The 72,089-nt window shown below is 35.5% G+C and overlaps 1 protein-coding gene and 1 long non-coding RNA gene across 4 annotated transcripts; both read left to right on the top strand.

Annotated features, from left to right (window-relative positions):
• Positions 1–1,143: 1,143 nt before the first annotated feature.
• On the top strand, positions 1,144–6,113 carry LOC148940528 (uncharacterized). Its single transcript, XR_016143377.1, has 2 exons — positions 1,144–1,189; positions 5,265–6,113. It is a non-coding gene; the product is annotated as an uncharacterized LOC148940528 (long non-coding RNA).
• Positions 6,114–39,352: 33,239 nt separating this feature from the next.
• On the top strand, positions 39,353–71,785 carry LOC148940527 (uncharacterized). Of its 3 annotated transcripts, none has more exons than XR_016143401.1 (2): positions 39,353–39,735; positions 71,666–71,785. XR_016143401.1 is itself a non-coding variant. In XM_089105568.1 (2 exons), exons 1-2 carry the CDS (start codon positions 48,229–48,231, stop codon positions 69,989–69,991), a joined length of 426 nt encoding a protein of 141 aa, XP_088961694.1. In that variant the 5' UTR covers positions 48,173–48,228; the 3' UTR covers positions 69,992–70,364. The 3 variants fall into 3 exon arrangements, 1 of the variants encoding a protein (XP_088961694.1); XR_016143400.1 differs by lacking the exon at positions 39,353–39,735 and adding an exon at positions 48,169–48,281 and having other exon boundaries at positions 71,666–71,779; XM_089105568.1 differs by lacking the exons at positions 39,353–39,735; positions 71,666–71,785 and adding exons at positions 48,173–48,281; positions 69,619–70,364.
• Positions 71,786–72,089: the final 304 nt, after the last annotated feature.

The raw sequence follows: 72,089 nt of genomic DNA, 5'->3' as shown, positions 1-72,089 counted from the left end.
CCAGTTGGACATTCTAATTTTAAGCTGGTCGAGGTGCTCTTGCGGAGACTGTTCATTGGCAGCAGTTTTGATTACTTTATACAGCATGGTGTTGTATGTATACAGTAGAATCTTTGAGTTGAAGCTTCTACTAGATTATTGAGATACAGGTTAAATAAAAGAGAGCCAAGGCCCAAGCCCTGGGGAACACCAATGATTACCTCTACTTCAACTGTGATTAAAACTCTATCTACTGATACTGTTTGAGACCTACCAATAAGAAACTGTTCAATCCAATCAACTGTGATTTCCAGACCAAGGTTGTAGAGTTTGTATGAGAGGTGACAATGAGATACTTTTTAATAGGCCTTTTTAAGGTCTATGCAAATGATATTGACTTTGATCACCCTTGTCTCCTTATGACCAGTATTGGTCCCAAATTTATACTGATGCTTTTTTAAGCTCTTTTGTTATCTAAATAAAATATCTTTGGGGTCCCTTTAAGGGCTCAAGGTGCAACTACCACAAGAAGAAAATCATGAGTGATGAAAGCGAGTAAAAAAGACACCAAAGAATATTTCCATACCAGCTAAATCATATAACCCACTAGACATTTATCCTATCTTAAATTGCTTTTAACTTACTTATATTTTACCAAATGGCTAAATTTTTAGTTTTTTCATAATTTTCACTTGATTCTGAAAAATCGGCTCCAATTTTGCCTCTTCCCTCAAGGATTTTGACAAAATTACGCCAGTGTGTAGACCCATCACTGTAAATTTTATTTTCCTAGCCTAACCCCTTTCCAAGACAGCAAAAAGTAGCTAAACTAGAATTTTACCCCCATATTGTAATATTACTGCTAATTTTTTTATTTTTATTAGAATATACATACTTTTCAGAAGGATGTTTTTCTACTTGAATTACTCTCTGAATAAACATTTACAATTTTTAATTTTCTTGTTGATTATAGGGGTTTTTCCGCCGTCCAACAGAAAATTGTTAGCTAACATTTTTCCCAACAATCATTTTTCCGCCGTCCAACTAAAAATTGTTAGCTAACATTGTTAGGAGATTTCTCTAACAAATCGAATGCATGTTGAAGGAAATTGTTGGGGAATTTAAAGCGAAATATTCAAAAACAATAAAGATGGATACTTTTATGCTTATAATATTGACAAAGAATCGAGGACAGCAACTGTTTCTCACAGTTAGTATATTCTTTAGTTAGTTTCCTTAAAAGCCAGGGTTTCCTATTTGACCTTAGAGTTAATGAGAAGTCATAAGAGAGTTTTAGTTGTTTTGTTTTAAATTCAATAATTTTTCTTGATATAGGCTAGCCTTAAAGTTATTATTGCAACAAGTGTGAGCCACAGCTCTTTAGTGGGACCATGGACTTTTTATCCCTTGCTATTCTAGGCTATACAAATTATTTGGTTGCAAATATGGTAACAGTGTAGAGTTACAGCTCTCCTAAAAGAAACAAGCCTTAGGGTCATTGTTGCAACAATTGATAGCCACAACTATTTAGTGAGAACTTGGCCTTTATATCTATTGCTATTCTATGCTAAACAAATAACTTTTGTAGGAAATATGGTAACAGTATAGTTACAGAACTTTTAAAGGAAAAATGCTAAATAAATTAGTAGCCTATATTTATATAGCCCTACTACATATTGTATGGTTGGGGTATCCTCATGAAATTGTACTTGGTAATTCAAAGATTGGTATAATTCTATTTTAGCTACTTTTGGCTATCTTGGGAAGGAGTTTGATTAGGAAATTGAAACTTTCAGGGATAGACCTACAGGCTAAAGTATGTCCTGGGAAGGTATTTTGAAGTACCTACCTCCACTCCTTCTCACTCTAGAGGGTCCTGACCTTTGATGACCCTTAAAAACATGTGTCTTATAAAAGTGAAACCTTGTAATATAGATCTTCTGCTTAAAATGAAGTCCAAAAAAATTGTTTTCAGCTTCACAACTTTGCTCAATCCTGATTTATAGAGTTTTAAAGATATGCAAATACATTTCCTAAATTTTGAAAATTAACATTGATAAGGCTTAAAATACTGCTCAAATAACAGGAATTGCATTTTCAGAACTAAAGCCAGAGAAAAAGAAACTTATAACTGAAAATTATGGTAAAATGCTGTTTTGTCAAAATTTCAATAGGTATAGACCTGTCATGTAATCAAAATTCAGGATCCTCTAGAGAGAGAAGGAGAGGAGATAAGTACTTCAAAATACCTTCCCATGACATATTTTAGCCTTTAGACCCATCCCTGAAAGTTTTATTTTCCTAACCTTACCCCTTTCCAAGATAGGTAAAAGTAACTAAAGTAGAATTTTACCGAAAGATCTACCTTTCTGACTAAATTGTTTATCTTGGTATTCCTATTGGAAGTACCATTTCTCACACTTGCCATCTCCTAACAGAAGTCATCAAATGCTGCAAATCAGCTTCCTATGCTTCTATAGTGTTCACTAAGCTTGGTTTCAATCACCATTATCTTGCATTGCTGTACAACATTGTTGGTCTCCCCCACATCCTCTACATTGCACTCTTCTTGAAGATTCTTACAAATGCCAATAAACTGAAAATCCACACCACTTTTTTCTGTTTTGCCAAATATCTACTGTGATATCCAACTTGAACATAAAATTCATAGCTCATCAATTGTTTCCACATAGCAGATGTTACTATAGCTGTTTCTAAACTTATGGAGAAACATGTCCAGAAGGTTTCAAGACATTCTTGGAGCCTGCTTCTTTAATTCTAGCTATGTTGCCATAGTTGTATAGTGATAATTTACTCTTTTTTTCTTATTCTTTCTTTGTAGTGCTTTGTAATTTTTTTTTTGTACTAAGCCAGGTTTTCAATAAATAATAAAAATAATGTATTTTAGAGTTAAAAAATCAATTATTTTTATATAAAAAGAAATAAGAAAGATAATTTGATTAATGTAAAATTTATATATATATATATATATATATATATATATATATATATATATATATATATATATATATATATATATATATATATATATATATATATATATATATATATATATATATAAGCAAGCAAAACGTGAGACAAGCAAAACGAGCTTGTCTCACTGCCAGATATCTGTATATATTTAGTGTCATTATGTAAGATTGTAAGATATATATATATATATATATATATATATATATATATATATATATATATATATATATATATATATATATATATATATATATATATATATATATTAATAATGAACAATTTGAGATTGTTTAACCAGTGATCAGAAGGAGTTGGTATGTTTGTGACAAACCTCAACTGGAAAAGATTCTTATCATTATCTTTTTGATTTTAATCTGTTGTTTATAAATTTGTATGTAATTGTTTTGGTTATATTCATTAAAAGCCAGGTTTTCCTACTTGGCTGTGGAGTTAATCACAAGATTAGTTTAAGCTCTAAATCTTACTTTATCAAAAGTTTGCAATAAGCCCTTTTTTGCAAAATTCACTTTTATTAAGGTCAGTGAGGTTAAGCTCTTAAATTACTTTTTGTTATGGAGGACTGGAGAAGCCTATGTTGGGTATGTTTTTTATTAGCCTATGTTAAAGCATTGGTATCTGAGGCAAATGAAAATAGTAGCACAGCTGGGTAGATGAAACTATCAGGAACTACCTCTTTGTTTGCAGTATGGAAATCAAACACTGAAATTGTAAGAGATTCAGTCAATTTCTTTTCAATTAAACAATTGTTCCAAATACAGCCATACAGTCATTATTTCAACAATTGTGAGCCACAACTCTTTCATGGGACCATAAACTATTTATCCCTTGGTATTCTAGGCTATACAAATAACTTGGCTGGAAGTATAATAACAGTGTAGATTTACAGCTCTTCCATAGGAATCATGCCTTGGGGTCTTTATAACAACAAGTGTGAGCCACAACTCTTTAGTGAGACCAAAGGACTATGTATCCCTTGCTATTCTAAGTTATGCAGATAACTTGGCAGGACATATGGTATCAGTGTAGCATTAGAGTTGTCTTAAAAGAAACATGCCTTATGGTCATTATTGCAACAAGTGTAAGCCACAACTCTTTGACAGGAACATGGACTTAGCTATATATCTGTTGCTATTCTAGGCTGAACAAATAATTTATCAGGAAATATGGTATCACTGTAGTTGTAAAGCTTCTAAAGGGAAAGTGCTAGATAAATTGAACTAGTAGCCTATATTTTATCTAGGGCCTACTAAATACATTATGTGTGGGCTATGATTCTAGTTTTTATATTTAGCAAATCATTTTTTATATAGAAAAGGAAATAAAAAAGACTATTTTAATCTCGTTTTTTATGTAGAATACATTTATACATTAATAGTAGATAACTTAAGATTTTTAACTAGTCATCAGAAGGAGTTGAATGGTGTGTTATAGAAATCAACTGGAAAAGAATTGTATTGTTGTCTTTTTTATTGTAATCTAATGTTTTTTACATTTGCATGTAGTTGTAAACTTGATCTTTTTTCAATTTTTAATTTCAAGTTATATAATTTGTGTGTTTTTTTGTTGCAGTCAAATACTGGAAAGGGGGCATATCTATTTGGCCTCTATACTTGAGAGCTAAATTGACCTGTGTGCAGAGCAGTCAAACTATTTGTTAATTCCCCTTAACAAATAGTACCAACTGGTACTTAAAGAAACACCGTAAATCAGATGCATCTGCCAAAAAAATGTTGTTGAATTTGAGGGTTTTTGTAAATTAATATTTTGTTCTATCAAAAAGTCACTTTATAATAGTCTACCTACTCACTCATGCTGTCATGCAGGCTAAATCCCTGTTGCTTAAAAAGGATTGTATATTCACAGAAAAGTTTACAGTTGAATAAATTTTAAAATTATAGATTGGATTTGGTTTTTGTATGGTTTATTTTTCCTTTACTTTTGTATCAAGTTCAGTTTAACCTGTCAAATTAATTAAAAAAAAAATAATTTAGTACATGTTACTATTGTCTTGATCCAAGGTCAGAGCTACACTTTTTTGCTCAAGTGTTTTTTTTTCTTTTTTTACTGCATGCCTGTCATAAAATAGCTTATGTTTCATACATTGTAATTTCAAGTTCTTGCTATGACTATCCCTCTGAAAATTTTTTCCATAGTATTCTGTGAAATCTTGGCTATGATGCTTGTCATCATGATTATTGTAGCCACTGGTTCAGCATAGGCACCATACTAAGCTTCCTCATTTAGTTTAATGAGGATTTATTCTATTTCAGATGCTGACATGTCTGGAGACAAATTTATTGTGAGCCAGTCAAACTACTCGGCCTATGGTATCAGTGAAGAGCAGTTTCTCAGTATTTTTGATCATGGTTCTGAAGAAAGTCCAGGAGGTACCAGCACCCTTAGACTGTGGTGCAACTCAAAGGACCCTGATCAGCAAGCAAGAGACAATCAAGCAAAAATTGCCTTATTTGAAATATTGGCAACTGATGCCATTAAGGCAAAATTACAAAGTAAATTAATAAAAAAAAAATGGTGTGGGCAGAAGTGGCAAACAATCTGAGACTGAAGGGATTTGAAGTTATTGAAGGGGAGGTGGGGACAAACAAAGTATGGGCACAAGCTCGGTCCCTGGAGCACACCTATAAACAGTATATTGATTCCTGCAAAAACACAGGATCAGAATATAAAAAGCCTCCAAGGTTTTTTGAAGAGATGGATAAATTATGGGGGGACAAACACAATATCAATCCCCCAAAATATATGATTCTATTGTGAGTCCTAATGTTCAACCTGGAACTTCTAGTACTGGGAGTGATAATCAACCTAAAACATTGCAAAATTTGAACACCAGTATGAGTGAAGATGATGTTACAGGAAATGAAGCTCAACCTGGAACACTGCAAAATTTGAACACCAGTATCATAAGTGAAAGCAATGTTACAGTAAATGAAGCATCTAAAAAATCAGTTCGAAAAAAAGAAAACAAAATCACTAAATTGATGAATTTTTAAAAGAGATGAGACTATTCAGGCAGTCTTTTGAAAATGCACAGATTAAAAAAGAGCAGGGAAGAAAGAGGAGACATGAGGAAAAAATAAAAAAATAGATGAACTCATTAAAACAAAAAGAGGAAAAAAAAGAAAGAGAGAGAGTAGTGAAGATGAATAAAGTTTCTATTTTGCCTTCTAAATCGTTTAAATGTTTATTTTTCTTTGGGTTTTTTTATTTTTTTATAGTTTTGATATTTGCTTGTGTTTATATATGAAACTTGTTTTATAGTATTTCTTAGTATATTTATTTTATGACAATGCACCTTAATTTTGTTCAGTTTCAAGTATTCCTAAAACAATAAAATTGCACTTCTTTTAGGTTTGAATTTTTGGGAAAGCAGGCTTGGGCATGCAGCACTTTTGACCAATTCTTCCTCAAATATCATGATTTGTACAATATTTTTCATATTTGGCTTAAGTAAAATCTTGTGCACTTGCAATTTACCAGGTGAACTAAAGAGTCCCTCATATAGTCATCAATACCAACCTTTGCCTTCCAATTTCAATTAAGATTGTTGAGATTTTTGTTACTTTTGAGGTTTTACAACTTTTATTGATCAAATAATTGTTTCTCACAGTTAGTATATTCTTTCAGTTTCAAGTTTCAAGTATCACAGTATAATAACATTATAAATGCATAGAACTATCCTATCATATCAATATAACTTAGTTGTTTTGCTTGACCATCATTTGTATGTAAAACATCAGATGAGTTTGTAGGAGGATATTCTTCCTCTATATCCTGTAAATTTGCTCTTGTTCATTTTCAATTACATTGTCACTCTGCCATGCACAAAAGTTGTGCAAGCAACATGCAGTTACGACTATACTAATTGCTCGAGGTACCTTACTGTGTATAAATCTCAATCTTTGCCATCTATTGAGTAGATCACCAAATGCATTTTCAATTACTACCCTAGTTTTTGAGAGCTTCTTATTAAATCTTTTTCTTTTTTCATCAATAAGTTCAGTTTCTTTTAATGCTGTTATTAACCATGTAAGTGCAGGGAAGGCATTATCACCAATAATGTGATAATCAGCACTAGTAAATAGAGTTGAATTTGCCTGGGATGCTTGGTGGTAGAGACCCGAATTTCTCAGTACTCTACTATCATGTACACTACCAGGAAACCCCACATGAATGAATGAAAATTCTCTATTCGGAAGACATACGGCAAGAAGCACAATAGAATGAAACATTTTTCTATTTAGATATGTAGCTTGTTGCTCAGATGGTGCTACTATTCTTATATGGCAGCCGTCAATGGCACCAAGGACTCCCGGGAAACCACTGAGATCAGCAAATTTTCTAGTTACTGTATTTAGACTTAATGTACTTGGCCATTTAATGAACTGGTCTGATTTTCTCTCTATATGAGAACAAACCCTCCCAACAACAGCCCAGACACATTTTATTGAGCGATTGAATTTATCTCCAATCTGTCTGAGGGTACAAGCTTGGTTAGCCATATACCACAGAGTAATATATAGCATTTCATGTTTCTGAATAGGCACATTACCACCACAATAGTCTGATTCAGGCAGATTAATAAAGTCTAGTAGCTTTTCGAATGTATCTGGGTTCATTCTAAAGTGCTTTTTAAAGTCTGTATCTGAATACTTTGCGATCACGTCTTTGATGTAATTTTCTTGTCTCACATGAATTTCACGGTTTAAGCTAGAAAAAGCAGCCACTGTCACCCGTGAGTACTCTTCCATGACTACATCTGAGTCATCACTTTCAGAGGAAAAAAGAAGCTCTTCTAGAATACATCTCATCTCTGAGTCAGCTGTACCTGCCATTTTGCCTGTAAGGAGTGTTTTGTAAGTTTTAATAACTTTTCAGTAAGTTTTAATTGTATGTAAGAGAAATTACTTAAATAGCACTGTGTTTTCACCGGAAAAAGTTCTTTTCACGTGAAATAACGCCCCCCCCCTTCCAGGAAAATTCATCCCAAACATTTCCATTCTAGAGAAAAATTCCACTCAGAAAATTTCTTGTGGACGATCTTGGGTGAAAAATTGTTCTTAGCACACTTTCATTTGAAAAAAACTAATTTTTGATTGTTTTAAAATCCTATTGGTAATCCCCTCTCAGTGGACAAGGTTTCTATAACCCCCCCCCTCCATACCCTAGTAGAAAGTTGCTCCCGCAGAAAGCTCCCTCTGGAAAATATATCCCATGGAAATTCCCCAAAAGCATGATGTTTTCCCCAAAAGCATAGTTACTTGACTTTTCAACAATGCCAAACAAAATGAATATCTCAAAATTTTAAAAATTGTAATCGATTGACTTCGAGGGAAAAAGGGGGGTAATTTGCCCTCCAATCCTTTTGATCACTTAAAAAAGGCATTGGAACTTTTACTTTTAATTCAAATAAGTCCTTTCCTGATATTCTATGACTATTTTTTTGATACGATCACCCCTGGGAAAAGAAAAAAAACACGCATTCTTGATTCTTTTTCTGGCAAAAATACAAACCTTACTTACAGTTCGTTACCACGCACTGTTTGGCTATTTCTATTCAATCTCTTTGCTTATCAATTTAATTATTGAGACTTACAGGCAGTGGTGTCAATAGAGGGAGGGGAACACCCATCTATAATTTTTACCTCCTCCTTCTAGACATTTTTAAGACTTACTGGCAACGGAATCAATTAGTGCACAGGGCAACGACTCATCTAAGATTTTCTTCCCTCCCCCTCTAGATTTTGATACATTTTTTTTGGTAATCTAATTATATAAAAAAAATACATTCTTCCACTGAAAAAATAGAAATAACAACGAAAATGCCACCTGCCTAATTTTTTTTACACGTTAGTTGCCCCCCCCCCCCATTTCATTGGTAATGGATACTTCTCTCCTTAATTGAAAATTCCTTTGATTTGCACCTTCAGTGAAAATAAATTTTTGGTCATTTGATGAACTGGTCTGATTTTCTCTCTATATGAGAAAAAACCCTCCCAACATTATAGTCCCCCCAATTTATTGGCAATGGATACTTTTCTCCTAAATTGGAATTTTCTTTGATTTGCACCTTCAGTGAACATAAATTTTTCTTTAATTAAATTAATTCCTCAGTTTTACTGGGTCAAAAAGATGTAAATTAAGTTGTAAAAAGAAATGTGGACAACTTAAAAGTCATAGCAATTTGATATGATCAAAAATCTGGCAGTTTCGTTTATGCAATCAAATTACCATTTTTAAACAGGTCGTTACACTTCCTTCATACATGGGATAATTTATGTAAAAGCTTTAAACAGTTACTCACTGCAACACTATGTTGATCAAAATTTTCGTTTGAATTTCCCGCCTAATATCATGTTTCCGCGAATTGTTAGCTAACAATTTCGGTTAGCTAACAATTCTGTTTCCGCCGTCCAAACAAATTTTTGTTAGCTAACATTGTTAGCTAACAACTGGACGGCGGAAAAACCCCTTTTATTTGTCTGTGCTGTTGGCGGGTTGCCAAATATAAATCTTGGTCTACGATATTATGTTTTAGCCAAATGTTCCTCGAAATGAAGTTCTTTTCCTAGCACTTTATATGGGCGCCCATAAGGGGGGCAAGGGGGCGCCAGATTCCCCCTGTCTGGATTACGGTGTCACATATTTGTGTTCATTTAAAAAACTTTTTCCATCGAATAAGTTTTCAGAGAAAAGTAAAGAGTTCTATTAAGTAAAAAATGGGAATAAATAAATTAAAATAATATTCCAAGCCAAAAACTACCACAAAACACTAACAACAAATAAATTACTAAATTAAAGCAAAAACGACCAGAAATTATAATAAATAGCCTAATCATACTCAAAACGACCAAAGATTGACATTACTAGGACTAATAAACCTTTCGCCTTTTCCAGAACAGAACATAAATTAGGATTTCCTGGAAAAAACAAAAGACCTGGATTGTCAGTTTAATACACGAATAGCAATATTTATTCCTTAAAATAAAAAAGGGTAAACAGAAATGAGTGAAAAAAAGTCTTTTTACTTGTTTAAGTAAAAAAAAGTGAAAACATGTAAACATATTTTGTTTTCAGTGAAACGCAAATTATTTTCTGGTCTTGAGAAGGCATGGGGGTTATCAGCCGTACCAATGCTAGTTTTTGCTCGTTTCAAGTTTGACTCGGCTATTTATTCTAATTTATGTTTATTTTCAGTTTCAGTTATTTATAGATAGTGATTTGTGATAGTTTTACGCTTGGAGGATTATTTAACTTCATTTCTGCCCATTTTTTGCTTAATGGAGCTCTCTAGTTTTCTTTGAAAAACTTATTTTATGGAAAAAGTTTTTTAGATGAATTTCTGTTCGTTTTTTATTGACAAGGTCATTTTCATGAAATTTTTTTCTTATATCTTTACGGTTTTTTCTATAAGATTCTAGTTTGACATAATTTTGAAGGTTTACATGCCCAGTGTCCCTTTTTGAAGTCCTTTTTGAAGTTTCTATGACAACAAACGGCCATCTTAAAATTCTATCAGATGCGTTTCGAAAAAACGCACAGTTTGTGTCTGTGTGTGGGGGGGGGGATATTTGCCTTCCAATCATTTTGACTCTTAAAAAAGCACTAAAACAAACACTTTATTTAAAAAAAGAGCTATAGCTGGTTGCCATCCATGAGCTCTTTTTGATGCTTCTATGACATTTCTTTTTATCAGAACTGCCCTGGATTACAAAACAAAATAATATATTTGGCCCACCTCGCTATTAGCTTGTGCAGCGCTTTAGTGCTGATCACAATATTTTCGATTTCTAATTTAATGATACTTCACGTGACGGGCCGATCAGACACAGTGCGCCCCCCCCCCAATAACTTGATACGATAGATATCCATCGAACTTCACTTATTATAATTTGAAAGTTAATAGATTATTTTCTTTTTATTTGCAGAGGAAATTGGAACTAACAGATTTTTTAATCACTCTTTATAATATGTGAGTAGTACGCTTGTATAAGGTTTCAACCCAAAAAGGAAATCTACAAGCCAGAAGCATGAAAATGTCTACCGTTTAAACGGTACATGGCTTACCACGGGGAATCGTCTATTGATACAGACGGTAAATACCTTACTCGGCTGGTCTACGAGATAAAACCTATTTTCTGGTCCGATAAGATGTATATTTATGAACAAGACACCGTCTGCGGTAATTTCATCAGTATATTAAGCTAATTTAAAGATAATAAGCGATGTTCAGCGTAGTTAATACTAGTAATAGAATTTAAGAGAGAGAACAGTTTATTATTATTTGAGAGGATATTAGCAAAGAAAATGAGTGGTACGTTTACACTATTGGAGCTTGATGGTGGAGCAGGTAGCAGCAATGATAAAATGGCAAGAATACCAAACATGGCAGTGGAAATTACACGATGTAGGATATACACTAAGCCTTGAATGAGGCAACATACACGCAAGATATGTGACATCATTTATCAAAGTTAAATTAGAGGAGTAATAATGGTTTTTAGCGAAACTGAACATTATGCACTTGAACGGACTTCAAGTTCTATTAGATACACTAGTGAAATATATCATTAAAATTATATTAATTTATCATTATACTAGTATTCAATAGAATTGCTTAAAAATTGAAGAAATTTTTTCTATAGTAGGTTAGCCTATAATTTAAAGTAGAAAAAAGAATCCTGGTTAGTCTGAGGTTCGTTGTGAGATCGTTAGGACATGAATGTTTGGTCAAAGAGTTGTCAAAGGTTCACTCTAAACATGCAGTCCCAGTTCGTACTACATTCATATCTCGAATTCCAGGAAAATCTGAAATAATTTAACCATGGTTTTTTGAGAACTCTAAAACAGTTATACCATTTTTGAATCGTTGAGTTTCTATATCTAGCGATTGATTTGTGAACTACTATAGAATTTTAGTGGATTTATTATCAAACGACAGAGTGTGAAATAGAATTCCATTAACTTTGAACACAATCTTATATAGACCAAAAAAAAAAAATTAAAATCATGGTGGGATGCAGTCCAGGGCCCAACAGCACTGGCACTATTCACAAACATCAAAGCGAGTTTTAATGGGATTTCTCCATTGATAAATGATGAATCAGTATAACTGGGAGAGCCAGTGGTAATGTGACGTTGATTGGTGATCGTATGGAGGACAAGAAGTTTAATGTTGTTACCATTGGCTCTCACCTTTTCTACTGCCAATGCAACAGAGCTCATAACCTGTTGTTTTTTAACATGAAGAATTGCTGAGGTTATAATGATATTTGCATCAGGTGCTGCAGCGAGTGTTTTTCTCAAAATGAAAAACGATGGAGTTATTTGTAACTTTATGTCAATCTTAACATTGGGAGACAACCATTGGGATATATTTAATATCCCGGGATTTAATTTTCCAACTATATGATACTCCTGGGTCACTGCAGCTGTTAACTTTCTTTTAGTATCTAAACTAGATTCATATTGAGAGCCAAATACTTTTCCTCTCAAATCCTTGTACGCCTTTCGTGTAGTTATCAAAAATTGTAAGTTGCTTACACAATTTGTTAAATTATTGTTATTTTACCAAAGCTCCATTAATGAATACATTAATGTGAGTAAATTATTTGTGTAGGATGATGTTTTCATATGACAGGCCATCAGCAGGCGTCGTACTCGGTGTTTCTTACTTGCTATTCAACGGAATATTTAAACTAATATATGTTGAGAAAAAATTAACGAGATAGTCTTCATTGGAAAATATCCGAATTTGTATTGTCCTAGAGGGGTTGTTGAGGAGCAAATTTTTTAGATTAGCCGTATTTCACACTGACATCAGCATTTCCAGCATTGAATAGATTCAATGAGGAGCTGATTGATGGATGTTATTCTTTAAGGGGCAGATAGGTTATGTTAAGAGACGAAATAGTTCTTTGATCTCGCAATCTTTGACCTATTTGACGTGGACTCAGAGCACAAACATAGTAGTTGATATCAGGATAGACAAATGGAATTCTTCTATTGTTCATCTTAGGCAGTGACGATGGGTCGAAAATGACATGTAATCACAGCTAAACCTTTTATTATTGCTAGAGGGTCAACTTATTAAGTTCTTAGTGTTAACTGACAGACTTCCAAATATGAAGTGTCTACGGGGATATAGTGAAGGTGCTATATATTGTAATGATGAATATGATCTTGATTGGTTTTTGTTCAAGAACTCATTTTGAGAGGGACATTGCTATTGCCAACTCTGGATGTTTCAACAAATGAGGCATAGAGAAATATACAAGTGTCTAAGGAGAAGGCTGGTGGATTTTCAGCAAAAATAACATTAGTGTTTCTGGCAATTTTACCATGGATTATAGTAAGTTTAAAGCCAAGAACATCTTTTAAATTATCGTTGAGAATAACCTTTTCATTGGCAATGGGTAAACTAATGTATATCCTCCCCTCTTCCTTTGAATAGTTGAAATGAAAGGCTCCTTTTTTACGAGCGGAAACTCTTTTACTTATAGAACGACTTAAATCATTCATACAAGTGAGTTCCTCACATGGTAATTCAACATATGGATAATCCAACCAATTGATTTTTGAATTTTATGTTGTTCGTTAACGGCTGATGGCCAATCATGGGGTCTAGTTTTGATATCATATTTGTGATCTTTTTTTCAGGATATCATAAGTATTTTTGAGAATACAGTCAATAAGAGCCACTTCATAGGCACCGTCGAATTTGATGGCGGGGAAGAAACAGTTAACAAGTAACATTTTCTTGCCCCTGCGAGTACCAGTTTTTAATCTCTTTTCAATATGATAAATTCAAATAGTGTCTCTAATTTTGTGTTGTTCATAATCATAAAAACCGCAGGGCAACTCTTCATCTTTGGTGTCATGCAGACAATAAGTTATGGGTTTGGTGTCTATGGTTTTTGACACTTTAAAAAGTTTAGTGGACCACAAGTAATTACCCTTTTCAAAAATATTTGTTTTTCTATTAATCTGAGCAGTACTATCAACAGTGAATTTTTCTTCACAATCCTTTCTATGAAATATTGTTTAAGAAAAGTATCAAATGCATCATAATCAGAATAACAAACTACTGTTGGAATTGAGTTGGACAATGATCGAGGAGGTCGTTAATTATAAATCAACAAGATTTTATCTAAAACAATAATAAAAGCAGATTTATTTTTCAATTTTCAATATCTTGAAAATAAAATTCGAAAATTTCTTATCAATCTTTCGTCCACTGCAGCCATTTTAGAACTATGACTATGATAGAACATTGTATTCTATTTCATTATCACGTTTTCGACATGTGAATTAACAAATTCACTACCGCGATCCGTTTATAACTTTTAATGTGAATCTTGTTCGAGACAACTTTCTATAGTCTGAGCGACTTCAACACCTCTTTTTGTTCACAATGGAATGGTGTGAGCTTATTGACTAATACCACTGTGTTTAAATAAAATTTACTTTTACAGTGTAGTGTGACACCATTGAATCTCATCTAGTGTTAAGAGTCCTGTTCGTCTTACGTGCAGGGAGAAAAAGGCGTCAGTTTTTCGACCAGGATTGGTACGAATCATCTGACTGCTAAACAGAGTTTAACCTAATTAATTTTGAAGATGCTGTTGTTAAATTTCAGTTAGAACACCAGTGACTTTGCAAAGAGTGGTGTAGAACCTTAAACTTCAAACCTTACCAATATATTCAAAAGCATTTTTTAGTATTTCAAACATTTTTAGTGTAAACGCGTAGTGTAACATCCACTATTCTTTTGTATACTGGCAGAAGTTTGTGGTGGAGATGTTGAGCTGATATCCATACTTCTTCACTATTGTTTTGCTATCAGCGGTGTGCTCCTCCTCCTCGCTTCAATTATAATTCCTTTCCCATTTCTATCAACTTTAATATGATCTCGACCACTGTCCTTCAGCTATGCTATAAGTCATTCACTTTGTTCACGATATGAGTGTGGCCTTATATATCCATTTCTCGACACTAGTTAATATAATTACAACTTTTCTAATTTTGTTCTCGCATTAGTAAAAGAATATTGAGGAGATGTTTCTTTTTTGTGATCAATGTCACTCATATTGACTGGTCTTGCACGATAGGGCTTATATTTGTCCACTTGGTGAAGTGCATCTTGAAGAAAAAGTAGTTTTTTATCATCGTCAATATTCTCCTTAACCATGAATTTATTCAAATTGACCTCAAACTGTTCCATGGGGTAATAAGGAAATTTTATTTTAGTCAATTAATAGGGTTTAGTCATCTAGAGAAAACTATTTACATGTACGGCCGTTATTGAAAGCAAAATAGTAAAAAAGCTACTGCCCAATTTAAAAATATATTTCCATTAAAATTTGTTCCTTTATTTTAACAGGCCAATGCAAGCCCAATGGAACGACATGACTTTACATGTCGCTTAGCCCCTTCTTGCAGTTAAACATTGGCCTTAGTTGAATTTAAAAAAAGTTCAAATACTGGATTGATGAAATCGTTATTATTACCTTGTTTGTGTATGGCTTTCTTAAGTGGGAGTTTTTAAGTTCTTAGAACGGAAAATAAATATCTATTTTTATGTAGCTTCCTCAGTGTCATGATGGCAACTAATAACCTTTTATACTGTTCACGGGGAGATATACTGTAATTTAATTGTCAAAAAATCTGTGGTGACAAGTAAAACCTCGGATGTATTTTTATTAGGATCCAATAAGATGCAGCCGTAGGATTTATTAGTTGCTTGACTATATGCTGATAGCAGAAATTCTGAGGCACCGGGGCATATTTTTTTGTTGAGAGTTTTTAGTGAGCTAGTCCCCCGTGAGTAGTATGAGATATATTTAAAATACAAAAAAAAAATAAAATTCTTCTCTTCTAAAGACAGTTCCGACATAAATTAAACTTCCCCTAATTAAGCTTAAATCCTGTTTCCAAGAGTCTAAATTCTTAATAAGCAAAAAGAAAAACTGCATTTTAGTTTCAGCAAAACGTCGACGCTAATCACGGGAGACGGTTTTGAATTTTGCGAAGATATTTGGTACTAAAATATTTAAGACAAATTATTGGATGGACAGTTAGCATAATGAAGTGAGTTTGCGAAATTAATTACAAGGTAGCGGGCCCTTCACAAGAGTTGGGCCAATCGTGAAATAGTTCTTAGGGCGCAGAATCAGGACTTGTTTGGTATAGTGAAGAAAAGTGTTTTTTGAGGCATTCGTTTGTCAGAACCATTATTGGGCCTTCATTTGTCAGAATTATCATTATGCAATCATTGTAGAGATTTGGTCATTATTATCTCTTCCTCTATTGTCGTCAATTGAAGTGAAGCACTGTAGTACATCTACAATTTAAGTCTCAATAAAACTATTACTTTTCTATGTAATTTTGGGGATAGCCCTTGCAAAAAGGCTTCTAGTATGATTTTTTCATACAGTTCTCCTGAACCTTTGCGAATCTCGCTTCTACTGAAATCCGTATATTGTGAAGATATTCTCGTATATTCTGTGTATGGTCAAAGACAGTTTTTGACTGTCTTTGTACTCCCATCCTCTACTAAAGATAAATTGTAGGGACTCAGAGAGTCCCAACCCACCGTTCTGTTTATGCACGGGAAAACGGTCTTTTACCGAACCATGGATTTAACCGTTAATTTCAAAAAATTATCCCTGCGCCCCATTCTCCTCAATGGCATCAATGTTGGAAAAATTTGAAGTACAAGAATCTTTAAGCCATGTGTTATTCCCTCATGGAAAACAGTAGTGAGACATCGCCGACAGGTAAGGGGCATTTATTTCCAAAAAACTGCAGCTGACTTTTCATTGGTGTGCAGTCTGATCAGATTAGTTTACATGATACGACCCCCCTGAAAAACATACCCACGCCTCATTGATCTCTCTAAAAAAAGGTGCAGATACACTTCAGTGATTAGATCTATTTTTTCTTTTCTGATTTTGAGAATAAAGTCAATCAGTAGATGAGAAGTGGAAAAATAATATCCAAAATCCAACCCAAATTCTCAATAGATTTTATCCATATTTTTGCGCACAATGTCCAGAAGAGTCAGTACATTACTGGCCAAGTACAGTTTACAGTAATCCGATCCATTTTTACACCCACCCTTTTCCCAAACACTCTTGGCAAATTTATGGTCATCAGTGGTGCACTGACTGTTCGTAAGAGAATTGTAAAATGCGGTAATGATACCTTATCTAGCCTCGAGGCAGAGTTGTAGTAATCATATGCGCATATGCCCGTACACGTTAATAAATCATACATTTCATCATCGGGGAAACGCTGTTTAAGGAGAGGGAAACTATCAAAATTGTCGCTTTTCTGTTCCTGAATCAATTGACTTAAAGACTTGGGGAAGAAACTGGATGAGTCTATGAAACGGATTTTATTCAGGCACGTGTTACCCTTACCAACTGTTTTCGAAATGAATTCTAGCAGCAGTAGCTTCTCCGATGATTTGGGTATGATATTATAAGAAAAAGAACCATCTATCCATGTGTTATCTAAAACTCCCCCCTTGGCAATGCGGGCAAACGCTGGTATAATATACTATCAATAGTAATTGGAATTGTATATAGAAACAGGTACAAAATATTGCCGTCTAACGTTTAGATTGCACGATTGATGTGCGACTCCTCTAAAGTTACTCCCTCCAGATGTAATTTCCTGCCAGAAATGGTCATGCTCGATCATCTTATTCTTCTCCCCATTCCCAATACCATAATCAAATTCTCCCATGCAAACCAAACATATTTCACAATTTTTAATGGCCAATCTGTCATCTGGTGATAGGAGCATAGGGTAGTTTATGTAGCGTAGGCAAAAAATTTCACCATTCGCTATTTTAATTCGACTGATCAATGCCGTGCGCATGGAGTCTTCACCCCCCCAACGACTCAACTACATCCAACACTTGCATGGTATTACTGGAGTCTCTTTGCGCGTGTGATTATGACACCCCTATTGCTTCATGTATTTTAACACAATTCGGATTTGACGATTCGTATACGTCTGATAGTTTGGCTTGATAGTCCAAACCGATCTTATTGGTCTGCACGAGCGTGTTCTGAAAGTTCTCAAACCGTAATATCGCCCTACCTCCGCTAACCATTTCCACAGCCTGGTATCCGAGACATTTACAGTGTTTCTCGCGATGCTCTAACTTTAAATTATTACGAAATCTTAAAAGACATGTTGGACAATAATAACATACACACCCGTTTTTACCCTCCCCCAAAACCCTTAATTTCTGTAATTAGATTGATATGTCCTATTAAATATGGCTCTAAGGTTTGTGTGTATAGAAGCCAAATCAATGCTTCACAGACTCAATGAATGGAGTCCTCACTAAAAAAAATACCCCCTTTTTATCAGAACTCTGACCCTCTTCAAATTCTTTGTCGTACTGTAGCACCGTAACACCAATCTTTAAATGTTCATTAGCTCTCTCTAAAATACCTATCCCTTTTAATGTTACGAGAAATTGACCACTTAAACAATTATAATATACTTTTGGAAACTTTGGAACATCCCTATTAGCAGCCAATTCATCCAACTTATTCTTAGAAACATCTTTTTGCAGTGGTCTAAAGGCGGCGACTAGAGATACATACTTGAAACATTGAAGCATTACATCGAAACATATTTGTTGTATTCCTCCACAACCCTCTAAATCAGAATAATATTTTAATTCAATAGCCCTCCCTCCACTAGCCTCACCTTTTAAAATATAATCTTTTTTAATTCTTCAAATGTTAACGCTTTAACTCTCAATAAATAAAACAACTGACCCACTACCCCCCTCATTATAATTATCCAGTTTAGTCATGATGCTGCTTACCCAATCTAAAAAAAAACTCCTCATAATTTTTCAAATGCGGACGAATGGCTAACATTTCTGTATGCAAGTATTTTGAACAGAGTTCGCTCGCATTTTCTTTTAAAAAACATATTTTTGGTGCTATTGATGCTTTTAAACTGCCCCTCCCTCCGCAAACCCCCATCTGTTGTTCAAAAAGGGCTTGAATCTTGTTAACATAGGAATTTATAATATCCATAGAGTCTGTTACCCCCTGACATTAAAGAATTAAAGGGGTCAACGAAATTTGCGGTGTATACATTAGTATGACGCAAGGCAGAGTTAGATAAGAAAAAATATTGTTGTATTAATGCTGGTGAGGGGGGTAATGTTTCACTACTCTCGTCAACCTCAATAGTGGGGGGGTGGCATATAATCTTCAATAGCACCACCACCAGTTTGTTCAAGTGTATTAGTGGGCCGTAGGGTGAATATACCCAATTCACTGAGGATTCCTTCCACAGTGTTTGGGGATAGTTGATCTATTCAGCCTGCATTATCTTGTGATGGAATTTGATTATAAATCTTAGCATGAGAACCCAGTTTCGATACACTTTTGAGCCTATCCCTCAAATATTCATTTATAAACACATTTGTCCATTCTGGGTCTTCAGTCATATCTATATCACCAGTTAGATCCTCCAAGCTACCTATATCCCCAAAACATTCGTTTAAAAACCCCCTTTGCCACTCTAAGTCACTATCAACTAAGGCACTATCTCTAAAGTTTATTAGTGGTGTTAGGATTGCTGAAGGTTCAATGAAAATAAATGTTTCTTGAATTAAACAAATAAACTATCAAATAGGGATAAATTTATTTAATTAGACTGTGCAAAAACAGGCAAACAAGTCCAGATATTTCGGCCACATATAGTGCGACCGTCTTCTGTGGAAATATAGTATTATAAATATGACCGAAATATCTGGACTTTTGTACCTACTTTTTCACTGTCTAAATAAATCGTTTTATCCGCATTTGAAAGTTTATTTGTTCGTCTTAGAATTCCAGTGTGGTCTAGGAAAATAACACCTAATGTAAAGGTTTTATTTCAAAAATAGTCAATTAAGTTAATGTCAATAGAGGCGTGATTCACCAATTTTAATCTATAAAAACAGGATTTATTTCCCAAGTGAATATGTACTATTTTATAAAGTAAAAAAAAAACAATGCCAATGTTTTGCTCCACCCCGTAGAAACATACTTTTCTCCCCTATCATACTGACTAAATACTTGTCCATTTAAATCATATAAAGTACCTGCAGACAACTTAACCAATTTTATATTTTGCCTTCTTAAGATATTAATTTCCCAGAAAATAATTGAGCAGAAAAAGCATGGTACTTATTTAATAGTCGGTAAGCATGTAAGTAGTGAAGTTTGAGTAATACCAATGGAATAAAACAATGTATGATAAAAACATCTTTCACGGAGTTAGCAATACTTAACTAAGAGGAGATAACCAATTTATCGAATAGCATTTCTATGCATTACTAGTCACATGTTTACCGACTACTAAATAAGTATCAAAAGTCAAAACAATATCTGACTAAGTTTTTTCTTTTTTGCCCAATTCCCAGTTGTGGTCTTCAACTTTTACCCCATGAGTAAATACAAATCATCAAAAAAGCCCCTTCTTGTCGCATAATTTGAGAACTATAGCAGTGAAAATAGTTATTAAGCATTTGTGAGCAAAAACGGCTTTTTTTTAACTTGATTTAATCCATATGAAGATATATATCCAGCAAATTGAGAACCTAATGTTAAAAATAAGCGGGTAACGGACCATCAGTAGGTCCCTGCTATGGGGATCCGTCGCTTCCTGGCGAGTTAAAATTTAAACGGAAATCAACTTGATTAAAAGGGAATTTGCAATGCGAAATTATTAGTGCGTTATAAATTTGAATAAAAAAAAATATGGGGTTATTAAGGATTTTTATTTCTGTAGACTGGTAATAGGTGTTTTTTTTTGCACCCTCACCGCTTCTTTCCTGCCCACCCGCAGTTACACAAATCTGTCTGATGAATGCACTTACGTCAGAAATGGCAGATAACTCATCAGAAATGACCTGTCTATCAGTTGACGGGGGATATGCGATCAAAATTCCCTTAGCCACATTCAGTGATCTGATTTGAGCTATATCAGTGGCGTAAGTCCTGGGATCAAGCTTCGGTCACTTTTGATCTGAACATTCAGCATCAATTTCCTTGAATTAAAATTAATTTTTAGTTTTTACGTTAGGTAAGATCCTCGGATAACTTATCACCTTATGGGCTTAAAGTTCAAGCATCTTAAACGCATAGAAAAAAAACAACACTTCTAGTTGGAGCTTAAACTATCTATATTTTACATATGATGCACAAAAAATAACACAATTTGACTATTAGATCCGTTTAATATTTATTTAAAATTTAAATGGGGATCACCCTTCCACCCTTTCCAAAACCAAAGCACATCCCAACAAATTAAAAATAATTTGTATATTTCAAGGAGACGCATTGATCAAGGTTAGTCTTAAAATGAGATACTTTTACAATGTACTTAGAAACCATTTACGGCTAATTACCCTATATCTGAACGTGTGCCATACAACATGTGAATTTAAGCTACATAATGTCATCAGTTCACTAAAACCCAGATGACAGACAATTTTAGTCTTAAATATGAGATATTCCTGCAAGTGTTTTAGCCAAAATATCCTTTTATGTGACCACCTGTTACAAAAACATATAACTTTGCATTAGATAATTGCAATAGTTCCCTGAAACCCAGATGAAAGATAGTCAAATAATAAGTAGGAAAAAGATCCGTTTTTTTGTTAATATAAGAATAAAAAATATCCACTTACCATATTCGTTTTGGAGTTTTTACATTTCAAAACAAATAAATTTAGCAAATATAACAGTCTATCCAAGCTGTTTTTTTAAACTGGTATAGAAAAAATGATTCCACCTTAATTTATACAGAAAAAAAAAGATTATATGACCTCCGGGGCAAAACTAGAATTTTTAAAAAGAGACCATCTTTGAATACGCAATATGAAGATCTCTAGTTTCGGCTATTGAACCTAGGAAAACATGTCTGACAAATCTTGTACGGTCTGTATCAATAGATGACTGCTCGTGGTAAGGCATAAAATGTAATCACTCGTCAGACCTCATACATGGTTATATAGAGTACCCTTAGTAGAAACATCTCTGACTGGCCCAGAAAATAGGTGTTGCCTCAAAAACTTTTCTGGCAAGTTATATACAGTCTGTATCAATAGATGACTGCTCGTGGAAAGTCATATACAGTGGAAACTGCAAACAAATTCATGTCTTAAACTCTTAGGTTTTCTAGTAGGTTTGAAATCTTATACAAGCTTACTAATTATGTGCAGAGAAAAGTGGGGGGGGGAGACAAAAAGAGCCATATGGTACCAGCCTGACTTTGTCTGTAACTGTTAAAGGAAGTGATCTAAGTACTTGCATTTTCCACAAGTTTCTTTAACTGTTATTATTTCATTCCCTTTCCAATTTCTAATCCAAATATATTATTTGTTAATATAGAAAACCATTATTAGTAAACATAGACTTAGAATATGGTCGATATTGAAATATAAGACCTAATATAGTTATTGAATTCATTCAATAAACATCGAGAATGATATTTTTAACGGGTCTCTAAACCCTTTAATTTATATTGAGGTATCTCTTATTTCAGCCAGAGTGAAAAACTTTAAAAGGTCCTTGGAGAAATGCTTCCCCATCACACTTTGCTGGTATCTCCAAGGAAAAAAAGTTTAAGGAAAATTGTTTCGCAAAAAATTGCTCCTTGCGAAAAATGTCCCTCACAAAAGGAAATTCTATCGCAGAACATCACCTTCCTCCCTCTTCTTGCAGAGAATTTCCCTGGTTTGATAATAAGTATTGAACCTTGTTTTTAAGTATTTGAATAGTTTCACAAAGAAAATTCCCCCTCCACAGGTGGGTAAATCTTCCTAAGGAAATTTCAGTCCCCATCCGATATTTTCACTTCCTTGGGGGATCCAGTCTATAAATAGTGTTTTTATATCAAAAGATATATGAAAGACATTACTTTTTCATTCTAGGTCAAAAAATGTCTTGGTGTTCTTTCTTAACTCTATTTATTTTTAACTGTATAGGACTTTACCTACACGAGGTTGGTATGACATTAATATATGTGCCCACCATCAGACTCCCTTCAGAGGAATTGTTTTCCAAGATTGGTTGTTTAATCAAAAGCTAATAGCAAGTAATTTGAAGTCAAAAATTAATCGGCCCATTAGTCGCAAAAATTGAAAAAAAAAGATTTTTACCAAAATAAATGTATAAGACGAACTGGATTTTCAATTTCTACACAAATATACAAAGTTCATTAAGTTTAATGTCACTCATCGAAACCAATCAGCATGAGAAAATTTGCATGATTTTTGAAACAACATAAAACCCTCCGTAATGTCAAGAAATTTTAATGAAGATCATATCAGATTAACGATATCGCAAAAAAAAAATTACGGATGCATTTTTGATTCAGGACAGATTATTTTGAATGAGTAATTTAAGAAGTTCGGGAGAGGGCTTATTTGATCAAAAATCAAAAGTTTTATTTACCCACAAAATGATTGGTGGGTAAATATCCCAGTTCCAGGTTTTTTTTCTCCAAATTCGTTAAAATACAATTTTAATATAGGCCTTTGATTAATCACAACCAAAAAGTCCAGAACCTATGTATTTTGGGAAGACATTAACCTTATAGTTCTTAGGAAGAGGGCTACAATTTACTTAATTTTCCCGTTTTTAACATATAGAAATTGTTAATGCGAATTATATGGATTATTTTGGGACGGGGGAATTTCTCTGGAGAGTTTTTCAGGGTATAATTTACATGAGGGCGGGGGGGGGGAGGAATTCCAAGACATAATTTGAAAAACTGCTAGAAAAAAAAACAAAACAAGTTTGTTCAATCAAGGTATGAAACAAAATAAAAACTTAAAACGAATGAAAATTAATCTGTATAGTAGGGCAGCTTATCCCTTTCTCAACCTCTTCTCTTTACGCTACAGTTTGACTTTTTGTAAAAATTCTTGAATAAAAACACAAGGGCCGTTCTAACACAAGGACCGTTGAATTTGAAAGTGATATATCTTTAAGGAACAGAAAGACTTTAGCATAAAAAGTGAAGGCAGAGGAAGCTTCCCTCATATACAGAATATTTTCTGTTCGTTTAAAGTTTTAAATTTGCTCCTTACTTTTAGTTCAAAAAGAAATGTGTGCAAAAAAACTCTTTAGCTATAACTTGTGCTATTTAACTTTAGCAAACCCAAGGTAAAACTGAGCAGATAAATTGATAAGGAATATCAATTTTCGATATATTGAGTGTCAAATAAAAAAAGTGAAAATATCGGTACATAGAAATATCGAAGAATTTAATTATCGCCCAACAATAGCCAATTGATTTTATTAGCACCAACAACAACATAAACAGATTTGCTCGGAGGCTGCATTGCCAGTGTATTTACATTAGTAGTATATATAGATTTTACAAAATCCATTAGCAACAACATTTCCAAGAGACACAAAAAGCGAGCTAGAGACATTGTCAAAAATGATGCATTTATTGTGTGTTTGGATCAATTTTGAATGTTTGAAAATGCATTCAATGCGATATATGTGGGAAAAGAACTTGTGCGAGTTGTTTTGCTCTTAATGAATAAGAGCTTAAACACCAAATTTCTGATCCAACAACCAACTCTAAAGTCGGTTATGCATTACAAATTTTCTACTGTTAGTATAAGGGAAAATCAAGTCTCTTTGTTGAAAGGGGCCATCAGTAGTGTAGCTATAATGATAAGTAGCAGAGTGTCCCCCCATATAGCTATAATGATAAGTAGCGGACAGTACTCCCGCCACACAAGCAGAAAGTACAATGACCGGATTCAACCTACCATGAAAATTAATGATGATGCATTCTAATATAATGATGCATTCTAACAAAAGGAATATTGACGAAAGCTACACGCAAGAAGTAAGTTATTCTTTTATATTCTTAGTGGGTAAAGAAATTAATTCTAATAAAATTTATCAGGTGGTTTATACAAATCTCATTATAGTTAACAGATTGTTAAATATTTTTGAACCTGGATCTCCAGAGGTCGGTAAAGAGCAATATCAAAACAAGAAAAAAGTATGTAAACACTGCATTTAAATAGCTTGCGAGCTCAGTACATGAGGTAAATCATACCTATTTTTTATCCGGCCCAAAGTTCCCCCCCCTATGCCAGAGTCGTCCACACACCCCCGCCAACCCCCCCCTCCAACCCCCCTCCCCCGCCCAACTTTTTTTTTAGAATGTCATGAAACACACTTAAAACAAGAAATTCACATTTAATATTTTCCAACTTCAAAGAGGGAATGATATAGATATGTGTGTCGTGACTTCTACTATTAGAAAAATAATGTTTGTAGTAACCATTTTTTTTTGACAACTTTTTTCTGAAAGTTTATTTTAACTTTTTTTCAATTTTTTTTACATCTCTAAATCATATCAGAAAAATAGAATGACACTTTTAATTTAAATTTTAAAAACTTATTCTTGTGCATACTATTGATGAGGACTGATGGTTCTCTTTCAAGATTTTTTCATGAAAAACAAACCTTTTTTTTACATCTCTAAATAATATCATAAAAAATAGAATGACACTTATGATTTAAGTTTTTAAGCATATTCTTGTGCATACTCATAATTATATTGATGAGGACTGATGGTTTTCATTTAATGTTTCTTTATGAAAAACAAACTGATTTTTTTTTCCAGGATTGGAAAGTGTGTAAACATGATAGTGTTATTGTAGCATTGAATGCCGACAAGGAGAAGTATTTGAACTATGAAACAAGTACAAGTGGTAGCATTATTGGAAATGTATGCGTGCATTGTCATGACAGTAAGGAATTAAATTTCTTCAGAGTACCAAAAAAATTCCCTTTAGCAAACTATGGATATGTGAATGTGAGATATTCATAGATGATTAGCCTCAAAGAGAATGTCAAAATAAAAATAATAACTGATGATGAGGGGTATCTTCTTGCTAGTGCTTTTGGTAACATGCTACCTGTTGATAGATCCTATTGTCATCTTTTAGGTATTACCATTTTAAAGAAGACAAGAAGAAGACAGGCATACTCCTGCACTAATGTCATTAATCATATCTTGTCTACGTGCCAAAATTGTTATCTGTGTAAAAATAATGTTAAAATAGACAGTGAAATTACAGGCAAAATAAAAAGGGCACTTGCAGACAGTATCATCAATGAATATAAAGATGAATTGATGGAAATTTATTTTGTTCAAGGAGTTGATGGGTGAAACATTCCAGTGAAACCTTCTGCTTTAACTGGAGGCTATGAGATTTGTGAGCAATACATAGGGTCAAGAAGCTATAGTCAAAACTAGATTAATATTCATCTGCAATCAACATGATATACCTCCCAACAATTACTGTCACAAGAAGAACATACCGATCTTGAATAAGAGGATATTATACCAAGAACGTTTTTATTCATAGATATTAATAAGGTGTAATATACTATGTGTCATTATTGGAATAAAAAAAAGTTCCTTTACAACAAGTTGTTGTTTCGTTTATTTGTTAGGGGCACACTTTTTTAGACACTGGAACGCATTTTTTATTAACGTCATTACATTGATATCTATGATTTAAGAAATAAAATGGAATTTGTATGCTGGTCATTATTTTTTTTTATCAAGTAGAACAGGATAATTTTTGTGCACTAGTTTCCTAGCAGTTTCATGAGGAGAAAAATCAGTTTAGATGTTTCACGAAGAGAAAAAGCCAACATGAACTTTGAAACATCAAGAGAATGTAACAGTGACAAAGTAAACCACAACAAAACACTACTGAAATATTCCAACTCTTGCGTTTCAACGAAAAAAAAAAATCCAAAATGAACTTTGAAACATCTTTAGAATGTAACAGTGAAAGGTAAGCCACGAAAAAAAACTGCTGAAATATTCCAACTCTTGCATTTCAACGAAAAAAAAATCCAAAATGAACTTTGAAATATCTTCAGAATGTAACAGTGACAAGATAAACCAAGACAAACACTACTGAAATATTCCAACTCTTATATTTCAACAGTAAATATCCAAAATGAACTTTGAAACACCAAGAGAATGTAACAATGACAAGGTAAACCATGACAAACAGTACTGAAATATTCCAACTCTTACATTTCAACGGTAGAAATCCAAAATGAACTTTGAAAAATCAAGAGAATGTAACAGTGACAAGGTAAGCCACGAAAAAACACTACTAAAATATTCAAACTTCTGCATTTCAAGGGAAAAAAAATCTACAATTAACTTTTAAATATGAAGAGAATGAACAGTGAGCAGTTATACTCCGACAAAACACTACTGAAATATTCCAACTCTTACATTTTAACGAAAAAAAAATCCAATCTGATCTTTGAAACATCTTCAGAATGTAACAGTGACAAGGTAAACCATGACAAAACACTACTGAAATTTCTAACTCTTACATTTCAACGAAAAAAAATCCAAAACGAACTTTGAAACATCTTCAGAATGTAACAGTGACAAGGTAAACAACGACAAAACACTACTGAAATATTCCGAATCTGACATTTCAACGAAAACAATACAAGATGAAATTTGAAACATCTTCTGAACGTAACTGTGACAGGGTAAACCACGACAAAACACTACTGAAATATTATAACTCTTACATTTCAACGAAAAAAAAAAATCCAAAATAAGCTTTGAAACATCTTCAGAATGTAACAGTGACAAGGTAATCCACAACAAAACACTACTGAAATGTTCGAAATTTTACATTTCAACGAAAAACAATACAAAATGAACTTTGAAACATCTTCAAAATGTAACTGTGATAAGATAAACCACGACGAAACACTACTGAAATATTCCAACTCTTACATTTCAACAAAAAAAAATCCAAAATGAACTTTGAAACATCTTCAGAATGTAACAGTGACAAGGTAATCCACGACAAAACACTGCTGAAAGATTTCAACTCTTATATTTCAATGAAGAAAAAATCCAAAATGAAATTTGAAACATCAAGAGAGTTTAACAGTGACAAGGTAAACCATGACAGAACACTACTGAAATATTCCAACTCTTACTACTACTACTACTACTAACAACTCACCGCAGCACCAAGCCGCCTGAGGCCAACACAGCTACGCACGCTCCTCCTCCACCCCAATCTATTCAAAGCCTCTCTTTTTAAACGCGCCCACGAATTTCCCGTTTTCTTTAAATCTTTATTTATGACATCCTCCCACCCCAGACGAGGACGACCGGCTTTCCGTTTAGCCCTAGACGGCTGGCCAAAAAGGACAATCTTCGACAATCTGTCATCCTTCATCCGCAGAATGTGCCCTAGCCATCTCAACCTTTCTTTCATTATAGCCCTAGAGAGCGGTATTAAACCACATTTTTCGTATAGCCTATTGTTTGAAATACGTCAGTCAGCCTGGTACCCAGAACAATCCTTAAGCAATTTCTCTGGAAAACATCTAGCAAATCTTCATCTGCTTTTCGGAGCGACCATGCTTCAGAGCCGTACTTGACCACTGTCATCACTGTAGCTTCTAATATTCTAATCTTGGTTTGAAGACTTATCTTCCTATTCTTCCAGACTTTTTTTAACTGTGAAAAAACACCCTGAGCCTTGGCTATTCTATATTTAACATCTTCACTGCTCCCACCATCTTTACTAATAATACTACCAAGGTAAGTGAAGCTGCCCACCTGTTCAATATTTTCAATACCCAACGTCACCTTTTCATCTTCACTTATTCCTAGACTTAGTGACTTAGTCTTCCTAACATTAATTTTCAAACCAATTCTAGCACCCCGAACTCGCAAAACCTCTAAAACCTCATTCATTTTGCTCACACTTTCATCTAGGATGCTTAAATCATCAGCATAATCCAAGTCCAGGAGACTTTTTCCTCCCCATTTGTTCCGTGGTGTTCCATTGCCTTTCCTGTGCTCCTTAAAACAAAGTCCATCAAAATAATACATACAAAGGGAGATAGAACACAACCCTGCTTAACTCCTGATTTAATACAAAACCAGCTGCTAACCTCATTGCCTACCTTAACCGCAGCAGTGTTATTCTTGTACATAGCACTAATCACTTTAATGTATTTGTCTGGTATACTATACAAGGATAAAACCTTTACCAAAGCTCTTCTATCAACAGAATCGAACGCTTGCTCATAATCTATAAAACTGAGGACCAAAGGTGTTTGAAAACTCAGACACTTCTCAATTATTAGCCTAAGAGTGAAAATTTGGTCGACACATCCTCTACCTTTTCTAAAACCGCACTCTTCTCTTAAAACTTTGTCTACAGCATCTCTCAGTCTAATAAGTATCATATTACTAAGTAATTTACTACCTACAGAGACCAGACTAATGCCTCGATAATTACCACATTCACTTTTATCACCTTTCTTATAAAGTGGCTTAATTAATGTTTTCCTAAAATCGTTAGGTACTTCCCCTTTTTCAAAGATCATATTCATAATCTTCAGTAACTTATTTCTAACCTCAGAGCCACCATATTTAAGAAACTCATTTACCACCTTTTCAGCACCTGGAGCCTTATTATTTTTTAATCCTTTTAGTACTGTTGCTAATTCCTCCTCACAAACAAATCTTTCTTCACCTCCAAGGTATCACAAACTTTTTCGTTTTCCTCTATATTTTTTCCTGCAACTCTATCTTGGTTTAGCAAATTCTCAAAATTTTTTGCCTATATCTCTTTAGTTTTTTCATTCCCACTAACTGTGGCCCCATTCCTATCTTTGACTGGGCCAAGTCCAGATTGACTACTACCTCTCAATTTGTTAACGTGACAGTATAATATTTTACTATTATGCCGTCTAGCTGCATCTTCCAGATCCTTGGCAACTCTATCCAAGGCGTCCACTTCACACCTCCTTAGTTCATAATTTAATGCTTTCTCCACTTTCTTTATATTTCTTTTGTTTTCATACAATCTATCACTCAGATAGTTCTTGTACAAGTCCTTTCTCATTTCTGTTAAACATAAAGCTTTTTCACTAATATTCTTAGCTGCAGTTCTAGCTTTCTTCTCTAGTATGCCTTCAGCAACTTCACAAATTATTTTTCTAAATTCATTCCAAACATCTTCCACATTGTCAAGTTTTCAACTCTTAAGTTTAGTATTCAACTGTTCCTGGAAAGTTTATCTTAAATTCTCATCCTGGAGTCTACCAACATCATAACTTTCCAGGAGGTGGTTACCCCTTCGATATTTTATTTTTAGATTAAACCTTGACGATACTAGATGGTGATCTTTACTTTTAACAACAATAATAGCACTCCTATAGACCTTAGTATTTTGAATTTATCCTGCTAGTCTTCAATTTACTATAATATAATAAATAAGGTTTCTTGTCCTAACGTCACGTGAATACCATGTTAACTTATGAGACATTTTGTGACCAAACACTGAATTGGTTATAACTAGATTGTTATACCTACAAAATTACAAAAGTCTGTCCAATCACTTTTGCCTATTAAAAAAAAGGTCATTTCAATTTCCAATCCGATTAGTCTTTTTTGAAATTTCTGCAAAAACAAACGGTCATCTCAAAATTTACATAAGATGCATTTGGGGAAAATAAGAGGTGCGGGGTGGGAGGGGGTGTCCACCCTCCAATCACTTTGGATCTTAAAGAGGGTACTAGAACTTCTGATTACCAATCCAGTAAACTCCCTTCAAAGTTTACACGATCACTGTTTCTATAAAAACCTTACATGCCCCTGGACATCAATTTCAACCCTCGCTCCGAGGGCGACCCGGGGGGGGGTCATCCTCAAAAACATGATTTTCGGACCTTGTACCTGCGCTGAACAAAATGGCTATCTCAACATTTTGATTCAACGTGGTTGGTAAAATGGGAGGCGAGTGAGGGGGGTTAGTTGCCCTAAAATAACCTTCAAATATTAAAATGTACACTAGCCCCTTCAATTTCCAAGCGGATGAGCCTTTTTTGAAGTTTCTACTACTACAAATGGCCATTTCAAAATTTTTATCCATTGTATTTCGGGAAAATACGAGGTGTGGGGGGATGTATTCACCCTTGCATCACTCTGAATCTTAGAAAAGGGCACTAGAACTTCTGATTACCCGTCTAATGAGCCCCCTCTGTAGGTTATACGATCACCTTTTATATATAATCTTATATACCCTCAGGGTATAACTTAAAATCCTTGCTCTGAGGGCTGTGGAAGGGTTGTCATCTTCAAAGACATAATTTCCGGACCTTTCAGCTACATTGAACAAAACAGCTATCTCATAATTTTGATCGGGTGTGTTAGTCGCAATGGTGGGCGTGGGAGGGGTTTTAGCTGCCCTCCAATCCCTTTCAACTCTTTAAAAGGGCACTAGCCCTTTCAATATCCAATGAATATAGCCCTTTTTTAAGTTTCTACGACAATTCCTTGGATACGAAGTGTCCTGTTCTAAAACAGAAAAATTAACAATACATTGTGCTCATATCACTATTTTACTTAGACAGCACTATTGCGCTACCGTCCTGGCTAAGTGGACGTGCGATGGGTTGAGAATTATTTGTCCCAAGGTGCACGAGTTCGATCCCTGGCGTGGCCAGTTATTTTGGTTTGGGACACGGGTTACTGGTCTGACTCCGTAACCTCGGCCAGAGTCGACCCAGCTCTCAATAGGTACGTGGAGAAATCCGGGGAAGGTAAGCAGGAAGGGTGTGCGAAAGCACAGGATGGCTGGCCCCCAGCCCCCCATTGCACTTCCTGGCTGTGGGCCACGAAACGGAGATCCGCACCACCAGCTTGGACCTTAAGGGTCTAGTGCCGTCATACTTACTTACTTACTTACTTTATTACGCTACCTATGATTAAAGTAAATGTTTAATCAAAACTTAATTAAACTTATACATATAGAATCAGAATAATAAGCAGACTCTTTTGATATATTGATAAGTTCAAAATTATTTTTTTTTAAGTATTGGTTACTATTGAGCTGCGTCGCTCCTTACTTACAGTTCGTTACCACAAACTGTTTTATCCGTCGTTATTTTTGCTTCGATTTTGATGAATGAAAAGGATTTGTTTTTTGTTCCTTTGAGGTTAAGAAACTCATTTAAAAAGTACGTATTGAGAAACGTATTCCTTGCTCAAATATAATTGGCTTTTTTTAGCGCGATGACAGTGTAATGCTAGGCAGACCAGAGGGCCTGGCCACTTTACTTAATTTACATTGACTTTCCATGCTTGGTTGTTTCTGAACCAACTGCTTCTGCTACTGTATCAGGTCTTAGTGATTCATAGTAGGATTAATCTGTACCATTTCAGCCTATAACAGCGGTTGCAGCAGGCTGTAATATACTTTCTTCAGATATTGTTGAAAATTGGTGTCTTTGCGAAATATAAGAGTGGTAGCAGCGATTCAAAAATTTGTCTCTGGAGATACGGGCTAAAAAAAACTTTAAAAACAGCGTATTTTGGGCTCATAAATACCTCTGTATAAAATAAAATTGGAATTGTTTTAAAATTTCAAAGGCTTGGCCAAAATCTAGGAATAATTTTACTTGGCAAAGTCTATTCCATATATTGCTATCAAAAGAATCAGAAAAGTTGTATGTTTAAAATTAATTAGATTCATTGTTAGGAAGGTAATTGTATTTGGTAAATTAGCCAATTAACACTTACGAGATTGGAAAAAGTTTGAAATTTTCCACGTGAAACGGTAAATGTTTCTAAATTGCGAAAAAAAACAAGTAATAGATTTACAAAGGTAAGGCGTGGGCGATTTATATATTCTAGTTATGTAAATTATGTGATGAAGGTTATTTTTCATCAATATTATTGGAGAAAAAAAGGTATGGGAGAGAGCTAATTACCCACTAATCTTTTGCCACTTAAAAAGGGAATTAAGACTTTTGATTTCCGTTCAAATGAGACCTCTCCCAATCTTTTCGACTAACTCAATACGACTTTTGATTTCCGATCAAATGAGACCTCTCCCGATCTTTTCGACTAACTCATTCAATATAATTAGTCCTGAAGAGAATTAAACACGCGTTCATAATGTTTCTTTTGTACATAAATGTAAATCTCCATATTTATATATTTAAGAGCTTAAAACATTTATAGTTTCGTTTTGCAGTATTTTGAATCTGGCAATATAGTTTTTATTCAGGTGGACTTTTCTGTGTCTTTGATAATGAGGAAAATTTCTCAGGTTCTTTCTTTTGAAGGGGAACATAAACTTAATGAACTTTTTATATTTGAGACTATAAAAAAAGATCCAATTCTTCTAATATATCTATTTTTATAAAAGTCAGGTTTTCAGTTTCGATCACTATTGAGCCGAATCACTGTTTATGTACAGGTTCTTACTACAAGTTGTTTGATCAACCGTCCAAGCTCAGAAAATACTTTCTTTGAATGGAGACTGATGGCGGGCATGGACACTAATTTTATGGCAGCCTCGTTAGGTAAAGCCCTCTACAGGTAAGAAAAAAAGGAGTTGGGTTAGGACACCAGGAGCTGATTTTGCTTCCATTGAAATAGTATAACTTTTATTTACCTTATGATATAGGGACTCTATTTATAGACTGGATTTTCGGACTAAGGGGAAATATCGGGGGGGGGGGAGGCCAAAATTTCCTTGCGAAGAATTAATCCGAGGAGGGGGCACTTCTCTAGGTATTATTTCTCAAATAGTTAAGTTAAAAATTCCAATAGTTATTAATACAGAGGAGAAATTTTCCGCTGGGGAAGGGAGGCACGGTGATATTCTGCAGTTAAACTTTCTATTGAGAGGGATATATATTTTGTGGAAGAATTTTTCTCAAAATTTTAGTCTGCGTTTCCCAGCAGAGTACAGCCGTGAAGTAAACCGCGCAAGGGCTTTTTAATAATTTTTGCACTGGCTCAAATTAAGACACCTCAATATAAATTAAAGGGTTTAGACCCTATAAATTTAATGTTCTCGATGTCAATATTTATGGTTGGAATTCAATATCCATGCTAGGTCTGATATATTAATATTAGCTGCGCTCGTTTTCGTCGTTCTATGGAAATCAAATCCTCGGTTTTACAATTAAGCCGTTCGTTTTCGCCGTTCTATGAAATGTTTCGCTTATAAGCCGTTCTTTGAAATGCCGTTCTTCGTTCTTAGTACTGTCGTTCTTAGAACGAAAACTGAGCCTCATACTCAGTTCAACAACTTTAGTTTTATTTTTGGGCTCCAAGTTTTAAAATAAAAAAAAAATGACGGAAAACAAGTTTATTGATATTTAATTTTGTAGATTTTGTTGATGGTGTCTTTCATCTAAAAAATGGTAGTGATTTGTTTTTCGTATATGTGGCACAGTTTTGAAATCTTCAGAAAGTTCTGGAAGCATTTTGGGATAAATTGCTTTCCAAACTTACAAAAAATCCTTAGGGATCACTTGGAAAAATAATGGGAGGAATTTCTAGATATCTTAGATTACAACTAATACTAAGAAACTCCAGCTAACCCCAGTTTCAATACCCTTAGGAATATGTTCAATTGTTCAAACGTCTTAAGCTAAAAATTTAGAAAGGACATTTGGCTGATTAAGTGTTAGGCAAAGTGCCACAACTATGAGTATTGTCCATATTATGGAGTAAAAATATTTTCTTAACATGTGTCCCTATGTGGAGTCCACTATTTAGGATTGCACCCCCGTTTCAACTAATCTAATGTCTATGCCCATTCATAAGCATTCAAAAGCAAGAGTGCCCAGTTGCACTCTATAGAACGGTGCAACAGTCACTCAACAGTCACTTTCCTCTAGTAACTCTATTGCATGTTTTGCTACATTTACAAGTATATTTTCCATTTTTGTTGTGCTGGTTGATTAAAATTTTATCTGTGACTTTGAAATTTTATCTGGCTAAGGAAAGCTCTTATAAGCCGTTTTTTTCAGTTAAAACGAAGTTCTTAGAACGGCGAAATAAAACGCAATTTAAGAGTAAACCGAGAAAATCTTTTTAGTACCAAGAACGACGAACGGTGAAAACGGACGCAGCTATTGAATATCGCTTAACACTTCTATTGGCAATGCTGGTTTGCAATATGAAACCATAAAATTTTGGTATGAAAAGTTGTTTTAAACAATAAAATAATAACAGCTAAAGCAACTTATGGGTAATGCAAGTATCTAGAGCGCCTTTCTTTAGAAATTTAAGGACAAAGTCCGGCTGATACCATACTACTCTTTTAATCAACCTCCGCTCCTTTCTGCACATACTATGGGTAGTGATTCGGTAAATATCTACCAAATCATATTATTGAGTTAGGAATAAAGTGAATACACCATTCGATGCCTTTTTTATGCTGATTACGAATATAATAAGAATTTCTATCAGAAATAAATTTCACCCCCCCCCCCTATACGTACCTAACCCGGAATTGGCATATATAGGGGGAGGGCTGAAATTCATATCCGATAGAAATGCTTAGCCTATTATGTTTGTAATCAGCATAAAAAAGGCATCCAATAGTGTATTCACTTTAGTCCTAACTCAATAATATGATTTGGTAGATATTTACCAGTAATTCAAATAGCTGTTGGAACTATGTTTCTCTGCAAATATAAAGAAAACGGTCAATATCTACGAAATCATATCATTGTGTTATGAAAAAAGTGAATGCAACATTCACTGCCTTTTTTTGTGCTTATTATAAATATAATAAGCTTTTCTTACATAAATTAGTTTCCGCCCCCCCCCCCCCTATATAAGCCCAGTCCGGGTTAGGGTAAGTCTTGCCGATTTAGGGGGGGGGGGGCTGAAATTTATTTCCAATAGAAATGCTTATTATATTCGGCATCAGCATAAAAAAGGCAGCGAATGGTGTATTCACTTTATTCTAGACCCCGAAGCCGCGCCGAAAATCGGCGGCGCGCCGCCGAAAACGGCGGCCGCCGAGCTTGCATCAGCGCGCTGACGCCGCCGCTGATTCTATCGGCGGCGGCGTCACAAATACGCCGCCGTTTTTTTTATATTTTTTGGTTATCGATATCTACCTCCGGGTTTCAACCGTCCACCCGGCTAATCTGTTTCTTAAAAATAAATACTGTCATCTTGGGCTCGCCCTGTATATCGGTTCATAGGAAGGAGAAGAAGAAATTTTTCTTGAAACAAAAATTCTACCTTTCACTTTAAAATTCTGTTCATTTTTCTTTCTGATTTTTCGGCTGAAAAGAGGTAGGTAAAAGAGCATTAGGCAATTCAGGATGTTGTCATAGGCAGCGCAATCGAGATGTCTAAGTAAAGAACAATGTTGGCACAATGTATTATTTTTTTTTCCATACCAGGGCAATTCGTATCGAAGGAGTTGTCGTAGAAACTTAAAAACGGGCTCATTCGATTGTAAATTGGAATAACTAGTGCCCTTTTCAATAGTCAAAAGTGATTGGAAGGCAGCTAACACCCCTTCTACGCCCACCCTTTCCCCAAACACATCCAATCAAAATTTTAAGATAGCCATTTTGATCAGAGTAACTGATTTCCAGAGAGAAAATATGTTTTTTGAGGAGGTTACTCCCCCACAACCCTTAGGGCAAGGGTTTTGTAGTTATGCCCTGGAGGTATATAAGAACGATGTTGGCACAAAGTATCATTTGTCATTTTTTTCCTTTAGACCAGGGCATTTCATATCAAAGACATTGTTGAAGAAACTTCGAAAAGGGCCCATTCACACAAAAATTGGGGTGGCTCTTGCCCTTTTCAGTAGCCGAAAATAATTGGAATGCACCTAACACCCCTTCCACGTCCACCATTTCTCGAAACACATACAATCAAAATTTTGAGATAGCCATTTTGTTTAACGTAGTTTAAAGTTCTGGAAATTAGGTCTTAGAGGATGACAACCACCCTCACAGCCCTTAGGGTAAGGGTTATAATTTATGCCCTGGGGGCATATACGGTGTTTATAGAAAGCGTTGTCTTAGAAACTCAAAAAGGGTCATTAGTTTGGAAATCGAAAATCTTAGTGCCCTTTTTAATAATCGAAAGTGATTGGAAGGCTTGACATTTTTATAGTAGAAATCGATGTGGGTATAATGTATCCTTTTTTTGTTGTTGTTGTTGTTTAGACCAGGGCACTTCGTATCGAAGGAGTTGTCGCAGGAACTTCGAAAAGGGTTCCTCCGATTGAAAATAGAAAGAGCTGATGTACTTCTTAATAGTCGAAAGTGATTGGAGGGAAACTAATCCCCCTACCACGCCCACCCTCCCATTTTCCTTTATTTTTAAAAAGTAAATGTTGCCTTAAGATTAAATCAAAATTCACTGTGTTTATGCTAATTCCCAATAAGGTATCTCAGAGGTATCCCAAGAACGAATGAGGGTATTATTTTCAATCTGTTAGGGCTTCTTCTTCTCTTAAAATTTGACCAAATCAAAATAGCGTAAGTTTCTCAAGACCATCAAAGAAAGTAAAAAAATTTGTTTGCAAATGTTACCAAGTTTTCCATTTCAGGTTAACTAGAGGAGGTATGAAACTAAATTAAACACTATTATTTGTGTCCAGATTTTTATAAGGGTCTTTGTTGTTAAATTTTGCTGAAAATTGTTTTCCAGCATACAAATAGCAGGCCGAACTATAAATTCTTAAAAAAACGAAAAGATTTAAAGTATGATTTTGTTTTTCCCTGAAAAGACTATGTCAGTATAAAACGAACAGAAATTAATTAAAAAAACTTTTTCCAAAAAATAATTTTTTTCAAAGAAAAGTAAAAAACTCTATTAAACCAAGAATAAGCAAAATTAAAGTCAAATAATCTACGAAGCGTTAAACTACCACAAATCAGCCTCGATAAATAAATGAAACCCAAAACGAACAGAAAATACAATAAATAACCGAGTCAAACTCAAAACGAGCAGGAATTAACATAAGTTGTGCTCAAAACCCCTATGCCTTCCCAAGGCCGGAACATAATTTGCCCTTCAGTGAAAAAAACACACATAAATGTGCATTGTCAGTTTAACATACATATACTGATATTTAGCAATCAAAATGTTAATATTGTTTGATTTATTAAAGTTATAAAAGTAAAAATATTTATATTTTTTCAGTAAAGTGAAAATTATGTTCTGGCCTTGGGAAGGCATAGGGGTTTTCAGCCCAGCTTATGTGAAATTCTGCTCGTTTTGAGTTTGACTCAGTTATTTATTGTTATTTTTGTTCGTTTTGGGTTTCATTTATTAATCGATGTTGATTTGCAGTAGTTTCCCGCTTGGTAGATTATCTAGAGCTAGTATAGAAATATATCTATAGAAATGAATTACATTTTTTTGCACAGTTATCAGAAGACATTGAAGTTGAAGGAGCCTTAAACTTTGACTTGAAACGTCATATATTGACCACTTCTTTCAGAAAAGAATTTCGGAGGTTCATTCCGTGTTGATAAGAAAAGAGGGTAAAGGTGCAGTTTAGTTCCTCCTGTAGTCTAGTGCGCAGGAGCCCTATGGTGAAGGTGCAGGTTTGTTCTCCCTTATAAAACAACTTATTTCAGCAGATACAAAGAAGAAGCCCATTTGCGGCATTCTGTGGGACCCCAAGGTCCAGTGCTAGTATCAGATCCCGCGAGTGGCAGTTTATGCTCGTCAAGTTCTGGCTGTACCGGCCACATGTGCCCCAGCTAAACGGCTTTTTAGCACGACAGGACTGATAGTGACTACAAAAAGATCAATGGCTCCAGGCAGAGTAAACAAACTGACTTTTGTTATATCAATTGTAACTGAAGTGATGTAACCGCTTATTTAAAATTGTTGGTGTTGTTAAGCCATGGTATCTGATTTGTATACAGTGTTTTTTCGATGTTGTTATTTGTTTTTTTTTTTTCACTTCCTTTTCGTATGTATTTGATGAACAGGAGAAGTTTGAACTTCAAACTTTGAAAGTCATACACACATTAGCCCAAATCATTAACAAGAAGGAAATGACTAAACACGGGATTTTATAGGAACAATGCGATGTGAAACATAAACACAACATAGGTTTCCCTGGGTCTAGTGGCTAAAAATGAGAAATTCTACTTGGTCTGATGGACGGTGAACATAAACACTTTCCGCACGGCCCAAAAAATTCCTGTTTTGTCATATTGTTCTTGTATGTTCTTAGCCAACCATTTAAAAATCCTTACTAAAATCGAGGTTGAACGTGCTTGGTGAAGTGGAATTTTTATTATTATTTTTAATTAGAAAAATCGGCGCGCCGTTGCGCGCCGCCGGTCTAAAATCGGCGGCGCACCGCCAAAAAATTTGCGGCGCCCCGCCGCCGAAACTGAATCACACAATCGCCGCCGTCATTTCGGCGTGGCGCGGCTTCGGGGACTACTTTATTCCTAACTCAATAATATGATTTTGTAGATATTGACCAAGAAAACAATCTGTTAACTTTCAAATAATAATTGTTAAATTGCTGCCAAAAGAATTTGCTTCTATTTGGCTTAAACAGAATGTCATGAGAAAAGAATCATGAATGGCATCCAACAAACCAGCAAGAGGAAATAAAACAAGAAAATCAAAAATTGTAAACATTGGGAATTAAACCAAAAATATTCAACCAAAAAGAATGTACTGACAAATACTTACACAAACAGAATAACTATGATATGACACTCAGGGCCCAGATTTTGTGAAAACACAAAAGCATGGAAAACTTCCTTTGCTTGCAGTTTTAGGCAATAGGCTAAGCCAAAATTCAGTTTTCATGAAAAAAACAGGGTTTGTTTGTTATGAGTAACTTTCTGGAATACTTTAGTAATTAGTGTAACTAATGCTTGTTAGTTATTTCTTATTTGCTAGACTCACTACCTGACATAAAGGCAAAACTAACTCTAATGGTCTTATGTCAATTTTGTAATTCTTGGTCAGCAGACCTGAGACTCTAGGCAGGCATGCCTTTCCAAAAACTAACAAACAAGAAGGTGCCCAATGAGAGAAACCATGTATTCCTGCCATTTAACCTTGCCCCAACCATTTAAACATTTGCCTCTCAATTACTTGGACTGTCTGTCTTGGCTTTTCTCTGTCTACAATTAGCCATGTATTGATGCAACCTACTGCAAAATACTTGATAGCTTTAATTCAAAATCAACAGAGCATAAAAAAAGGCATTGAATGGTGTATTCACTTTATTCCTAATTCAATAGGCTAATATGATTTCATAAATATTTACCCTAAAACTATTGCTAGAACAAACAAACATGGGTAAATTTTTGTTTTTCATATTAATGACTTGGCCTACAAATTAAGTGAGCATACCATTCAATGCCTTGGGTTAGGAAAATGAAACTTCAGAGAGAATGTCTTGGGAAGGTATTTTGAAGTGTTTGCCTCCACTCCCTCATCCTCTAGAGGGTCCTGCAATTTGGCTACATGAATGTTCTGTATAGCCTACCTATTGAAATTTTGAAAAAACAATATATCTAAATTTTCAGTTATCAGTTTCTTCTTCTCTGGATTTAGCTCTTAAATGGTAATTCGTGTTAATTCAATAGAATTTTAAGCCATATTAGTGTGTTTTTTTTTCAAAATTTATAAAATTTTTTTTCATATATCTAAAAACTAAAAGTTGGGATTGAGCAAAGTTTTGAAGATGAAATATTTTTAGTTGTACTTCATTTAAGCAGAAGATCTATTTTGAAAGGTTTCACTTTTATAACACAAACATTTTTAAAGGTCAGAACCCTCTAGAGGGAGAAGAAGTCAAGGTAGGTACTTCTAAACACCCTCCCAGGACATGCTCTAGCATGTAGACCTATCCCTGATAGTTTCATTTTCCTAACCTAGCATCTTTCCAAGATCTGTAAACCCAACCCTGAAAGTTTTAGTTTCCTAACCTAGCCCCTTTCCAAGATAGGCAAAAGTAGCTTATGCAGAATTTAACCCCCTTTTTTATGCACTTTCCAAATATAATTGTCACCTTTGAAGCAAATGAATTTTACCCCCAATTCTATATATATATCAATTCAGGGTATATATTTTCAGAGTAGGGGAGGAGGTAAGGGTAAAATTTGTTTATGATGCAAATGAGAGGTAAGTTTAAACTTTAACCCCCCCCCTAATGTGCAAATATAAACCCTGAATTGGTATATATTGGGGTGGGATAAAATTAATTTTTTGCAAAAGTGATTATTATATTTGAAGAGCATAAAAAAAGGCATTAAGTGGTATGTTCACTTTATTCAAAGTCAATAATATGAATAACAGAAAATATACCTAAACTTGTTTCTATGTAGGCTAGCTTACATTACATTTGAAACTTGGGGATTAAATTTGGGTTTTGAAAGTTAGCATTGTGAAGCATAACATGGAAAGGTACTATCAAGCTACTATTTCTAACTGGTCCTATTTCTGGGGCTTGTGAAATATATACATGACATGGGAAGTCTATAGACTACCTAGCCTACCTAAATTTTGACAAAAGGATTTTACTTTAATTTGGGGTGTTGATATTTCTTTCATTCAGAATAGGGAGTTTGTATATCTGTGTCAGTGCTGTCTTTAAGATGACTTGTATTGCATCTACAGAAAATATGGGTTGGTCCCTAAAATTTGCATGCACTTTACCTTTTATTAATCAATCTTGACATGGGGGTAGATTTTGGCCCCTGTATCTCATGTATCTATAAATCTCTGTATCTTACGATCCACCATAAACTGTTAAGATAAAAGTATTTTCCATCCCATAGATAGAAATCAAAATTTAAGATGGTTTTTATTGTGGTATTTTAGAGAGGAAGAACCATGATTATCATTTAAAAATAGAGATAAAATATTAAATAAATAGGAGCTGAATAGTGAATACCAGCAGGAGGCAGTGATGTATTTTCTTGTGAAATGCATTTTTTATGTAGTTCATGTCAGTGGTGTATTTAGAGGCATGACAACCCCCTTCCCCCTCCCAAAACAATTCCCAAAGAATTTTGTAAGAGGTTAATGTCTTGCTTTCAGCAATCCCTTTTTAATTTATTTTGTATAGGGCCTACTTTTATGGAAGGGCTGCACAACAATACAATTTTTGCCCTTTGCAAATATTTAATGTATAAGTCTAAGTCTAGATTGTATGTTTTAAAGATCTCTCTCACCTCCTTGACTAAGAATTGTCACTCTCTTTGTCATTCCATCCATCTGCTTTAATTTCCAGCAAGTCTTATTTTATACTTATTGTGATTGAATTTGATCAGGTTGAAAGCTACACGATCTTTGTTGCAAGTATTTGACTTGATGTGATTCAGTGATATTTAAAAAGAAAGTTCAATATATATTAACTGGTATCTTCATGGTGAAACAAAACTGTCTACAACCTCTATCATTTTTTTCTAAAACATTGAACATAGGCTAGTTGATGAAGATGGTGCTTTGATTCCTACTGTTCCAGTAGTTGATGCAAGGGAGAAGGTACTTGGTCAATCTCATTCCTGGCAAAACCATTTCATTCAAAAAAAAAATTATTAATGAATGGTATTTTTATTGCAGCTTCATGCAATATTTTTCTTTTTTCTTGTATTTAAATGGTGCAGAAAGATTGAATACTGCCACACAGCAGAGTGGTGTTTTTACAGACTTTTTATTTACTTAGTAGTTTTAGGAAATGAATATATTGATTTTATATCTGGTCTTTGTCCACAAATTCAAAACACATAGAAAGACAGGGGCATGGCTACAATATTTTTATAGGGGGGAGGGGAAGAGGGGTTGCTATTGGAGTAGGTGCTATTCAAGCAGAAGTGAAGAAAAGTAACTATTTAAGAAATATGCTACTTGGTGAATTTAAAAACATTGCACAATACATTATAAGCAATAAACATACATTAAACAATCATAAATATAAATGCTGGGGCTTGACTTTTGCTAAAATTGTCAGCCATGAATCCCTTTACATGACAGCAGTGTAGCATAAACAATCTTTTGGTTGGGCATAGGTAAATGTCATATACACTTGTTTTTTTTTTTCAGCCAGATTCACCACTAATGCTGCAGTACATACCCCACCTTCACTTCCCCAAACCCCATGCCCAGCTGAGGATGCTTAATCTCATAATTGAACCAAGCTCTATAGGCCTACTAATTGCCCCAGGTATTGCATTATTCATTTGCCTGTAATTTTGAATGGATTTCAACTCTGTAAGAGTTAATTTGATTTACTAAACTTTTAATGTATTAGGATGAACTTGGGTAATTCTGACCCCTTATTGAGATTTTTTTCTGCTCAATTTGGTCCCAAAATTTTTCTGGAACTGCTGGCACAATAAAACTATTTGATGTTGGTCTTGGTCATAATAGTAATATTGTCCACAATCTAGAAAGCTCACAAGTTTTGTTGTTTTTGTGACTTACTGCACTTACTGCAACCATATCAGAGGGGTTGGACTTGCCCCCTAGTCTTGGGTAAATCTGACACCCCTGGGCAGATCTTATGTATGCAGAGATAAAAATTCTGTCAGCATAAGACATGATAGAGGATACCTCTATGTACAGACTGTAGAATTTGTAGCACTCAAGCCAATTTGATTCTTTAATAAGACCCGAGACCCTATAAATGAAACAATGTAAACACACAAGCAATGCAAAGCAAAACAACACTAAAACACACAAGCAATTATTAAGCAAGCAAGCTCAGTAGGATGCTACATTTTCCTTCTCCTGAACATGCTACTGTATAAATTTAGTCTGTTGGGTTTAGCTACTGTCCTACTAGATATTGTCTGTATCACTATAAGTTTATATCACTATATCACTAAATAGGTTTGTATTGCTGTATAGGTGTTTGTCTAACTATGGGTTTAGTCTGTTGGGCTTAGCTACTGTCCTACTGGATCTTGTTTGTATCACTCTGCCACTGTTTGTGACAATATTTCCACTGTTTTCAGTGGGGGATGCCAAGCTGGGTGAGGCTGGGCATTCAGTAGGGTTGTCATTGGGTAATACATTGGGTGGTTGAGTGATTTCTGCATTTTCATACTCTGATTCTGAATGGATTGATTTGTCTGATTTCCAACAATAGAGTCTAACCCTGTTATGTTGATCTGTTGTTGGTGTTAAGTCTGTACAGTTATTGCTGCAAACATACTTCAACAATGGTTCCTCTCTTCTGCTAGGACTGCTAAGTGTCACCTGTACACTTGCTCTCAACCCTTTTTGAATTTTGGGCAGGGATTTGGTGGTCCTATTTTAGTACTCCTTCTGTTGCAATTTAGATCTCTCTATTTATGTTCAAAAGCTTCCTTTTAGCACAATTCTTCTCTAGATGCTTCTGCGTGACAGGTAAGACTGACTGCAGCTACCTTCTCATGAGTAGCTTGTCTGGTGCCACCATACCACCCATGGGAGTGTTCTGGTATTCTAGGATGCCAATGTACAGATCCTATCCACTGATCATGGACTTGTTCAAGATTCTCTTGCAGGTTTGAATGTATTTCTTGACAAGTCTGTTTGCCATTGGGTGATAAGGGCTTGATGTTTGATGCACCAGTTTTTCATAAATAGGGTTAATTTGCTGGAACTAAGGTGCTGCCTGTTATTTGAAGTGAGAAGGGCTGGTATTCCATGCCATGCAAACTGGCCTTTGTGTTTCGCGATTTTTTAATTTGTGCTGTTGAAGTTTTGGTTGTCCAGCTCTAAATATCTACTATAGTTCACGACCGTTATTGCATATGCTTCCCATTTCATTTGAACAGATCGGACCCCACGTGTTGTCATGGTAGTGACAGGATTGGCATGGGAATCATTGGTGCTTTCTGATTGTTCAAGATTGTCTGAGTGCAGGCATTGCATCTTTGGGCAAACATTTCAATGTATTTTCCAATACCTGGCCAGTAAATAATCATTTTGACTCTGCTTGGTTTTCTCTATCCCCAAATGAGCAGAATGTAGACCCTTTAAGATGTCATTTTGTAAAGGGGTAGGAATGACGATTCTTGAGCATTTCAAGATCAGGTTATTGTGCATTGAAAGATCTTGGCAAATACTCCAGTATCGGACTATAGTGTTCAAGCATTGTCTCCTGTTTTTGGGCCATCCCTTCAAGATTACAGTCTTCAGCGTTTTGAGTTCATGATCTTTCAACTTCTCAAGTTTAATTTCCTCAATTCTGCTGCGTGCTCTGGGTATGGATTCACAAACGAATGTACGGGGATTTCGATATCTTTATGTAATTCTTTGTCATTGTCTGGAAGGTGTAGTCTTGAGAGTGCATCTGCGATGGGGATTTCCACACCAGCCTGGTACGTGAAAGTCTAGTCATAAGGCTATATACATCATCAGGCATTGAATCCTTGGTAGTGTTGTATAGAGGGGTTTAGTTAAGATGGATTCTAGTGGTCAACGATCTGTGATGACCTTTATTTTCCTTCTATATAGGTACTTGTGAAAATGATGGCAGCCATAGACCATGGCAAAGAGTTCTTTTTCCAGCTGCGAGTAGTTCTGCTCGGATTTGCTCAATGATCTTGACGCGTAGGTGAATACTTTGTTGCTTGTGGAGATTTGTGCTCCTAGTCCGTGTTTTGAGGCATCAAATCTCAGCTCAAGGGTTGGGCTAGAGCTGTTGAAGAAAGCCAGGTTGGTTACTATGGATTCTCTGAGTTGGTTGAGACACGTGGTGTGGAGCTCTTTCCATTCAAACTTTTAGCTTTGATCATCTCTCTTAACAGTTGGTTCTATGTTGCCAGCTTAGGGATGTATCTTGACTGTAAGTTCAGTATCCCAAGAAGAGTCTGCAGCTCCTCCGTCGATTTTGGGGTAGGAATCTCGTTGATAGCTTGGAGTTTCTCAGGGTCTGGTTCAATTCCAGTGCTGCTGATGATGTGGCCAAAATAGCAGACTGACTGGACTGTAATCTTACACTTTGATCTGTTGAATTTCACACCCTTTTGTTTAGCTCTTTCAAGCACGTCTGCAAGTCTCCTGCTGTGCTCTTCTTGGGTGGCTCCATAGATAAGTAGGTCATCTAAAAGTATTTTAAGACCTTCCAAACCTTGAAATGTCTCTTCCGTCTTCTTCTGGAATGTGTCCTGGGCAGATATCAGCCCAAAGGGGTCTCCAATGGAATCTGCCATAGATTGTATTGAATGTCGTGAGCTGCTTTGGAGAGCACAGGCAACCAGCACCCCGAGGTGGCATCAAGCCTTGAGAAATGTTTTGCACCACTTAGATCAGCAATGGCGTCTTCGAAAGTTGGGATTGTGTAGCGAGGGCGCTTGATGGCCTTGTTGAGATCAACCAGATCAATATAGAGTCACGCCTCTATCCTTCTTTTTGACTAGCACCATCGAGTTGACCCACTCCATAGGTTCTTCCACCTTTTATATTAGCCCCAGACTTTCCAGTCAGTCCAGCTTGTGTTTCAGTTTCTCACGCATTGCAATTGGCACTTTTCTAGCAGGGTGTGCTGTCGACAAAGATCCTTCCTTAAGGTAAATCTCGCATTTGCCTTCTAATTTCCCGATGCCAGAGAACAACTCTTTGTATTGTTCTAGGAATGGCTTTAGATCTGGCGTAAACCTGCCGTCGTTGGAGGCATCTATATTAAGAACGAATTTCACCAGGTTTATATTTTTGCTAGACTTGAATCCCAGGATAGGAACAGAATTGTCTTTGATTATGAAAAAACTATGTTTTTGTTCAAAGGCTCTGTTGTAGGTACATGCTAGGAGGCAGGCTCCTACTTTGAAATCGTTGAGCCTCTGTAGCTGGTGAGTTTTTGCTTTGTTGGCAGCATAAATGGCTTAGGAGCCAGGAGATTGAAGTAATGTTTCGGTATGGCATTTGCCTGAGCTCCAGTATCGATTTTGAATTTTACAGTAGTCTGGTTGTTGATCTTCATTGGGACAAAAGCCTCAACCCTACTCCCATCTTGCTCTACCATGTATAGCCTTATTTCATCCTTTTTCAGCAGTTTCTGTTGTTTTGCTCTTTTCGCCATTTTTGATGGTATTCACAACTTTGGTTTGGCATACTTTTGTAAAGTGGTGTAGCAAAGGGTATTTTGTGCATGTTTTCCCTTTTGCAGGATAGCTGTGTCCAAGGGCATAGATTCCTCCACAGAAATAGCATTCTGTGTCTTTTGATCTTGATCTTGCATCTGCTGGTTTTGGTTGTTTCTGGTATACTACATCCACTTCCTGTTTGATTGGGGGGTTGTTGGGAGTTGTTTTCGAATGACTTCAGCTTTGCTTGGGTCGTTTCATAGATCCTACTAACTTTCACTGCTCTCGCCAGTGTTAAGCTGTTGCCTTCAGCTAAAAGTCTCTCTTATATTCTTGGGTTTCTAATGCCAAAGACGATTTTATCTCTGGTCATCTCTTTTGGATCATGGTATTCACACGGCTTGACTAACAACTTCAGTTCTGTGATATTTTTTTCAAGTGATTATTCTTCATGCTGGTCATGTTTCTGAAAGATATATCTAGCAAACACCCTGTTCTTCTTTGGAGTGGCATATTCGCGAAATTTCAAAAGGTAAGGCTTTATTTTATTCATATTCTCCGCTTCAATTTCGAATATTTTGTAAATTTATCTTCCTTTTCCCCTATCCATATGAGTAAATAGGCACACTGAATTTTTTTTCCAATTTACAGGGGGCCAAGAAATATAAGTCTTGCGTGTTCCTCAAACTTTGACCCCTTCATCATGATTTTCTGATTCCCAATTGATTGCTGGGGGGGGGGGGGGTTACTTCAACCATGTTCTTTTTAAATGCCGACTTTTTAAATCATGTATAATTTTTGGCACTCAAGCCGATTTAATTATTTAATAATACCAAAGCACCTATAAATAAAACATTATAAGCACACGCAATGCAAACCAAAACAAGCAAAGCAACACTAAAACACGCAAGCAATTATTAAGCAAGCAAGCTCAGCAGGATGCTACACAGACAAACCATACAAAACCAAACTTTTGTTAATAGTTTGTATGTGCCACAGAGCAACACAGGTTGTCTGCTTACTATGGGGTAATTCCAACAGTGTTATTCTTACCCTGTACATTGAAGAAGTCTCTGAGAATGGTATTCTTCATATTTTTATTGTAAATATAAAAAAGGTAACCTCGTACTTGAAATAATGCGGAAAAATTGTAATTTCAATTAGTATAAGATAATTTGTCTTTTAGTTGGAAAAAAGTAATTTTTATTGAGAAAACAATTCCAGTCATAATTGGAGGGAGTTGACAAAGAAAACTTTTGAACACTTGTGCTTCTTGTACAGAGTGATGAAATGCCAAATTTGGAATGGTGGTAGAGTGAAGGGACCAGCCTCAGAAAGGTTTAATGGTCATGCAAAGATGTATTCTTCTTCAACTTCAATTTCATCTTTTTTTGGCCAGTCATATGAATAGTTGGCCAGGGTCAGGCAGCAATGATATTTTATACAAACAAGATTTTTGTCTGGAAAATCTAGCACCCTATACTAATATACCAGCCTTGTTGATTAATTTTGTATGTTTAGCTTTTTTTTTCTCCTCTTCTTAATTATCACTGTCAACAGTAGGGTAAAGGTACCAATGATTCAACAGTTTTTGTAAGAAAAAGTTTCTACTCCAGAAGTCATAATTTAAAGACTTTTTGTCTGAAAAGGGTTTCAGTATTTAAGAAAAGCATCTAGGAATCTAATTGTTAGATGAGAAGTTTTGAAGTTTTACCTGAATAGGGTACAAAACTCCGATTTTCCGAAACTAGAGCATTTTCACCTACAAATTTGACACAACAAAAAAGTTCCCTGTTTTCGACGCAAGTCGGAACCCAATTCATCACGTGTTGAAATACTTGGGGAATAGCTGTGGGCGAAAAGCTGGTATATTCAACACGTGTCGAAATACTTAAGGAATACCTGTGGGTGGAACCTGGTGTATTCAACATATATATTCTTGTTTCTTTGTTTTTTTTTCAACTTCATTTAATGTATATAAGTATGAAACATCATTCAAAATGTAGAAGTAATAATACTAACAAAATTGTTTCAAGTATTCAGTATTTAGTACAACAAAATTGGTTTTAATTTGTTTATACATAGTATGAAATACAAACAGTATTTATTATAACAATATTAGTATAACAAAATTGTTTCTCTAGCATTTTGGAAGCCATAGGGTCTAGGAAAACGGGATTGGATTTAAAGATATTTAAGAAGTTTATTCATTAAATTTAGAAGAAATTTAGAATTATAGGATATTTTAGAAGATATTATTTTCATACGAAGATTCTTTGGTTTATCCAAAACATAGATTAGGATTTTTTTTTGGGGGGGGGTCACTTCTGATATTTAAATGACATGGTTCTAGGCGTTTTCCCCCTCCCCCCCAGAAAATAAAATTTTCCATTTTTTAGCTTCATTGATAAGTGCTACGGAAAGGGAAAAATGACTTCCATGTGAACCTCAGCAATTTTTAGCAGTAGTGGGCACCAATAAATTTGACAGCCAATAATATTTTTGTCAGTGGACCCTGGAATTTTGACACCAATTATTTCTCATTTGTTTTACATGTTCAGTGAAGTTTCAACAGATTCACATATATTTTAACAGGGCCTATTGCTGTCTGTCGAAAATTCTGACAAGGTTACTACAAGATCTACGTTTGAATTTGACTGAAGGGATATTTTTGTGCGCCTGTTACAAGCCTGTTGTGCGCCACTACATTAAACAAGAATTTTGGAGACTTGGAACCTCGTTCTGACAATGTAATATGTGTTGCCATTTTGATTTAACTTTATCAAAGAAAAGCTAATATGACTAGAATTCCGATAAAATCAGATGTATTTTGATGCATTAGTGCTAATCCCAACCTTTTTTTGCAATAAATAACAAAGTAACAGCAGTTTGAACATTACATACCTGAAAAGTTGGAGCTCCTTTCTTGTTGAAAACAGGAAACTGACTGAATTAAAAGTTCTTTTCTTATCTGGGTGTACCAGATATTGTGTCGACGTTTCCTATTGTTGAAATACAAAAATGTCTTCAAGAGATGACGCTCCAAGTCACAGCTAAGTAGAGTTATTCCGTTTAGACGGAAAAGTTTGACAGGGGCTCCAAAATTCCACCGTTGAATCATTGGTACCTTTATTCTATAACTTATGTCTATTTGGTCAGTTGAGAAACCCAGAGAGATGTGAGAGTCTTCACTGGAAAGATCATCTTTCTTTTTCTTTTTCAGCTTAGGGCTTGATTGTCTTCTCTTTCACTTTCCCTGTTTTGTTCTTGAGCTTTTCTTTTTTCTTTTTCTCTTTTTGTTCAAGCACTCTCAAAACCTCTACAGAAGTGATTATTTTAGCTTCTGGAGAAATTCTCTACCTACTGGATATCCTGGGTCCTGAGGCATCAAGAAGAGGGTGGCATGCATAGTTCAAGAAAAGCTCTTCAAAGGATTTCTCTCGTGTATGAATCTTTTTTGGACTAACCAACACTGAAATAGTAATCTGATCAGTTGTAGTATTCACTGTGGTTGTCACTCTTGTTAAATCCTGTTGGTCTGGTTTCTTTGTCTCAACATATTGTTTTAACTTGGCTGAATCAAACTTTGTCTTGTCAATCACATTGCAGTTGATACATGCTGAAATAGCAGAATCATAAGTTCCTGTCGCTTGACATGATTATTCATCAGTAGAGGGGTAAGATAAGTCTCCTAGATCTGACAGAAAATTTTCACGAGTCCTTGTTTTGGTAAGATGTCTACTGGGTTGCCAGTTCACGAGCTTCTGCTCATAGGATGATTACAGCCCTTTGAAAATAACTCTGTCAAAGGGCTGCAGAACATGGGATGCATGGGCTGGCAATTTAAGGATAGTAACGTTCTTTTGTGAAGCAAGTTCCACAAGAGGCAAGAATACATGGAAGTCATGGCTGTCAAGAACTAGACGTGCTTTTCATTTCACCTGACGCAGGAAAATATCTTTAAATCAGTTACAGAAGAGGTCCGTTGTCATCTATCCTTTCTTAGTAGTTGAAAAACATGTTTCTGGATGGTCTTTAATGGGTAGCCATGAACTCCATGTGTTTTTCCCCGAGAAGACTACCAGTGGTGGTAGTTTCTCATCTGATGCACTAATACATGCGATAACACTTGTGTTATCATGCCCATTGCCACCAGTTCGCCGCATTGTTGGGGACCCTTCGCGCCTGTGATTTTAAGGCTATCAGGATCGCAACAAAACGAAGTTTTGTCCTAGTTTTACCAACATTCTGGTTTATCTAATATGTCAAGCTCTGCTGCTGTTATCTGTAACATATCATACAGTCCTAGAAGGATGAAAGGGTCTGGTTGTTGCACAGCCCTCAGGTTTTCAAGTCTCTCAGGTATCTTAAGCAACATGTTGTTTCTTTTCTTAAACCCAAACCATCTTTCTCCACCTGGTCAATTGTTTGTGAAATGAGTACTAATTTTGTTGACCCTGATATATTCCTGCACTTCGTCTAGGAATTGTTTTTTTTTAGTAAGCCCCATGCCCTGCTTTTCTATTACTTTCAGCGAATTTGCCATACTCTGCTCAACTTGAGGGAACAGTTCCAGAGGTCTTCCGCGAGTAACAGCGGGCAAGTTGGACCAAACCGAAACTGTCAAATAGACAAGAATAGGCAAGTCATTGAACTTTGCAATCTCTAGCGGAATTAAATTGGGATATGCTTTTTTTCCGAGTGGTTAAGTACAAGCGAGCCTCGCGAAGGTGCTTTAGGTGCCAAGGCTCGACGACTTTATTGAAAGCTGTAGAAGTAGTCCCAGCAGTGCTATACGTTCCAGACCTCACAACAGTAGCAAGGACTCGTCATGTAATACATAACCCAAATGTATCTCATGCAACGAACCACGTTTCTGTTTCAGCCTAAAATGTGAGAAACTAAAAGAAATTTTGAAAAATAAGAGTTAGTCATGAATAGATCTATAAAAGCTCTAAGCCTGAATATTAACGCATGTTACAATAAAGAAAAGGCTCTGGATGATCTCCTTCAACTATACGATGTGCTATTCATTCAGGAACATATGCTCTCTGGATCGAATTTGAATTTCTTAAATAGATCCAAATCGCATGAGCTGTTCATACTGCCTGCTAAGTTCACGGCAGGGCGTCCTTCTGGAGGCTTTGCAACATATACAAGGACAAATTATCAACAAAGTTGTCAATTAAAAACAATAACTTGTTGTCTGTTTTTGCTATGGGTACTGAGTTAATAAATGTATATATGCCAACTAATTATAATACTGCTATATCGTTGACAAAGTTTTCTAAAGCATCTGATGCCCTTCGGCCACATCTGGAATCTCTCGAGTATAGTGGGAAAAAATGGGTTATGGCTGGTGATTTCAACTGCAATCCAGAAGAAGACAATATCCACTCTGACATTCTTATAAATAGCTTACCCACTTCCTTTCAAATCTGGCCAAAGTCTTGTGATTTTACATATATCCCTTCTAGTGGACATGCATCCAATATTGACCATGTTCTGTCGTGTAGATCCATTCCCTGTCTCCCCATCCCAGTATACACAGATGATCCATTTGGCGATCATCTTGGACTATCTTTACATCTACTGCCATCACAGAACATTAATATACAAAAGACAAGAAGGTGGGTGCCAAAGAAGAATTGGAATAAATGCGATGCTGATTTGTATATGGCCACTGTCTCCTCAATTCTTTCTTGCATCTAAGTGCCATTCCACTTACTATGCTCCAGTCTTCCTGAAACATTTGCTGTGATTCATGATAAGACTTACTACTATCAGATTATTCATGCCATGAAAGTGGCCGAATTAAAAGTAGTCCCTACTAGAAGTGTCAAGATTGGCACAGAAAAACCGAGATGGTCCAAGTTTGTTGAGTTTCAGACTGCAAAGCAACGAGCAAAAATATGGCTGAGCACTTGGATTGCAAGTGGAAACTGAAAGTCACTTGCAATCCAAGTGACATATATATATATATATATATATATATATATATATATATATATATATATATATATATATATATATATATATATATATATATATATATATATATATATATTCTTTCTTTCTAATTATCTAAACCCTCAAATGTTCTTAGTGGGTTAAATAATGATTTAGATTTAATTATTGATAAGGCCTTGTGTAAAAAAGAGAAAATTAATAAAGATAGTTTTTAAAATTGGAAACATTTAATTATTACGAGAGTTAGACATAAGTGATATAATAATGCAAATAATGTTAATAATGAGACAATATTCTATAATGTTAAGTTCATACAAGCAGTTGCTAATTTATAGAAAGATTTTGTAATTGTGCCTATTGATAAAGCTAGTGATAATTTGCTATAATCTATCAGAGGCTTTATTGTGATGTATTGTCAAAGGAGCTACGTACAACGAAGACATACCTGAAAAGGTTCAAGATGAGAATAATAGTTTAATGGAAAAATAAAAGATATACTTCGTTAAAAAATTTAATATTAAAGTTAATAATAATGATACAAATTTTCCTTTTTTTATTGGATGGCAAAATTTCGTAAGAATCCCCCTAAACCACGCTTTATTGCTAGTGCAGTCCAACCAGAATTTTGGCGACGGATCTGTCGTGTATTTTAGAGGAAATTAGAAATAAATTTAAGGTATATTGCTGAAGAATTCAAAAAATTTTCAATTTTGTTCCATATTGAAGCGTCAATAATTCATTGCAAGTAATAAATTCTCTGGCTATAGTTTCAGCCAAAAGAGTGGACTTATTTGATTTCACCATATTATATACAATTCAGCCAATTAATTTAGTGTTTGGAAATTTAATAAAAAGATTATTAAGAACATTTTCCTTTTGTCTTATTTTTTTAATTGACACATATAATAAGAAGGCTAGTTGGAATAATTTCTTTTTTAGTACTGCTAGTTCAACATGCTATAGCGTTGACATAATTTACGATTTAATTGAGTTTATTTTATTTAATACTATTATAAGATTGAATGGTAATCTGTATAAGAAAATGATTGGAATCCCTATGGGAGGTAATGCTAGACCATTTATAGCGGACGTGTTTTTAAGCCAATTAGAATATGAGTGTATGATTGATAAAAAGAACCCAACTAATGTAAAATATTTGCTTTCAAATAATAAAAGATATTTAAAAGGCCTTCTGGTGATAAATTGTACAGAGTTTTTAGAGATTTCGAATAATATATTCCCACCAGAGTTATGTCTGGAACTTAGCAACAGGAAAGGCAATTATGAGCCATTTTCTAGATTTAGATATTAATGTTTCATATAATTATAAATTAGTTTTTAAAATATATAATGAAATGGATGATTTTAATTTTGAAATAGTTAAAGTCCCGTTCCTTAAAAGTAATATAGATTCAAATATCACATATTCAGCTTTTTATTCCCAACTATTTAGATATGCGAGAATATGTAGAAATTAAATTGATCTTAAAGTAGAAGTTAAATACTTAGCCATAAATTAATTATAAGATGTTTTTCCGCCAATAAACTTGCTTGGCAATTTAAAAAACGTAGTTTTCAGCATAATGAACTTTTAAATAAATATAATAAAAGTTATCAAGAAATTTTGAATGATATTTTGATTTAACTTGTTAGAATGTATTTTTCATTTCTATATTTTCCTAGTTTAAAGTAATTTTTTTACTCAAGGAGGTGTTTTGTTACAGGTGGGTAGGATGAAATAAGTTCTTGATAGGTTTTGTATGAAAGTGAATGGGGATTTGTTTACAGTCGAGTGTTATACAAATATGGGAGATAAATGGGCCAGAGTGGTATTCTTTCAGATTTGTGTAGACATTATTTTGAATCAGTTCTGGCTGATCAGTGGTAAAAGAAACTTTGCTAAAAATTGTGGTTATATTTACAAATTTGGGTTATTTTATTTTTTGTGTATATTCTACAGGTGACGCTACATAAGAGGATGCCATATGTTTCTATGGCAGGCATGCTCATTTGCCAGGGTCAGGAAACCTAAACTCCAAAACCGGTATTTGGAGCCCTGATGTGAGGTGATCACTTGGGGAATAATATATTTTCCGTATTGGCAGTGCGTATTTCTCTGAGTAGCCCTCATGTGAGGTGAAAACTTGGGGAATAATACATTTTTTTAGAGTTAAGATGCTTTTGCTTGGTTTTGGACAATGGCTTAGATTTAACAATGTCGAATTTGCTTGATTTTGGGAATGGTATTCTGGCTACTGGATTGGATATACTGCCTAGGTGATTGGATGGATTAGTAAGATCTAGACCTTTTTCAAGTGCTCATTTATCTCAATTACTAAATTCGGAAGACGGTTTTTTTTCTTCTTTCTTTTTTTCCAAATAATTACCTGTAACATACTATAGACGTATATATATGCATATATATATATATATATATATATATATATATATATATATATATATATATATATATATATATATATATATAATATATATAAATATAAATATAAATATATATATATATATATATATATATATATATATATAATATATATATATAATAATATATATATATATAAATATATATATATATATATATATATATATATATATATATATATATATATATTCGACATCTCGAAAACAAAGTGGTATTGTCGACACACCTTAAGAAAAGGTTGAATATTGCTTATAAGATTTGCGTAATAAAATCTTCTATTGGGAACTTCCAATCGGAAACACTGAGCTAAAATAATTGTTATATATATATATATATATATATATATATATATATATATATATATATATATATATATATATATAAATATATATATATATATATATATATATATATATATATATATATATATATATATATATATATATATATATATATATATATATATATATATAGAGCTTGTGGTGTAAAGAACTCTTTTTTGGATAAAATCGTGTTTTACACTGTGAGTAATTTCCCAGTGGACACTTATTTGAAGATTTTTATAATCGGCTTATCTATGGTTTTTTTATTTTGACCACTATGATTTTCCCTAGGGACAATTATTTTACCTCTGTTCCGATTGGAGGTTGCCAATAGAAGATTTTACTAGGCAAATCTTATAAGCAATATTCATCCTTTTCTTAAGGTGCGTCGACAGTACCACTTTGTTTTCGAGATGTCGACGGAAATGGAGGACAAATTATTCATAAATGCTGTGTTGAACTTCGTGAGCCGTAGTATGGAAAGAGGAGAAAAACCGGAGGGAATAGTTGATACAGGCGTCGGATTTTTCACACCAGAAGAAATTCTGAAAGCCAAAGAATCGCTCCATAAACTAATGCAGTTTACAACACGCTGTAAAATTCACGCAAAAGAGGAAGAGAATTTTACGGAAATTTGCAGATGGATTCACCAAGCTCACACCAAGAAGACCAAATTGCCGACCTTTGTTATTAATTTTCCCTGCTCAGTCCCAACTACTAGTGAAGCTACTGCAGCTAATGTTGGTATTAAGGTGAATAAATTGTCTCGAGTTATTAAGAACCATTTTGCTATTAATGCAAACAAACCCATCGAATGACCAAGCGCTTCAAACCAGCCTGATAAGCCCTCCTGTGCAATCGTACTGAAAAATCTACCCGAGTTGCTGGATACCCTGAGTACTAGGAAGAGATTCATAGATTCGTTATGTGCTGACACTAGTGACATATCTGAATTACGGAGAGTCAAATCGGACTGGAAACTAGTGGTTCGCTCAAAAAACACAGCTGAAACCATGGTTGAGTCAATCAAGACCAACCAGCCTCAGATCTCTGCTGCCATAAAGAGCCTTAACTATATTGGTGTTGTGAAACGAGTCCCCTCTAACGTATTGGTGGATGAGCTAACTGCAATGATCCCCAAAGCTACGAAGTCTGAACAGTTTGGCAGTTCCCGTACGTTCAAATTATTTTTCAGCTGTCGATCGGATTTGGATAAATTTCTTAAGGACTCCGTGAAGATCTATTACGAAAAACTGTCGACTGAAGAATTCCTTTTCTTACCACGTCATTGCTATTCATGCCAAAACCGAGGTCACCTAGCTGCCGAGTGCTCCAATAGCCGTGTCTGCTCCAGAGGTGGCGTGTCTGACCACGTCTCCGAAAAGAACGATGCAGAAAAGTGTATTCGTGGTATGTTTTGTGTTTCCTGCAAGAAAGCGGGTCATACCTGCTACAGCGTAAAGTGTCCGAAAAACCAACAAAAGGCAACTCATTAACATGATGCATAACGAAATCTCTAATATTTCACTAATTTCTCGGAATATAAACGGGAATTTTTCCGAGCGATATCTTGTGGTTGACCAGTTTGTGAATAAATATAATGTGATATGCCTGCAAGAACATTTCATCACAGAAGCTGGCCTAAACCTACTAAATCTCTGGTCGTCCCACTCTGTGTTCTCCGTGCCTGCAAAACGTTCATCTCCGTGGGGCCATCCGTGTGGCGGTATTGCCACGTTGGTTAGCAGTCGTCTCGCGTGTGAAGTATACGAGAACAGTGACAATTTTCTTGCTACTAGACTAGATAACCTGCTAGTTATAAATGTGTACCTTCCAACTGATTACCGTGACGACAAATCTGATAGTGCTTTTGCTATAAGTGCTGACAAATAACCCGCTGCCTTAAAAAAGCCGAACGCGAGTCCCTTGAGTGCATAATAGTGGGTGACTTTAACTGTAATTTAGAAGTTGATATTAGTGCCCAAAATAGTCGTTGTTGCATTCTAATAGGGATACATGAGAACCGTTTTACTATTCACCGGAAGAACCAGAACTTTTCATATATCCATCAATCTGGTTCTACGTCCAATCTCGACCATATAGTTAGCTCTTCTTTGCCAGTACGTGGGGTTCTTGTCATTCCGAATAGTTTCTCTTCAGATCATTTCCCAGTTCAGTGTATTATCAGTAGGCCTACCTCGTTTTCCGCGGCAAATTATTCGTCGATATTCACTCAGAGGTGGCATGAGGTTCCAGTTTGGCGTAAAATTGATAAAGAAAAGTTTCACGATTCTTGTGATCTTGTTCTGTCAAAAAATCGCTTACTGTTTGACCTACTTATGAAATTCTCTCATCGTGATTAAAGAGATGCGTGGCTACGTCTCAATATTTATTACGCCGAACTGACCCATGCTCTTCTGTTTGCAGAATCCCAGGGAATGCTCAAGTCTCGTGTCAGACAAAAAACTTAAGAAAAGGGATGGTCTTCTAACTCTTTGTCACAATTAGCATGCGACCGAGCTACCTTCTGGTACGGGATATGGAAAGAATGTGGTAGACCACACTCAGGAGTAGTTAAAGAGATTAGAGTTGCATCTAAGCGTAGGTTTGGGAAGGAACTTGCTCGTCACCGTGTGCAGTTGAAATCTGAGCTTTCTGAAAAAGTAATTAAAAATCCTAATCTGTTGTGGAAAATGTTTGATAAGAAGGAGTCAGCGGATCTCGAGTCAGATATCCCATCTTTAGCATGGATAAACTATTACCTTGATGAGTTTTCAACCCCAAAACAGGATCTTAACATTTCTGTTCAAGAAAAGCTTTCATCCCTCCTCTCATCAATTCCAGATACAGATTTCATAGTTACCCAATTACAGGTTGCGTCCGCAGTCCGACGGTTGAAACAAAAGTCGGCTGGCATTGACCGTGTATCCGCCCTTCACCTTAGCCATTGCAGCCCAACTTTCAAGGGACACCTAACTCTTCTCTTTCAGATGATCTTCACTACTTGACTCGTACCATCAGCATTTGGTACTGGGTCACTTAGGCCAGCCCTGAAGAAAGGAAAAAGCACTTTAGATTTTGCTTCTCTCAAATCGATCAAAGTGGCACCGACACTTTGCAAAGTTTTTAAACTTTTGGTCACCAATGAAATCCAGGAAAAATGCTGGACTCCTCCTTCTTAGTTTGAGTTCCAGAAGGGTCTTGGTTGCGGCCAAGCCATTTCTGCTTTAGTTTAAGTCTTGATTGACGCTGATGAATCAAATGAGTCCATTGTTATAGGCTACATGACGTCTGCCGTGCCTACGACTCACTTCTCCATGACCAACTCATTCTGGATATGGGAAAGAGGGGCGTACAGAAGGACATACTACTACCTATTAATGACATGGACGACCACCTACAGGCTGAACTCCTACTCCCTGGCCATGGTCGAGCCCTCACTAATATACACCAGACGTAATGCTGTCCTACCGAGGGAATCCTGTAGCCCCAGTAAAAAAGGGTGCTCGACAAGGGTCAGTCACATCTCCTGGTGCCTTTAATAATTGTATTATTGAACCACAGTCTACTATCGAGACAACATGCATAGCTCGTGGCGTAGACTTTACAATCATAGCCTACGCCGATGACATTCTGAACCCCAGCCGCACAGTCGCAGGTACAGAGACCACCTTCTCAACACTACAATAAAATTACGGTCGCATTGGCCTTGAATTTAATCCGCAGAAGTCGGATATTCTTCTGTTCAACTGGCGCCAAGAAGAGGTCGCGTCTCTGAGGCTGGGAGAACTGTCTGTAGCCCTTGTCTCGAAAATTATTTACCTTGGTTTACCAATTGGAAAGGATCTAAAAACTACCCGCTCCCTTCTTATTGATCATCTCCGTAAACGCCTGGCTTTTGCTTATAGTAGAGTAGTCTCATCTAAAATCCGTTTCAACTGTTTCATTCTGGTTCGACTTTATAACGCAGTATCCCTTCCCCATTTCCTGTATTTAAGCCCGTTTTGGAGAATTTTTCCTGAGCCAGAGAAAAGGAAGCTCAGATCCGCGTTTTTTAAGTATGCGAAGTTCTTGTTGCGGCTCCCGCCGTGGACAAGAAATTCTCACCTTGTTAAAAATTTTAAAATTGTGGACCCAACGGAAGCTATAACTGAACAAATTAAACGGTACAACGAGAAAGTTTCTTCCCACCCTTGGTACCGTTTGCTAAGGCAGTAAATCGCTGTCCATTTAATTTTATTTGCACATCTCTTGTCATATTTAATCTTTTTACCGTCTCTTGTCATATTTAGACTAGTTGATTGAGTCCGTTGATTTTGAATTAAACTTATAAAGTATTTTGTTGTAAGTTAGGTTAGTTGAATTGAACTTATCAATCATATTGCTTATTACTCTTCAGTACTTGGGAGTTTAAAAAGTAAAATTTCTTACGTACCTGCAGTGCAGTGTATAATTGAGTTTTTGTTCCTCGTCTTTGTAATTTGTTCGATTATGTGTAATGTGTTGTAATTTGTTTTTTGTGTGTGTTTTTTCTTTTTTAGTGATGCTCAGTCTTTTTTACCTTTTTTGACGGGTAATAAATAAATATATATATGTATATCTATATATATTATATATATTTATATATATATATATATATGTATATATATATATATATATATATATATATATATATATATATATTATATATATTTATATATATATAACAGGATAAGTTAAAGTATTACCTCAGATTGTTTAATATTATATTGTGACACATTCCTTATATTTAAATAGCAGCCATATTTCAAATTAGGTTGTATTAAAAAAAAGCTAGAATTATTAACTTATCTATTGGGCATTACTTGACAAAGAATATCCAGAAAGTTAAACAATTCTTAGCATCATTGCAGCAGAAAACCCAAAATTAAATAAAAATTGATAGGGATGCCAATTGGAAGATAAATTGTCTCCTAGAGTTTGAAAATTACGTTCCCCTTTGTATATTTGTTTAAAGAAACAAATTTTATACAAATTACACAAAAGTTTTTCTTGTGTACATCAGGGTATGGGGGGTATACATTTCCTGAGGGAGATTACACTACTACTACTACTAACAATTCACCGCAGCACCAAGCCGCCTGAGGCCAACACAGCTACGCACGCTCCTCCTCCACCCCAGTCTATTCATAGCCTCCTTTTTTACACCCGCCCATGAAGTTCCCATTTCCTTTAAATCTTTCTTTATGACGTCCTCCCACCCCAGACGGGGCCGACCTGCTTTCTGTTTTGCCCTAGATGGCTGGCTGAAAAGAAAAATCTTTGGCAACCTTTCATCCTTCATCCTAAGAATTTGCCCTTGCCACCTCTACCTTTCTTTTATTATAGCCCTAGAGAGCGGCATTGAACCACATTTTTCGTATAGCCTATTGTTTGAAATACGGTCAGTCAGCCGGGTACCCAGAACAATCCTTACGCAATTTCTCTGGAAAACATCTAGCAAATCTTCATCCGCTTTTCGGAGCGTCCATACTTCAGAGCCAAATTTGACCACTGTCATCACTGTAGCTTCTAATATTCTAATCTTGGTTTGCAGACTTATCTTCCTATTCTTCCAGACTTTTTAAATGTGTAAAAACATCCTGAGCCTTGGCTATTTTATATTTCACATCTTCACTGCTCCCACCATCTTTACTAATAATACTACCAAGATAAGCTGCCCACCTGATCAATCTTTTCATCACCCAACGTCACCTTTTCATCTTCACTTATTCCTAGCTTTAGTGACTTAGTCTTCCTAACATTAATTTTCAAACCAATTCTAGCACCCTGAACTCGCAAAACCTCTAAAACTTCATTCATTTTGCTCACACTTTCATCTAGGATGCTTAAATCATCAGGAGACTTTTTCCTCCCCATTTGATTCCGTGGTCTCCCATTGCCTTTCCTGTGCTCCCTAAAACAAAGTCCATCAAACTAATCCATACAAAGGGGGATAGAACACAACCCTGCTTAACTCCTGATTTAATACACAACCAGCTGCTAACCAAATTTCCTACCTTAACCGCAGCAGTGTTATTCTCGTACATAGCACTAATCACTTTAATGTATTTGTCTGGTATACCATACAAGGATAAAACCTTTGCTAAAGCTCTTCTATCAACAGAATCGCACGCTGACTCATAATCAATAAAAATGAGGACCAAAGGTGTTTGATAACTCAGGCACTTCTCAATTATTAACCTAAGAGTGAAGATTTGGTGGATACATCCTCTACCTTTTCTAAACCCGCACTGCTCTTCTCCTAAAACTTTGTCAACAGCAGCTCTCAGTCAAAAAAGTATTGTATTACTAAGTAATTTACTACCTACAGAGACCAGACTAATGCCTCGATAATTACCACACTTTCTTTTATCACCTTTCTTATAAAGTGGTTTAATTAAGGTTTTCCTAAAATCGTTAGGTACTTCCCCTTTTTCAAATATTATATTCATAATCTTCAGTAACTTATTTCTAACCTCAGAGCCACCATATTTAAGAAACTCATTTACCACCCTATCAGCACCTGGAGCCTTATTATTCTTTAATCCTTTTAGTACTGTTGCTAATTCCTCCTCACAAAACAAATCTTCCTTCACATCCAAGGTATCACAAACTTTTTCATTTTCCTCTATATTTTTTCCTGCAACTCTATTCAGTGTAAGGGGATTACACTGAATATCCCTTTTAAGTCTATAATTCCCATCACAAGTAAAGCTTGGTCTCCTAGTGCTGCATGATAGAACTGGTAACAATTGGTAAAGAGAATGGGTTAGTACTGCATATACATGCCCATAATTTCAAAATTGTACATATTTTGTTATAAGTTCACTTTATTCTATTCTCAGCAGACATTTTGTACAGCGTGCTGATGCAGAGATAAATGACCCACAAGTAGTGCTGGTGTTGTGTGAAATGCAACTAAATTCAGTCATTATCCTCAGTGTATTTATGTCAATTAATTTTTGGGGGTGAAAAGGAATATTTAGAAAAGTGAAAATAGCAAGAAGTCAGCATGGTACTATACATAGAGACAGTTCTACATTCATGGGTTAGTATGTGAATCCAGAACGTTAGGATTAAGATGTTATTTATCAGCACTTACTAGGTGTTTCAATTACAAATAAAAGGATTTGGAACTAAATTGGAGTTTTGATTTAAATATTGGCTATGTAAAATTAAAAAAATTAAATGGTTTCTGGTGTGGATTCTCTTCTACAAAATTTAATTACCAAACTACAACCAATTTGACCTATCCAGTTATAGCATAAATATCATTATAAAAATCACTAGTCTTAATTTACTTTTCATTAACTTCTTTTTCATTCTGGAAATTATATCCATTGTACGTCTACCTTCTTATTCTTAAGTGATTCCATTTTTGTCCTATTTGCAGATGTAGTGGGTGTATTCATTTCCACTTTTGAAAGTTTTTAAACGAAAGAATCTAATTTCGAACTGATAGATTTTAGGAAGTAAAAGCACCTTAAATACCAGGGGAAAAACTTGACCTAAGCAAATGTGCTGAAACATGAAGCATAGAACATTTTTCGATTTTTCCATTAACTAGGCTGATATTTTTACTTGATGATAAGGGAGGTTTCAAAAGCAGTATATTTGGAAAATTATTAATGTGGAGCATATTATAAAGTTTAATGGACCCCTATTTTCTCGTTTTCCTTATGTTAAAAACAAGGATAGGCTAAAAAAAAAGTTCTGCTCAAAGTAAAGATCAAATTTGACACTTAAATTGAGAAACAGTTTTAAAGCTACATAATAGACTATATTTTGTTCCAAATTTTCGTAGAGGCGATTGCCCCCCTCCCCTCCCTCAAGGACGCCATTGTAAAAAGGAGATTTTTAATTTCTTGAGAAAATGGGGTTAAATGAAGATGGATACTAGAAGCAAAGTTACAGTGGTTGCTGTATAATTGCCAAATTTCTGATTTTTTAACTCAAACTGGAAAAAAAACATCTTGCACAGCTATTGTTTGTTTTGATCAACAATATGTGTTACAAAGTCATTGTTGGATAAGAGAAGAGAATTTTTGATGAGCCAAGGGCTGCAATAACAGATAGTTCGACAACCATTGTTGTTTTTTGTCCTGTATCTTCTGAGGTCTTGGTTCATTTTCCCAGTTTTTTAACCAAGCGTTTTCTCCTATAGGCTGCAAAGAAAGGAGAACAGTGAGACTGAGGTAAGTTCTCCTATTTTATCATGGAATTAGCATCAGGATGAAATAAAATATGAAACACAGTGGTAAATTATGTAGCCGTAAAGGCTGCAGTAACCTGAATGAAGTTTTTTTTTGGTCATGGTCTGAGGAAAAAGGCATCAGAACTAATATGTTAAAAAACAGTCAAATTGGCAGATGGGGAAGAGTACCTAAGACGAAGGTCTATGGACACTTTGAAGAAAAACAAGGATAATGTTGATTAACAAAGCCATTCAAAACACCTATTGGTCATTAAATTTAGAAATCTTCTATTTTGTTTTTCAGTCTTAAAAAAATATTTAAATGCTGTAATTCAAAATTTGTGAATTACACCAACTTTTCAAGTGAACTTGCCTATGACATTAGAATAATTTCTAAGCCAAAGCATTAATTGTCCCTTTCATAAAATACACCACCACTGAGAAGACACCTCAGTCACTGCATCCATAATCACGTTGTTTGACATTGGTCTTGAGTCCTTTGGTTACCTTGACCTGATTTCAAATGATCTGCTTCAAAGTTAGACTTAATGTGTAGGAAACTGGAAACCAGGAAAGGACTGTGAATTTTCTGAAATAATTAATTCGAATGTCAGAGGCATAGTGATAAAATTGTGTCATTTTCAAAGTAAGTGGCTACAAAATTATTTATGGCTGGTGTTCAGCCCTTCAAAAAAAGGTGCATTCTATAAAAAATGCTTCCTATTTGACAAATCTGAGACCAGTGAAGGTTCACATCAGACGCTTGAATGCTTAGAGCAGAATTTTTATAGCTCAAGTTGATTTAACTCTTTAATATGACCCAAGCAACCAATAAATAAAACAATATAAGCCAACAAGCAAAGCAAAACTAAAATACGCAAGCAATTATGAAGTAAGCAAGCTCAGTAGGATGCTACATCTTCCTTCTTCTGAACATGCTGCTATTTCTATGAATTTAGTCTGTTCGGTTTAGCTGCTGTCCTACCGGATCTTGTTTGTATCACTATAAGTTTATATCAGTATATAGTGTCACTATTTAGGTTTGTATCACTATATAGACGTTTGTATAACTATAAGTTTGGTCTCTTGGGTTTGGCTACTGTACAACCGGATCTTGTTTATATCACTCTGCCATTGTTGGTGGCACTATTTACACTGTGTTCAGTGGGGGCTGCCAAGCTGGGTGAGGCTGGGCATTCAGCAGAGTTGTCTTCAGGCACCATCTCAGACGGTTGGGTGATTTCTGCGTTTTGGTCGTCTTGTTCTTGATTGATCGCTGTGTCTTATTTTCTATAGGATAGTTTAACCCTATTACGTCGAAGCATTGAGCCGTCGTCAGTAGCAACTGTGTACGCTCGGGGCTGGGGGGGGGCAAACTTAAACAATGGTTCCTTTCTTCCAAGGACTGATAGGTGTCGCCTGGACACTCACTCTCGACCCTACTTGAATTTCGGACAGGGATTTAGCAGACTTATCATAGTACTCCTTCTGTCGCTTTCTACATTTCTCTCTTTGAGTCCGAAAGCTTGCTTCAGGTACGATTTTCTTCTCTAGATGTTTCAGTGTGACAGGGAGGACTGATCGCTACTGCCGGCTCATGAGCAGCTGAGCTGGTGCTGCAATAATATCAACTGGCGTGTTGCGTTATTCCAGGATGCCGATATACGGATCTTGTCTGCTGATCCTGGACTTGTTCAAGATTATCTTACAGGTTTGCAGCATTTTTCGACGAGTCCGTTTGTTGTTGGATTGTAGGGATTAGACGTTTAATGTTTGATGCCCCAGTCTTTTGTGAATAGTCCGAATTCACTGGAACTGAACTGTGGCCCGTTATCAGAAGTTAGAGTGGCTGGTATTCCATGGCGAGCTTGTCCATCTCGAAATAGTGGCTGTAATAGTCGACCGTTATTACATACTGCTTCCCATTCCATTCGAACAAATCACACCCAACGTGTTGCCATGGTAGTGATGGGATCGGCATTGCAATTATTTGCTCGTTTTGATTGTTTGACATACTGTGAGTGCAGGTGTTGCATCTTCGGATCAACATTTTAGTATCTTTTCTGATACCAGGCCAGTAGACGATCATTCGGGCTCTTTGGTTGTTTTTTTTCTGTGCCCAAGTTTGCGGAGTATAGTCCCTTCAAGATGTCATCTCGTAGACTAGTAGGGATGACGATTCTCGGGCCTTTGAAGATCAGATTATCGTGCATTGAGAGATCTTGGCGAATACTCCAGTACTGGATAATAGTGTTTGGGCACTGTCTCCTGTTTTTGGGCCATCCCGCTAAGATGATGGTCTACAGCGCTTGTAGTTCGTGATCTGTCACGGTCTCCTGTCTGATCTCCCCAAGTCTAATGCCGGTTGCAGGTATGGATTTCACAAACGAATGTACAAAGATTTTGATCTTTTCGTGTAATTCTTCGTCAATATCTGGAAGATGAAGTCCTGAGAGCGCATCTTCAACAGGAATTTCTGTACCAGCCCGGTACTTGAAAGTCAAGTCATAAGGCTGTATGTACATCATCAGGCGTTAAATCCGTGTTGATGCTGTATGGAGGGGTTTGACTAGTATGGACTCAAGTAGTCGATGATCTGTGATGACTTGTACTTTTCTTCCATATATGTAATGGTAAAAATGGCGGCATCCATATACAATGGCAAAGAGTTCTTTCTCCAGCTACGAGTAGTTCTGTTTGGATTTGTTTGGATCTTGATGCGTAAGCAAAGACTTTGCCGCTCGAAGAGATTCGTGCTTCTAGTCCATGTCTCAAAGCATCCACTTCGAGTTGTAGGGTTGGGTTGGAGCTGTCGAAGAAAGCCAAGTTGGTGACTATTGACTCTTTTAGCTGGTTGAGACTGGTGGTGTAGAGCTCTTTTCCACTCAAACTCTTCTGCTTTAATCAGGTCCCTTAATGGCCGGTACCGGGTTGCCAGGTTTGGAATATGTCTCAGAGATAGTTCAGCATTTCGAGGAAAGTCTGGAGCTCCTCCTTCGACTATGAGGTAGGCTTCTTACTGATAGGATGGAGTTTCTCAGGGTCTGGTTTAATCCCAGCGTTGCTGATGATGTGACCAAAATAGCACACTGACTGAACTGCAAACTGGCACTTTGTTGGATTTCACACCCTTCTGTTCAGCTCTTTCTAGCACTGCTGTGAGTCTCCTGTCGTGTTCTTCTTGGGTGTTTCCATAGATAAGTAGGTCATCTACAAGTATTTTCATAACTTCCAGACCTTGAAAAATCTTTTCCATCTTTCTCTGGAACTTGTCCTACGTAGATATCACCCGATGGTTTATATTTTCCATCAATATCTCCAATATTTTTTTTTTATTGTTTTGAGTACTTAAGCTACTTTTGAAAGCACAAGCGACCAGTACCCCGAGGTGGTATCAAGTTTTGAAAAATAATTTGCACCACTCAGATCGGCAATGGCATCTTCAAAAGTCGGGATCGGGTAATAAGGGGGCTTGATGGCCTCATAAAGGTCAAACACATCACAGCAAAGCCTCACACCTCCATCCTTCTTTCCAACAAGCACCATCGAGTTGACCCACTCTGTGGGTTCTTCCACCTTTTCTATGATCACCAGACTTTCGAGTCTGTCTAGCTCTTGCTTGTTTCTCACGCATCGCAATTGGCACTTTTTGGCAGGATATGCTGTCGGAATAGATCCTTCCTTGAGGTGAATCTCGCACTCACCTTGTATTTTCCCGATGCCCGAGAACAGCTCTCTGTATTGTTTGAGGAGCGGCTTTAGATCTGTTGTCGACTTGCCGTCACCTGAGATATCTATATTAAGGACGAGTTTCACTAGGTTCATGTCTTTGCTAGACTTGAATCATGAGATGGGAATAGAATTAAAAACTTACGCTTATGCTCAAAGATTCCATTATAGTTGCATGATAGGAGGCATGCTCCGACTGTTGGAATTATAGAGCCACATTAGCTGGGGAGTTTTTGCTTTGTTGGCTGTATAAGCGGCTTTGGAGCAAGGAGATCAATGTAGTGTTGTTGTTTTGTGGTATGATGTTTGCCTGAGCTCTAGTACCGATTTTGAAGCTTACACTAGTCTGGTTTTTGATCTTTTGTGGGACAAATGCCTCATCTTCACTCACGTTTTACTGCACAGCATAGCAGTATTTCATCGTTTTCGGCAATATCTGATATTTGGCCCTGCTCATCATTCTCGATGATATTCACAACTTTACTATGGCATAGTTTGGCAAAGTGGTTTAATTTTCAGCACTTGGAGCAGGTTTTACCTATTGCAGGACTGTTGTGTCCAGGCCACAGATTCATCCACAAAAGTAGCACTCTGTGCTCTTGATCTTGCATCTGCTAATTTATGTTGTTTTCTGTATACAACATTCACTTCTTGTCTGACTACGAGATTTTGGCTGGGGTGGTTTTCGAATGACTTCAGCTGCGCTTAGGTCGTTTCATATATTCTACAAACTTCTACTGTTCTTTTCAGTGTTGAAGTGTTACTTTCAACCAAAAGTTTCTCCCGTATTCTCGGATTTCTTATGCCACAGACGATTTTGTCTCTGAACATCTCTTTTGGATCATCATATTCACATGGCTTGACTAATAACTTCAGGTCTGTTATGTATTTCTCTCCATTACGCTGATGACGTTTCTGAAAGATATATTTGGCAAATATTTTGTTCTTTTTCGGAGCAGCATATTCACGGAACTTCAGAAAATAGGACTCAATTGTATCTGTATTTGCCACTTCAATATCCAGGGTTTTGAAAATATATCTTTCCTTTTCGCCAATCCATATGAGTAGATAGGTACACTGAATCTTCTCTGATTTACTAGAGAGAGGGCCAAGAAACATGAGGATTGCATGATCTTCAAATTTCGACCATTCTTCGTCAAGATTCTCTGTTTCACAGTTGATTACTGGAGGGGTTACTCCATCCGTGCTTGCTGTTTAATTGCTCACTTCTGACACCATGTAGAGTTCCTATAGCTCAAGTCGATTTAACTCTTTAATATCACCCAAGCACCTTTAAATAAAACAATACAAGCAGGCAAGCAAAGCAAAGCAAAACAAGCAAAGCAACACTTAAACAGCCAAGCAATTATTAAGCAAGCAAGCTCAGCAGGATGCTACACTTCGTTTCTAAGCCATATACCGACCTTAAAGATGCTCTTACGGATTTCAATTATTATGATGAAAGACAGTAACATGTTACTTTAGTGTAAAAATTTATGATGTTTACCAAAATACCAGAAGACGAAACATTCCAATTGACCAGCAATTGAGTTTGCAGGATCACTAGAAAAGGATTTGAAACCAAGAAATGTTCAGACCAATTTTCTAGGCTATTCTTTTTGTGGTTTTCATGAACTAGGTTTACAGGGTCTTTGTGAATAAAGGGACCTCCTAATTAAAAGTATCAAAAATGAAGTATTCAGAGAGTTGTTGTGATTGATGATGGATTGCAAATAACCCAAAGTTATGGTAGTATTTCAAACTATCCACTAAAAGTACAAAATATGCATCTTCTCTACTACACAATGGTATCGTCCGTAGTTTATGTAATATTCATTAGGACACAATTTACAATAGAGCGAAAATTGTGAAGTGCTTTTTGATATTGGCTGACGAGATGAGAGATGTAACTTCAGAAGAACAGCTTGTTCTTGTTGTCTGTTTCTATTACAATCATCAACTAGAAGAGAGTTTTTTATGCGTTTCTTTTTATTGCAGAAACCCAAAGTTGTGGGAGTATTTCAAATCATCCATTAAAAGTACAAAATATGCATCTCCTCTAGTGCAGAAGGATATCATTGATAGTGTCGGCAATGTCATTTGGGATGCAATTTTGCTGATGGGAAACTTAGATCTATTGAAGTACTGTGAACACATTGATTTGTGCAATACTGTATTAAAAGAGCTAGGGGAAGCAGATTTTCCTTCTTTTTATGGAAAAGCAGTCCAGACTGCTGAAAGTGTTTGGACACCTGCCTCATTGCCAATGGTAATATTGATAATTCTCCTCTTCGGAAACAAAGACTTTGTCTTTTCCGCATATCTCGAGCAGCTACATGAAGAACTTAACAAGAAACATCTTAACCCCTAAGCTACAGCATTTCAAATACGATTTCTTGTCCCTCGTTTTATTGTTGATGCTGTGTTAGCTGAGGTTGTGACAAAGCTGCTAGAATATAAGCAGTTCTGTTTCTCTGAGACCAGTTTCTTGCTGAGCTCAGTGTCTGTCAATCCCAATGGAGGTCTATAAACGAGTCATCATGCCAGTAAAGTTTCTGAAACTCTTGGTGTGTGCAACAACTGCTTTTTTTCAACTGTGTATTGACTTTATTGTATTTTCCCTATTATCATGACTTTGGCATTGTCAATTTAGCATGCTATAGTAGCTTAAAACATGCCTCTGAAATAAGAAAGAAGAGAGCAGGATGAATGGTCTTGAACACATGTCTCTCAATTGCAATGTCAAGGTGTTTGAAATTGCATACTTCTGTGGATACTGTGGATACTTCTGATGTTTTAAGGAACTTTGGAAGGAAATCAAGACAGATTAAAATATAAGAAATATTTACAGTGCATTTTTGTTTGTATGTTATCCAAGGATTTGCAAGAATAGATCTGTTCAGCTTGGTTAATTGAAATCATTAATCTATCTTTTTTTAGTAGTATAGTAATAAATAAGCTCAAAAAAGGACTATGACAGTATTTTACTTGGTTGCTGGTAAGTTTCTGGACTTCGAGTAGCTTTTAGCTGGTAGGCCCCCTTGGATGAAAATCTTAAATATGCTAGTGGCTCATGTGTATAAGGCCTGAAGATGTATTTCATGTGAAATTCATTAGGAATCTTGTGTTTGTTAGGTTTCTTTTACTGACTTCTCTGAGGTTTAGTTGCCTTGGTGTTGTCATTATCATTATCTAATAAAAAAAAGACTTCAGAAATATATGTTAAGGGTCCAGGGCTAGAAAACAAATTTCTTTTTAAGTAGTGGCCTATCTAGATCATTTTTTTTACATGAGAAATGTTAATATGTTAATTTTAACAAAAAATAGTTTGTTTAAAGATATACTATTCAACTATGACAGTGATTTTGTTCTCAGATTTTGCTTGATTGTTTTTAAATTATAGGTTTGTTTTAATAAATCTTTTACTGATCAACAAGGTTATGGTGGAAATCGCTTTTGTTTATAAGTCCAAAGACAAAGTGGAACACAAGCTCCATTAAAGAACTGGCTCATCAGCCTCACTTTAGAAACAGACTCACTACCCAGTTCCTAAAGTGAAAAATTTTTTATAGTCTTGCCATTTCCTTGGGAAGCGGCTGCCCACCTCCCTTGCCAACATCTATTTACAAATGTCAATTGTAGGTCTCCAAGCTTGGGGACTTAGGCTGATTTTCCTCTAAGGGGTCAACATTTTGCCAAAATGTTCTAAATACAACAACTTGAATTAAAAACACCTTGGTCCAATTGCAACAACTAAATAAGTGAAGTGTAAAAAATGAAAACTGTTGTTAGCAGTAAGTTGTACAAGTATGAGATCTGTTCAAGATTTCCACTTTACCTTTTAACTGTCATGTTTGAAAGATGTAAATTTTTCTACAAACTGAAGATTTGCAATGGATTGGTTTGGGAAAGACCCAAAAATTATATTTTCCATACAACTATCTTTATTGCAGTTGGTCAATATGAATTGACAACAAATTGGTCTCTAGTTCTGATATGTGTCTGATCTGTATTCCTTTTCTTGTATCTCCCATCTATTTTCTAGATTTTGTGATTTTTGAAGATAGATTATCCAAATTTGTGAAGGAGAGTTGACTGTAACTCAACTGGTGAAGAATGGAAATGCCCACCCTCTATGATGTCACTGCTGTAAAGCAAGGTAATTAGTATTATAGAAAATTCCACCAATTTGATGCTTATTTGTGCTATTTTGTACTATTTTGCTCAAAAATTAAGAACAATAATTAAACTAGTTATTTTTCCTACTTTTACTTGTCAAATAAAACAATCTGTAAAACCTGTCTGTTACTGATTACAAATACAAATTTCAACCAAATTTTTTAAACTAATGTCTTACTAGTCATATCTTTTTATTGCCTTTGTGTAACTTCATAAATTATTGCCTTTATATTGATGAACAAATCATTGATTTGAAAAAGATCATCTTCTTCCCAGAAAGCAGTAACAAA

The sequence above is a fragment of the Artemia sp. Qi Xiang Cuo genome, chromosome 19, assembly GCF_049724085.1.
Source record: "Artemia sp. Qi Xiang Cuo chromosome 19, ASM4972408v1, whole genome shotgun sequence".
Classification (NCBI taxonomy): Eukaryota; Metazoa; Arthropoda; class Branchiopoda; order Anostraca; family Artemiidae; genus Artemia; species Artemia sp. Qi Xiang Cuo.
Note: the sequence above shows the minus strand (reverse complement) of the source record. Positions and strands in the feature narration are given on the sequence as shown.

Excerpts from the sequence above, each read along its gene's own strand:
- LOC148940527 (XM_089105568.1), top strand. The coding sequence starts at position 48,229 with ATGAAATGCCAAATTTGGAATGGTGGTAGAGTGAAGGGACCAGCCTCA. Across the intron at positions 48,282-69,618 it reads AAGGGACCAGCCTCAGAAAG|AAACCCAAAGTTGTGGGAGT; the intron begins GTTTAATGGTCA and ends TTTTTATTGCAG.